The sequence below is a fragment of the Hydra vulgaris genome, chromosome 11 (genome assembly GCF_038396675.1).
Source record: "Hydra vulgaris chromosome 11, alternate assembly HydraT2T_AEP".
Lineage (NCBI taxonomy): Eukaryota > Metazoa > Cnidaria > Hydrozoa > Anthoathecata > Hydridae > Hydra > Hydra vulgaris.
In genome coordinates this window covers 3,126,538-3,198,626 of record NC_088930.1, presented here as the reverse complement: position 1 = coordinate 3,198,626, position 72,089 = coordinate 3,126,538, and the positions used below count along the sequence as shown (strand labels likewise).

General features: G+C 28.2%; 2 protein-coding genes, 1 long non-coding RNA gene and 1 other non-coding gene across 7 annotated transcripts in view; 1 reads left to right on the top strand and 3 right to left on the bottom strand.

The window, feature by feature from the left end:
* Nucleotides 1–21,892: 21,892 nt before the first annotated feature.
* Nucleotides 21,893–21,975, bottom strand: trnal-uaa (transfer RNA leucine (anticodon UAA)). Its single transcript has one exon. It is a non-coding gene; the product is annotated as a tRNA-Leu (tRNA).
* Nucleotides 21,976–33,182: 11,207 nt separating this feature from the next.
* Nucleotides 33,183–54,923, bottom strand: LOC100200548 (alpha-1,3-mannosyl-glycoprotein 4-beta-N-acetylglucosaminyltransferase B). 3 transcript variants are annotated; one of them, XM_065809814.1, is made up of 3 exons: nt 54,875–54,923; nt 47,771–48,440; nt 33,183–34,391 (listed from the first exon to the last, which is right to left on the bottom strand). In XM_065809814.1, the coding sequence occupies exons 2-3, from the start codon at nt 48,318–48,320 to the stop codon at nt 33,331–33,333; spliced, it is 1,611 nt and encodes a 536-aa protein (XP_065665886.1). In that variant the 5' UTR covers nt 48,321–48,440; nt 54,875–54,923; the 3' UTR covers nt 33,183–33,330. The 3 variants fall into 3 exon arrangements, with proteins under 3 accessions (XP_065665886.1, XP_065665887.1, XP_065665885.1); XM_065809815.1 differs by lacking the exon at nt 54,875–54,923 and adding an exon at nt 54,108–54,212; XM_065809813.1 differs by lacking the exon at nt 54,875–54,923 and adding an exon at nt 51,100–51,617.
* Nucleotides 54,924–58,910: 3,987 nt separating this feature from the next.
* On the top strand, nt 58,911–61,839 carry LOC136087341 (uncharacterized). Of its 2 annotated transcripts, XR_010641738.1 has the most exons (4): nt 58,916–59,253; nt 60,290–60,372; nt 60,864–60,948; nt 61,606–61,839. It is a non-coding gene; the product is annotated as an uncharacterized LOC136087341 (long non-coding RNA). The 2 variants fall into 2 exon arrangements; XR_010641737.1 differs by having other exon boundaries at nt 58,911–60,372.
* A 4,708-nt stretch (nt 61,840–66,547) lies between these two features.
* The window catches only part of LOC100197006 (metal cation symporter ZIP14), a 61,298-nt gene continuing 55,756 nt past the window's right edge, over nt 66,548–72,089 (bottom strand). Inside the window, exon 10 of the mRNA XM_065809812.1 lies at nt 66,548–66,790. Within this exon, the coding sequence (XP_065665884.1) occupies nt 66,644–66,790 (147 nt within the window). The 3' untranslated portion in view covers nt 66,548–66,643. The remainder of the gene's footprint in view (nt 66,791–72,089) is intronic.

The following is a 72,089-nucleotide window of genomic DNA, read 5'->3' as shown; positions in this document are numbered from 1 at the left end:
CTTTTTCTCATATTAATATCACTATTCTATTTCCAACTCTCACTATTATAAATATTGCTATTTTTATTATTGTTATTATTATTATTGTTGCTATTGTTATCATTATTATTATTATTATTATTATTATTATTATTATTGTTATTTTTATTATGATTATTATTGCTATTATTATTAGTATTATTATTATTACTATTATTATTATAAATAGAATTGTTATTTTTATTCTTAGTATTATTATTTTGATTATTATTACCAATAGCTGGAGTTTTTATTATTATTGCCTATTTTATTACTGATACTTATATTACTATATTATTTACAATGTTGTTACTGTATATTATTATAATCTACTTCACTTTTATTGCTATATTTTAGTTAGATATATAAAAGTCTTTTATTCTAGATAGATGTATAAAAGTAAATTGAATTTTGTCCTAAATTTATCAAACTTCTGACTTAATTATTATTTCATAAAGTTTTTCGTTTAAGTATTACACTGTTTTACTTTTTGTTTTGCTTGTTGTAAGTTACTTGTACTATATGTAAATATTCCACGAAATGTAAAATCTATTTCAGAATACATTTGATTTGATTTGAAAGAATTCTCTTACTAAATGTAATATATGAAGATGTTTTAATTGACTTTGGCAATAAGAAAGCGATAAAAATTTCTCTGAGATTAAAAATTTGTTTTTGAATATACTTTTTTTAAGAATGGGACCCAAAATAATTTTTAATTCCGGCCCCCAACACCCTTAATCAGCCTTGTTAATATTACATTAAGATGATAACATAAAGTTTTCAATTTTTCTTTTAGTAGTTAATTTGAGTTAAAACTTAATTCAAATGAAGAAATTTAATTTAAAGGGAACTTTATCAGAAGAATCTGATTTAATGGTGGAATTAAGAGTCGTTATCTGAGGAATATAAGCAAAACAGGCAAATTCTGGCAGCGATGTCTTTAGACTGTCTTCGTATTTAGATATTTTGTAGAAAAAAATGAAATTATGAAATTACTGTTAAACTTTTTTTTTGAAAACTTTTGTTACTTGGGGAGATGATCCCCAGTGAAAAAAAACTGTGTTCCACATAATTTCCGTGTTGGATTCATAGCATTTATGTGGGATGGATTTTTTCATGTAATTACTGTACGGAAATTTGTAACATCAAACCCATATGAGTAATTACGCATGGGTTACGCATGGCATTCATATATTACAAACACATATAGGATACCCCATGTGGATTACATGTGGGAATTATAATAAATACTTTTAAAATACTTTGCAAAAGCTCTAAAACCAAAATTTTGGTTTTAGAGCTTTTGCAAAAGCTCTAAATTAATTTTCAAACATTTTTTACAATTCTATTATTCACCTTCGATTTCTTACAGCTCAAAGGCAAAAAAAAAAAAAAAAAATACAAAAACATATACCATCAAACGGGGTGACTGATAGGTATTTGAGCATTTTTGCAAATAAACTTTCGTATAAATTTTTTTATGAATTTTATTTTTTCGATGTAACATTATACCTTTCCTTTATAGGATTCCATTAAATACAATTTATTTTTTTTGATTCTAACATATTTTTTTTTAACTCAAAAATGTTATCAATCTCAATCCTTTGTTGGGGGTGACTTTGATAGTTTATTATTTCTTAAAAGCTTATTAAATAAGCCATCTTTACAAGTGTCATTAATACTTTTTTTTGGTGTTTTACTAAATTACAACACAATTTACAAATATATTTTTAAGATTTTACTGGTAAAATTATAAATTTAGACAACAAAATTGGTTATCGAATATATCCACAAAATGGACAAAAAAACGAAAAACAATTTGGTGTTAATATGCTAAATATAACAATATAATATATCAATAGCATCATTAGAGTAATTAGAATTAACAGTTATAAAATAATACTTACGAAAAAAGGTACTAATTGTATATAAATATTAAGTACTAATGTACTTTACTTGTTTAACTCCATTTAAAATAAAAAAAAGATACCAAAACAAAAAAATCTAAAAATCACACTTTCTGAAGATTTTACAACAGGTGTTAAAACCGGACTAGGAATTAGTTTTCTGTGTAGTACCTCTAAACTGCTGCAGGGTACTAATTATTAAAATAGATGTTTGAAAACAAAGTGTTAATTTTCTTAAATGAAATATTCTGAGTTCAATCATTAAGTGAATATTTCTGACACCTTCTGATAGCGTATCCAATTTACTTAACAGATTTTATCAATACTTTTTACATTTGCAAACTCTAGTTGTTAACTAATATTTGTCTTCGGCGATTAAAGATGTTGCAATATACTTGAGAAATGTACAGCAAAAACTATGTCTTCTGCAACAGGATAATTAAACAGATTTTTGGATCCTTCTACTTTCCTTAGGAACCTCATATAAAGATTTTTGGGTGTTAGTAAAACCTCAACAATCTGCCCAATGTATTTCAATTTCACACTTTTTTTAGTTTTTCCTGGGTAAAATACATGCCAACTCTCTGTAGTTAGAAAACTGTTGACATCAGGTTCTTTTTGATTAGACTCATTTAAATCAACATCTTTCTTGTCATTACTTTCATTGGGATAACCACTTCTACTTCAATGTCTTCTAATTCAGACGAAAACTCGACATCCTTTGAAGTTATTTTTGATTTTTTACCTTTCATTTGTTGGTTTTTGGATTTTTTCTGTTTTGATGTTTTTCTATAATCAATTTCATCTATCGTGATCAATTTTCCTGTTGCAATTTTTTCCCCTCTTTTTCTATTGGTTTTTCCTGCTGCATCATTGCCACAATACTTCATGAGATTATCTATTACACTTTCATTTAATATTTCTTTTATGGTCTTACTGCTATAGTCTTTGTTGACATCTGGAAGCCATTTTAATACTTTTTCTCAATACATACCTGAAGTTTTGAATCCCGCTTTTAAATTGTCTGCTTTCAGAGTATTTTGCAACTTTGTCAAGAGCGCTGGGAAATGGTTTTTTGGAATTGAACCCTTGATTCGTGATTCTCGTCTCCATGTTTGTAAAATCTTCTTTCCATAAAATCTTCTTACTGGGAAGAAGATTTTATGGAAAGAATTTTTAAAAAAAAATTCTTTCCATAAAATCTTCTTCCCTGTAAGAAGATTTTATGGAAAAAATCTTCTTACAGGGAATCTGTAGGAAAAAGATTTTATTTCATTTCAGGAATAAAAATTTTCCTGAACCAACGTTCAAATGTTCTAGAGACAAACCAACCACATTTTGAACTGTCGAATATAGTTCCAGGTGGGCCACCATTTTTCCACTCTATGTAGCAGTGTGCAGCTTTATAAATAACCATGGGAGAAAGAAACTGACAAGCTGTACTCCCACAGTACATAATACTGATAGCTTCCTTAGAATGCTGCATTTTTCTTTCTACGCGTTCAAGGCCACGTTTACAAACTACTGTTTTAGAGCCTGGATTATAACTCACATTTGTCTCATCATAGTTGAATATATTGGTATTAGGAATGTCTTGAGAAAAAATGAGATTTTAAGATTTTGTTTAAAAAAATCAAAATTACATTCATGAGAAAAATCTTTAGAAGTATTTAGAATTATACTATTCCATAAAAACGGTCCGCGAAATGAAATAAAAAATTTTCCAAAATTAGTTTGAGAAAATGGTTGTCGAATTAAATTATCGCTCCTTAAAATATCTTATTTCTATCTCTTTGTAAATACAAGTTACGAAAATAAACCGGTGACGGGTGGGTCTTGCATTTATACATAAAACAAAGAATATTAAAAATATTTAACTCATATATATTAAGTGCTTTCATATCATATAAAAGAGACTTAGCGTGAGCAAAACGGTCTTTGAAATTTATAAGGCGTACTACATGTTTCTGTTGCCGATAAAGAGGTTTAAGCTTACTTTTATAAGTGCTACCCCAAGCAATGTTTGCATAATTAATATGACAATGATTTAGCGAATAATATAACTGAATTAAGGTATGTTTATCTAGAAATTTTCTTATTTTGTATAAAATGCCTATACTCTTTGAAATTTTATTGCACAAGTTAGCATTGTGGCTTTTTCAATTAAGATTTTCATCGATATATACACCTAAAAATCTTGTCACTAGAACTCTTTTAATAATTATGTTATCGATAAAAAGAAAGGGAAAGTTGCTAGGCAGCTGGTGCTTTTTACCATAAGGATGAAAAAGAATCCATTTAGTTTTATCAATATTTAATGATAGTTTGTTTAATCTAAACCATTCGGAAATTTTGGCTAGTTCAATGTTTATGTTGCTAAAAAGTGTAAAAATGTTTTTATGAGAAAGAAATAAGTTAGAATCATCAGCAAACATAATTGTCATTAGGTTAGAAGCTTTTGGTAGATCATTAATATAAATTAGAAATAGGAGGGGTCCTAATATAGATCCTTGAGGAACTCTACATGAAATATTTAACAAATTAGATGATACGTTATCATCTGCATAAACAAATTGTTTCCGATTATTTAGGTAACTTTTAAGCCAAATTAATATATTTCCAGTAATTCTGTACCACTCCAACTTTTTAAAAAGAATTTTATGATCAATGGTATCAAAAGCTTTTGCCAAGTCAATTAAAACACCTAAAGTAAATTGAGAATTTTCAAATGAGTCAGATATATTTCTTGTAAATTGTAAAATGGCATGTTCAGTGGAATTGTTTTTTTGGAATCCATATTGATTGCTGTATAATAAATTGTTTATAGTAAGATGATTATAAATTTTATTGTACAAAATTCTTTCTAAAACTTTAGAGAATACAGAAAGTAGTGAAATTGGACGATAGTTACTTATATTCCAACGTCACCACCTTTTAATATTGGTATGACTTTTGCTAATTTAAGAGCTTGTGGAAAAATTCCCTGTTTAATTGATATCGAAAAAATCTTAAAGAGTATATCTTTTAAAACATCAAATGAACTTATAATAATGTTGCCGTTAATACCATCAGGGCCTACTGCTTTGTTAGATTTCAACATTTTAAATGCAATTTCAAACTCTTCAAATGATAATTCAAAAGAGTTCAAGTAAGAGTTTATAGGGAAACATTGATCAATCATTAAGCTGTTTGCTATAGGAATGTTTTTTGCAAGATTTGGTTCTACAGACACAAAATATTTATTAAACTCTTCCGTAATTTGTCTTTTATCATATAAAAATTCATTATTATGTTTAACCATGTTTGGTAAAGGGTGAGATGTACTTTTTTTGCTGCCAGTAATTTCTCTTATTATAAACCAAGTGCGCCTAAAATTTAATTTATATTTATCTAGTAAATTTAAATAATATATATATATATATTTTTTTTGAGGCTTTCAAAAAGTTTAGCGTAATTTTTATATATAATTTTATTTTCATTTGTTTTACATTTTAAGTAATTAACGTATAATTTTTGTTTAATTTTTGAAGACTTACGCAAACCCTTTGTAATCCAAGGCAATTTAATACTTTTAGCTTTGAGATTTAAATTAACTTCAGGGAAATTAGTGTCGTAAATATCATAGAAAGTTTTAAAAAAGGAGTTATAAATTAAGTTTGTATTATCAGAGACGTTAATAAAGTTCCAATCAATTAAAGATAATTGTTCTTTAAAAGATTCAAGGTTTTTATTTGTAAAAATTCGCTTTTTCAAAACTCGTTTTTCATTAGGAATTAATTTATTATCTATATTTATAGAAAAGAAAACAGGAAAATGATCAGATATGTCATTTTTAATTATGCCTTTTTTTAAGGATACGTTAAAAACATCAGTGGTTAAAATATTATCAATTAAAGAAACACTTGATTGAGTAATTCTTGTCGGTTTGCTAATCAAAGGAATCGCACCATTTTCAAAAATGTCATTATAAAACTTTTTAATGTTATTATTGACGTGGTATTGAAAACAATCTAAATTCAGATCACCCAATAAGTAGATAAATTTATTTTCGCGGTTAATTTTTTTAATAACGTCATTACATAAAAACGAATTAAAATTTTTAATTTCACCTGAAGATGGGCAATAACAGCAATTTAGAATTTTATTTATTATTTTATTGGTTAAAATTTCAATCGTTAAAACCTCTTTATCAGCATCAGTGATGCTCATGTCATGCCGGGTAAAATATTGTAAGTTATTTTTAACATAAATAAGAGCGCCTCCGCCACGCTTATTTGTTTTTCGTGCAAATGAAATTATATTAAAACCCGGCAGTTCAAAATTGGTAAAAGAATTTACGTCATCCGAACTGCACCATGTTTTTGTTAAGCAGATTATATTAAAAAGATTACTAGTTTCTTCAATAAAATTACTAAAGATTTCAAATTTTTTTTTAAATTTCGAATATTAATGTGAATTGTGTTAATATTATTTTATTCAAGAAATCCTTTAATTTTATGGGTATAATAGTAGTTGCATTTATTTTGCAAAGCATCAGAATCAGTAAAATAATTAAGATCAGGATCAGATTCCTCGTCTAATAAGAAATCATTAGTTCGAAAAAAATCATAAAAACAAGACTCGAAATTTAAGGTTTTATTAGAATCCATTTAATTTTTGTTTTTTCATACTCGAAATGAGATCAAAGAATTTCTTTTATAAATCCCGTATGATTAATTTATTATATACAACTTTAGCGTACTTACCCTTTGCCCTTTAATCTTTTGCCTCATTCAGGAGTTTTATCCGCAATTCCAGCGTATGATCACTATAATCTTCATTTATGTAAACCTTTTGGGTCCATAATTTCATCGTCGTATATTTTCCTAGTATCGTGGCTTTATCTTTGTAGTTAAGAAATCTTAGGCTATTTCGACGATGGAAGAGATAAATTTCGTGTTTAAAAATTTCTTTTTTCAAAAGTTTTTATTTCTTTAATTATAGTTTAAACACCTTAAAATTATTGTTAAAATAAATTTTGAGTAGAAAATGTTTGAACCGAGTAGATAAATTTGATGAATATTAGCAACTGTTTGTTCTTTTTATTATTCGAAAAAGTGAGTAAAATTTGAGGGCGAGTTATTGCAATATTTTAAACAAAACATATCCATATTTTTGTTTAGAAAGAATCTTTGAGATTACATATATGTCTTGAGTAAAAAAACTTTTACTCTTTAAAAATAATTCAAGTGTTTTTTTGTCACATACACATCTGCAAAAATTACGTTGTGTCACTGAACTAAAAGCTAAAAAAATTTAATTATCGCAATGAAATTATGCTTTATGGCGCGGTTTTTTTAGAAATTACATATTTTAACGTAAACTTTTAATCATTACTAAAAAAAAATTGGTCAAAAAGCATTGTATTAACATATAGTTATAGTTTAAAAGTTATTGCGTCACTGAACCCATCGACGGGGTAATTAGCGTTTTATAAAATAGCGCGGTAAGGAAGTCAAAATATCATCCAAAAGTTCAGATTCCATTGTGGGTTGTGAAATTTTTTAAATTCGAATAAATTTTTGCATTTTAGTATTGTGAAGGGCTATTAGTAAATATTAGTAAACTTTTGGATTTATGTTAACATTTTCTTATAAAGTTGTAAATTTTTAAGAAATGGAATCAAAATTAGAAGTAAAAAAAAAAAACGTTATGCAGAATACCAAGCTAATTATGTTTCTCGGAATGCTGATAAAAAGAAAGAAATGTCCAGAGTTAGATCTAAGAGATATCGAGAAAAATTGAAAGCCGATCCTAATAAAAAAGCAGTTTATGCTGCAAAAGCAAAATTAAGAGTTTTAAAAAGTCGCGCTTTAAAAAGAAAACTTTTAAATCAATATCAAAGACCAAGCTCATCTTTTAAAAACGTTCAAAAAAGAGGAAAAGCATTGAAAAAAGTTTTAAAAGCACTACCAACTTCAAAGGAGAAGCAATCTGTAATTCTTTCTATTCTTTTAAATAGCTCTGCTTGTAAAGATAATTTGGGTCTACCTCCAGCATGTTCAAAGCTGTATGGTCTTTCTGAAAGCGATGTTTTAGCAGTTGTAAACTTTTATAATGAAGATGAAGTTTCCCAAATATCACCAAACAAAAAAGATGTCACTCGAATTCAATTATCTGACGGAAAAGCAAACAATATTCAGATACGTCATTTATATTATACGCTAAAAGAAGCTTTCGAGTTATTCAAGGAAAAGCATCTGCACATAAAAATTGGACTCAGCAAATTTTGCGACCTTCGTCCACGCAATGTAAAATCAGTTACAAAATTTCCGCATAATGTTTGTGTTTGTAGTTTGCATGAAAATATGCGATTTGCCTTAAATGCATTAACAAAATCAATTCAAGCGCCTTCAATCAAAGTTGGATCTGAAATGATAAATAACTTTGTGAACCGTACACATACAAATGCGCCTATGACAAATGCGTTGCATGCAAAGGTATGAAACAGTTCGATAAACACTTGCAAATTGTTAATACATTTGGTTTCGAAGAATCCTGGGACGAGTGGAGAAAGCCTGAAACTAAAACATATGCAAACATTGAAAAAATTTCAAAAAAGTCTACTGTAACAGAACTCATCCAACACATATCAGCGATGCGTGATAAGTTTGTTAAACACGCATTTGTAAAGAAAAACCAATCAACAATTTTTAATAAACTGAAGGAGGTTTAGATGAGTGTTAATTCTGAAATTGCGGTAATCCAAGTTGACTGGGCTGAAAACGCTAGGTGTTTCTATCAAAATGAGCCACAAGCGGCTCATTTTGGTCAAAATCAAGTTTCTATCATGACCCTAGCAGTCTGGAACATTGAGTTGAAAACATTTTCTATAGTTTCAGATTCAACTGATCATACTAAGTCTTCCGTTATACCGTACATTGACAAAATCCTTCACTTTATTCCTGATCAAGTCAAAGAAGTACACATGTTCAGCGATAATGCCACTTCTCAGTTCAAAAACAAAAGCATTATGGCAGCAATGGTTGTGTTTGAAAAACGTTTTCATAAAAAATTCTTCTGGCATTTCTTTGCAGCGATGCATGGGAAAGGAGTGGTTGACGGAATAGGAGCTACTGTTAAGCGAATCGCAGCCCTGAGAGTTAAAACTAGTCAATACGAAATCAGGTCAGCAGCAGATTTTGCGTTAGCATTACAAGATTTGCAAATATCTGTAATTCACATGTCAGAAAACGATACAAGACAACAAAAAAATAAACTTGGATTCAGTTCAATTTTAATTTATTCAAGAAAAATCAAAAGTATATCAAAATCACATTATTTTTATGTTCAGAATGATAACGTTGTTCCGATGCTATTTTCACCTGAGTATAATTAAAATTTATTACAAAATAACAAAACTTTTTAAAATGATTTTAATTTCGTCTTTTTGTTTCGTCACTGAACGTTGCGTCGCAGAACTGATAGTTTTTTTTCTGTAAAATAAAACGATATGAAAACTTTATTGTTTGTGGCTTTTTTTATGACTACCTTATTGCCAAATGAATAAATTACAACAAAAAAATCTAATAAGTCAAGCAAGAATTAAAATTTCAGCGAAAACTCCATTTAAAAGTATGCTGATAAAAAAACACTTTTTTCCGCGTTGCGTCACTGAACTCATGTTTTAATTTTTGCTATGTAGCAGTGTTATATTAATACAATTGTGTTTAGTTTATATAATAAAATTTTAATTCAAGATTGATTTAGAGTAATAAAAAATTATTTTTGAGTTATAGAAAAATTTCTATTAAAAAAATCTCTCCGCATGATGCGTCACTGAACTATGGAAGTGGTCCTTACTACGATCGATCTATTTTTTTTATTGTTTTCATGTAATTTTTTCCCAAATCGATGCGCCCTTTCAATTTCAAAGTTTTCTTGTAGTTGAAGTTTATTATTTAAAATCTCCCTTACTTTTCACTGTCTTCCCAACTTTCATTTTCAATTTCTTCAATCCCGCAGAATCTTAAGTTGTTGCATCGACTTCTGTCTTTAAGTTCTGCCAATTTGTTAATCATTTTAAAACTTGCATTTTCATATATCAATGATGTTTTTGATGTTCGATGACTAGCGACTGTTTTATCATAATTATTACTCACAAATTCAACAGCTTTATTAAGTTCGCGTAATTCCTTTTTTAGTTCCTTGTTCTCGTCAATTACTGAGTTTAATTTGTTTTCAAGTTTTTCAATTCTATCATAAAACATCTTCATAATAGTATTTTCATGAATTTCCAAAATATACGTCCGCTCGCGGTGAATGCTGATAGCTAATTATGATAGTTAATTATATATATAACACAATGTATTACTAAGTTGAAGAGGAGTGAACGCTCTACAAAGCGGTATATCTTAATTTTTTGTATGTTTCAAAACAGAGATGCCACTGTAATTTAAACAACAAGTTTATCAACTACATCATTAAGAAATAAGAAACATCGAAATTGGTTGTCAAAAATATTACAAAATTAGACCGAAATCCGATAACAAAACATCAATACACATCCATTTTAGGGCATTCTTCAACCGATTTTCTCCGAACAACTCCTGCCTAGTCATTTGGTTCGATAATTTACTGTGAAAACTTTCAATTCCTTCTTCAGATCCTGCTCCAATAAACTTATTTTTGTGCACAAAAAATCCGAGATGCATCACCATGATGTAAATTAAAGGCTTGTCCCAAAACCGCCAACCGTTTCAAGACCAGTGGCTAGGGTAGCTGTCAAATAACAATCTCTAGAAGCAGAATGAACCTCTTTGCATGCGATTACGGCAGCTTCCTCAGAAGAAATATTCACTTTTGTTAAAGAAACTGCTTTCACTTATCAAAATCTCTCAATACTGCAAGTATTTGATTAGAGTGATCAGAAAGTGGAATTGTGGCGAAATCGGGAAGAGATTCACACAATCTCTTTACATCGTTCCCATGAAATTTCGAGTAAACAATATCCTCAGCCTTTCTATCCACGTTAAGGCTCCATCTTTGCACTATTTCTTGAAAGAATTTCGAATCTTTCTCGTTATCTTGAAACATTTCAAATAACACATTCCTAATTTTTATTTTCCAATGTAGAATTGGAGGAGCAATTAACTCCTTTAGGACATCAATCAATGGGCTTTTCCTCGCAACAAGCTTTCGATTCTTAACAAAAACTTCAAAGGGGTCATCCCGAGCTGAATACTTTGTAAAATTGATCAAATCAGGGCAACTTTGACTTCCCTTTTCAAATGGTTTCTGGCAGAAGAAACATGGATAAATCATACTTCAACTGAGTCCATAATTAGTCGTAAGATAAGATAAATCACCGCCTAGATAAACCGTAAACCCAGCATAAATTAAGGTTTCGTATTGAGTGCTGAATTTATGATCTTTCAGAGAAGCGTAAGTATTCGATCCCGTCCTGCACTGAATGGGCAGAGCATTATAGTACGATGACGGTTTGTCGCAAAATACAAAAGAAATAGTTGTTGTTACTCTTCCATTCCCTTTGTCAACAGAAAGCAAAACTTGCTTACTCTCTCGGTCGTTCAACTCTAAGCAAGAAATTCTCTCCAATAAAACTTTGTCAACTTTGTCCAGCACAAAACCTCCAGCTATATTCTCTTTGAAGCTAATCATTTGCTCAAGATCTTTCCTTGCTTTTTCGAGCATTCTCTTGGACAAAATTGGTCTTTCAAACTTTTTTATAGCAAAAGAATTAACCTTTGCCATTCCCATGTTCGATAATTTTTCACTCCTTTTCAGGCCCAGCCCTTCCTCGGGTGAAACAGCAATATGAACTTCCGAAAATTTGTTTGCGGCTTTTCGCTCAAAAGATTTGACAATATGCGCATTGTTTAAAGCTCTGTTTCTGCTCATTCGTTCCCGTCTCTTCAACTGATAGATGTCCGAAGCTTGCTTTAACTGATTTGTCTTGTCGAAAACGTCCTTAAGATGATCTAATTGAATTTCGGCGGTTTTCTTTACATTTTTCTTCACTTTTCCACCACCTTTTTTTGCTCCACGGAAAACTCGCCGGAATTTGTTGTTGACAACAACAGCTTTCTTTAGGTTTAGCACATTAGCTTTTGCCCTTCGTGACTTTGGTGCCATCTAAAAAAATAAAAGTTTTGTAGGAGTTTTAGTAAGTAATTAATAATCCAAGTCAAAAACATAAAACAATAGAAATCAATAGAATAAAACATAAAATATAAAAGAACAACAAACACTGGTACAAAAAAAATTCCGTAAACATGAAAAAATGATTCCCACAATCTATTAGTCACTATTCAGCTAAGAAAATGTGAAAGTTTCAAAACATTTGGATGATCCAAAAAATAGTTATCACGTTATAACTCGTTCTGAAATTTAACCTTATAAAATGGCTTAGAAAGGCCGAAAAAGACAGTTTTTCTGGATTATCAAGATTTAGACCATCAAGAGATTCCTGCTGAGATACGGTCTCTTGAAAAGATTACTTGATTTTTTTACGGTCTTGAAACGTACAAAAAATTCAGATATACCGTTTTGTAGAGTGTTTTGTAGTTTTGTAATCTTCTCTGTTCTTTAGAATCCTAAAATTATTGAAGAAAATGATTCTGATACAGATTGTTTATGAACATTTAACACTTAAATAATTCTTTTATTATTCACCAATTGAAGATTTGCTTCAACATTTCTGTGATTTGTAAAAAGTGTTTATTCAAACGGTACGAAAAATGTTTTTGATTAAATCAAATTTTAAAGCATTTCGAAAGTTCGAAATTTCGAACAAAATTTGGCTAAATGTAGGACCTAGGCTACTACATAAGCCAATGACAATTTTTTTTAGAAAAATTTTTTGTGTCTTAAGAATGAGTTTCCATCAAGATTTTAGTTGAAAACGAGCTTTATTTTTTTTTTTATTTTTTTAATTCAGACGGTGCTAACCGATAAAATTGTTCAAAACTATATCCGTAAATCAGAAAAGCTTCTATTCGGACAAAAAAGTTTCTGTCCGGACAGAAAATTGGGAAAATAAAAAATTAACATTAAACTCGACGTTTTTTTTTTTCCTACACCCTTTTTCCCTTTATCTCCGTTTTGAGTTTTCTGACAATATTTTCTAAAGATATTTTGCATAAGCTTTTGACATGTTTTAAAACTAAATTTTGTTTATTATAAATAATACATGAAGATCAATTGCAGTTCGTACTTGTGGACAGATGAGAGAAACAGAATGAGACCAGTATTTTTTTTAAAAAAAACCTATTTGTTAAAGTTTAATTTTTAAATTAAGTTTCTAAACATAGCTACTAATAGTGAAAGAAAATATATTTTCATAAAGAAATAAGAATAAAATAATCCAGAAAAACTTTTTCGGCCTTTTTAACCCATTTTATAAGGTACAATTTCAGAACGTGATAACTTTTTTTTTGACGATCCAAATTTTTTGAAACTTTCACATTTTCTTAGCTTGATAGTAGGACTGTAAGTCCTGGCTCGTGTTCGTGAACGGCTCGGTGATCGGCTCGACAAGAGCTCGTTCATGTTCGGATCGAATGGTAAACGAGCCGAACATGAAACGAGCCGGTGTCGCGTTAAATAAGTAGCTCGTTAAATAAGTTGACAAACAGTTCTGCGCATGCTTAAAAACGCTGAAACACTTAAAACTAGGATCCTAAAACCCAGAGTTAAATAAGTAACATCGCTTATAAACAAAAAAGATGGCTGATCACTCTGTTGAAGATGTTAAAAAATATCTTTATGATGGAACAGTTAAGAAATGCATGAGTTTAAAACAGCGTAAATTATTTCTATAATATGTTTAAAAGTTTTAGTTTACTGATATGTATTAATATTTTTGTATTATTGTATGTATTAATAATTTTGTATTTGGACTTTAACTTTTTTTGAAGATTTAGAATTTTATCTCAGATAAAATGTAAACATTGTATACAAATGTAAACATATGCGTATAATTTATATATGATTGTAGAAATTGCAGTTATCATTCTGCTAATGAATAATCTTCAAATCATTTAAAAATTAGTCATTTGCAGAATTATTGTTCATTTGATAAATGAACATATACAAAAGTAACCGTTGAATACACGTTTTGCATACAGTAATGCAACTAAATCACAGATTCAACAAATAAAGGATTCCCGTATTGCAGTTTATGTCATAGTGAATAATAATATTTGTATTGCACAAAAAAATGCAAAAGCACCATGATAAAAAACATTAAAAAAGTTTCAAGTCATTTAATTTTAAAATAAGTGACAAGGTTTTAGTGAAAAATTACCAAAAGATAGGTCGCAAAGGTAACTGTAAAGAGCATGATTTGTTGCATTCTTGTATTCGTTTATATATATATATATATTAAAAACAACTATCTAAGCGTTTTTCAACCTTCTCTTCTATTACATAAAATTTATTACATAAAAAAGTATATAAATAAAAAGTTATAAATCCCATGACAATTATAAAGCTACAATAGTCATTAAAAACCATAATCGAATGTGTGACTTTCATCACGTTTATCTGCGTGACTTTTACCACGTTTATCTACGTGACTTGTACCACGTATATGTAGTAATTTTAATTCACCAACTTTAATAGAACATGATTGGCTCGGACCTGCTATAATTACCAACTTTAAGCCAACTGGAGCTGTTGCGTCCCTTAATGGTAAAGTTTGGAAATCAGCTGTAGCTATCCCCAATATGAAGCCTTATTTGAAAGAAAATCTAAGTTTTATCTCTTCAAATATTTTAAAAGAACACAATTATTGTTTGCAAATCACTGACCAAATACATATAAACGTAAAATATCTGGGTTTCAAAGTTTGTGTATTTTTAGTTGTTTTTATTCAGGTAGTTTTTCAGAAAATTACAGTTTTATGCAGATAATGTTAGAAAATCACATTGGGTGCTTTTAAGTAATGTGTCCTCTGATGTTGTTTCCCATTTGAAGTGTGTTCAGTTCTACAAGTTCACTTTTTATTAGTTCAAATAAAGATGATATACCATTGATAGTGCACAGAGTTGCACGTTCATCCTTGAATTGTCAAAAAAACAGTTCTTTAATTGTCGAAGTTATGGATTGTCAAAAGCAACTAAATGGAAATGATTGTGGTCTTTTTGCAATAGAAAATTTGACAGCTTTGTGTAATGGTATCGATCCAAGTTTAGTTATATGGAAACATAATAATATGAGGCAACATTACCTGAAATGTATTATGAATGGTGTATTAGAAATGTTTCCCTTTATTACTGTGTTATACGGTCGTAAAAGGTCTGTTTTTTCTATTAATTGCAATCATTTTTGTAAGTGCAGACAAAATAATAATAATTGATTATCATTCAAGTTTTTCTGGATATGGATTTATATTTCCTGTTACATCATTAGTGTTTATGTATCCTGTTGTTTCTGCAGTTTTTTTAGTTTTTATGACATACACATAAAAAAGTTTTTTTGTTTTCTATCGTCGGATTGTTTATGTATCTTATGTTTTAGTTAATAGTTAAGTTTATTTTAGTTATTTAATATATTTAAAATTTTAGCTAATAAGTTAGTTATTTATTTTATGTTTATATACATTTCAAATTTAGACAAGGTTCACATTTTTCTGGCACAAGTTTAGAGTTCATTTTGTAAATAAATTAATTAACATATATCGATGCATTTATTAAGTACTTTTCTGGCGCAAAAGCAGGTATTTAATATTTTTTTCACTGCATTTTTATTATACTATTTATGTTATACTATATTTCTATATTATATAGGCTTGTAATTCCATATGGAAAAATGGAATTTCTTCCGAAAATGCCCAAGTTTCAACCAAGTGAAATTTTTTCAAAAGGACATAAAAACCATGTTATTTTATTTTGTTATTTATATTGTGTAAGGATTTTTTGATCTTATTTTCAAAATAAAGTTTTAGTTTAGCATAAAGTGTGTCGTTTCTTTAATGTCTTTTTAATTTAAAACATCACATAGTAAGAAATAGTAAATTATTGCGCTATATACTTAACACCGCTAAAATCGTCGAATAACAACCGTCTAGGTTGTTATTCAACAGTAGTGCAATAGTGATGTAGTGGTAGAACGCTCGCCTCATAATCGAGAAGTTCTGAGTTTGATCACTATAGTAGTGATCAAACTCAGTATAGTAGTACCGGTCTCGACTTGATTCTCCGCGAAACAGCCTTGTCCGTCATGGTATGTGTTTCGGTGTTATAGAGTTGAGAGAGGGTTGTAACCTCAACTAAAATAGCCTCCTCGCCTGTAGTGGCTTTCTCGACCTTGGGAAGGTAAATTTACACACACAAAAAAACTAGACACTAATTAATAAATCCTCTTCTTTTCTTCTTGCTGTGAAAATATCAGAATTCTTTCCTTACTATTTATGTGCGTGTGATCAAGTAACAATTACTTTTAATCAAAAAGCTTAATTGTTAATGAGAACTTTTCTTTAATTAAATATTAAATTTAAAATAAATACAGTTGTTAGATAAATAATTTAACGTGAAACATTTTGCTAAAATACGCAGTTAAATTATTTAGTAATTACAGTAAATTTGCTAGTGAGATGACTAATTTATAACGTCTTTAATTTTATTAAATGTCTTTTATTTTAGTATACTGGATAAGTATACTAAAATAAAAGACATTATAATTTATAATGTCTTTTATTTTAGTATACTTATCCAGTAAGTGACCTAAGAAAAGCAAAAAGCTTTTCTTAAAAATATGTTTCTTGCCATACTGTACTAAAAAGATATAAATTTCGACTAGAATATACTTCGTGAGTTAAATATTATTAAAAGTAGGAAATTATTACAATAAAAATGCCGTGAAATAACAATTTGCTTGACTTAAATTCGTTACACGTGTTCTTTTCTAATTTGTTTGTCTGGGTTAATAAAACCTGCCTCGACTGTTCAGTTTGTCTACTTATTTAACCACTGATCTCAGAATATAACTTATATTTTGAGATCAGTGTTATTTAACGGTCTACTTATTTAACGTGACTTGATACGTTAAATAAGTACCCGTGAACTAACGCATGCGCAGAATTTCATTTTGTCTAATTTAACGATATACTTATTTAACGCAATGCTATATTAAAAATAACTAGATGTCTAACTTGCGCGTATTTTTTGAAGCAAAAATCGGCCATTATGGGGGGCAAATTTAAAAAATAGTAAATCACGGTTGTTTGGATCAAATAATATTCAAAATTTATAAATCATGGTTAATTCTTGTGCTGCAGCTGGTTGCACAAATAGAGCAATGAAAAACGACAGCATCGCATTTCATAAATTTCCAATTAATAATAGGGAACTCTGTAAAAGGTGGATTGTTGCTATAAAACGTGAAACATTTATTCCTACTGAGCACAGCCGCATATGTAGTGATCACTTTTTACCTTCAGATTACAGTATACCTGATTTTAATAACAAGCCTAAATTAAAACCTTTTTTCTGCGCTATCTGTTATTATTGATTCAAAACCAAAAGTCAAAAGAAAGTTTAGTTCTATATCGCCACAAAAAAATAAAGAGACTCATTAAAAAAGTTTCAGAAACAGGCAGTCACCATCACATCGATTTCCATTCGGATATAAGTGATAACAATAATGTTGCTGCTAATAGTAACGAAATTTATATTAATAGTGTTATTTTAAAAACAACAGAGAGTATTGATTGCCAGGTGGATATAGATAGTAGCTTTAATATTATTGAAAGTAGTAACAAAATTATTAATGATGATACTATTATTTCTAAAAGTACATTATCGACAAATGCAAGTCCAACTAAAGCGAAATTAAAGGCAAAAATTAAAATTCTTAAACAAAAGTTGCGATGAAAAGAAAAAAAATAAATTCATTAAAGGTTATGCTAAAAAATCTAAGCAAAAAAAAAATTGTTTCTGAAGATGCTGCTAATATTCTTTGTGAAAACTTTAGTGGATTGACTTTTGATATTATAAAAAATCAGTTTAAAAACCATACCTCACTTCCAAAACAGCATAGGTATACTGATGAAATTAGAAAATTTGCAATAACTCTGCATTTTTACTCACATAAAGCATACAATTTTCTACGGCCTATACTCCATTTACCTGCTTCAAGCTCTCTAGCCAACTGAACTTCCTCTGTAGATTGTGAACCTGGTTTTTTTGAAGATGTTTTAAGTTATATTAGTATAAAAGCAGAGACTGACATTAATTATAAAGATTATGCATTAATTATAGATGCAATGGCAATCAAAACATCAATTCTAAACAATAAAAAGACAGGTCGATTCATTGGATTTACAGATTATGGAAAAGATATTGTTGCAATTGAACCAGATACACCAGCTACAGAAGCATTGGTATTTATGCTGGTAGGATTACGAGGTCATTGGAAAACACCTATTGGCTATATACTGTGTAGTAAAATAACAGCTGAAAACCTTTCATGTCTTATTAAAAAAGCATTAGCAGTTTCCTCTGATAAAAAAATTAATGTACGTAGCATTACATTTGATGGTGTAAATGTTAAATTTAATTCTGTTGCATCACTAGGATGTACATTTGGGAAAAGACAAGAAAAAATTAATGGAAGATTTATTTTTGAATCACTACTTGGCTATAATCACTACTTGTATGTAATCCCTGACCCAAGTCATATGCTAAAATTAGCTAGAAATGCATTATGTGATTTAGAGGTACTTAAGGATTGTGATGGAAAATACATTAAATGGAGTTATAAAAGCTTTATATGAAATACAGGAAGAAGAAGGATTAAAATTTGCAAATAAAATCTCAATAAAACATATTTATTTCCAGCGTCACAAAATGAATGTTAAGTTTGCTGCACAAACACTTAGTAGTTCAGTTGCAGATGCAATTGAATTTCTGATGTTTTCCAAACATCCAAATTTCAAGCATGCTGAAGGAACTATAAATTTTATAAGGGTCATCGACAAATTATTTGATATGCTGAACTCTAAAAATCTTTTTTCAAAATCGTATAAGAAAGCTCTTTTTTTGAATGATTATCGTTATTGGAATGCAACTTTTGATCAAATAATAAACTACTTATCAAAGTTGACAGATGCTAATGGTTCTCCATTATTAAAACATAGGAGAAAAACCTTTGTATTAGGGTTAATTGTGGCTGCAAAAAGTCTTCAACACTTAGCCTATGAGCTTTTGACTTTAAATGTTCATCCTTTTAAATTTTGCCTAACATACAAATTTTCACAAGATCATCTTGAGTTACTGTTCTCTTGTATTCGTGGAATGAATGGATTTAATGATAATCCAGATGCCCTCCAACTTAAGTCATCTTTAAAAAGAATTCTTTTACGCAATTCTATTGTAGACTCAAAGCATGCAAATTGTTTAACATTTGAGGATATTGCAAATGGTTCTATTTTTGCATTAAAGTGGAGTAAAAAATATGCAATTTATTCAAATCCTGAAACAGATTTTTTAAACTTTGATATTGATATTGTTACAATTCAAAATTATCTTGATAATACCTCTATCTATAAGGAAGCAATACTAGGATATATATCTGCATTTATTGTAAGAAGATTATTATCAAAGATAACATGTTCTGTGTGTGCAAACTCACTTATTTCCCAAAACAATTTTGTGGAACATTCTTATGGAAAATCGGTTCTTTCATTGATTAACATAAAAAATAGGGGTGGGCTTATTGCTCCAAGAAATGACAAAGCCTAAATTAAAACCTTTTTCTGTGCTATCTGTTATTATTGATTCAAAACCAAAAGTCAAAAGAAAGTGTGTGTGTGTGTGTGTGTGTGTGTGTGTGTGTGTGTGTGTGTGTGTGTGTGTGTGTGTGTGTGTGTGTGTGTGTGTGTGTGTGTGTGTGTGTGTGTGTGTTAGTGTGAAAATATTATAAGTAAAAATATTAAATTAAATTTTATAATATTATAAAGTTAATATTATAAGTAAAAATATTAAATTAAATTTTATTAACTGTTACAAATATTATAAGTAAAAATATTAAATTAAATTTTATTAATTGTTACTTTTCTTGATTTGTTATTTATATTGAAAGACTCGTATTTCAAAGGAAAGATATTCTTTTTTTGTATTAAAAACCTTACTAGATTATAACATAACATTGAACTAAATTTATTTAATTATTGACGGTAAATCAATTATAGAAAAAAGTAATAATGATTTTTATGATAACAAGAAGTTTTTAACCATAAATAAAATTCTAACATTTCTAGAAGGAACCTCTAAGTTGTGTCACACAGAGCTTAGTTAATAGTCAAAACAGTTTTATAAAATGTTTCATGACAATTTTTGACTCTGTTTACCTTGCAGTTATGTTATAATACCTCCTAGCATTACTGCAAAGGGTAATTAATGACTAACAGGTGCATAAAATGTTAATAGATTATAGATTAAAATCCAACTAAATCTAAGATTTGAGTTAAATGTTAAATTTTAAAATCAAAAAAACATGAAATAAGTATGATTTTGAAATGTTTAACAAAAAAGAAAGCATATTTTACTTAATTATTAAATTTTAAATCAAAATAACATCAAATTTTTCAGATATCTGTGTATCGATTTTTTATTAATTACATTAAATTAAACAATCTTAAGCTTCGTATTTGTTTTGTTTTGATAAATAGCGTAAAGATTTTGCCCCCCATAGTGGCCGATTTTTGCTTCACTTTTTCTTATGCCGATTTACGGCATTAAGACAACTAGTTATTTTTAATATATCATGGATTTAACATGACACCGGGCTTGAACAAAAAATTAGGCTCGTTTATTAAACGAGCCGAGCTGGAACATCATAGGCTCGTTCATTTAGGTTCGATTAAAGCTCAAATATAATATATATAATATATATATATATATATATATATATATATATATATATATATATATATATATATATATATATATATATATATATATATATTTATCTATTTATCCAATGCAATTAGAGCAAGATTTATATTTGTGAAAATGTAATTTGAACTATTAGAGTGCAGTGTTTAATAGGAATTATTATGTTTGTGAGAGTTTACATTATGTTTGAACTTTGAACATTAAGTTTGAACATTGAACTATTAGTTTTAACTTTTATTTTGAACTATTAAATTTGAGAATTTTATTTCATTATGTTGTTTATTTGCATGTTTAATAGACTGTAGGATTGTTTATGTTGTTTGTTGATTTGGACTTGCATTATTTACAGACGAGCCTTTAACGAACAATTTTTTTTTACTAAACGACCTTTAAACTAACAGGTTACAATAATTTTTTCGAGTTTTAAACAAGTCGAGCTCGAGCAACATGTAAAACGAGCCGAGCCCAAACAATACTAATCCTTAACGAGTCGAGCTCGAACAAAGAATCTCATGTTCGAAACGAGCTCGAGTCGAGCCTGAACATTCTTAATATGTAAACGAGTCAAGCCGAGCCCTGGCTAGCTTGGCTCGTTCAGCTCGATTTACAGGCCTACTGGATAGTGCCTAAAAGATTGTGGGAATCATTTTTTCATTTTTACGAAATTTTTGTACCCGTTGTGCATGGTCCGAAAAACCAGATTTTAAGAACATTGAGCACTCTATTTTGTAGAATACATTTTAAAATTATTTAAATATATACACATATATGAAATTATGAGCAAAGAAAATACAGCATTTTAAGGTACTGATAATTTTGACAATTACAAAAAATTTATACAAAATCATAAACAATCTTTAATAACATCTTTTATTTTATTTTGCTATAAAGAATGACAAAACATTTAAATGAAAGTTTATAATGATATAAAACTTTAGTTCATCAAAATAAAAAAACAACTCGTATTTTGCTATAAAGAATGTTAAAACATTTAAATGAAAGTTTATAATAACATAACAGTTTAATTCATCAGAATAAATTAAAACAACTCATATTGCAAAAGCCTACCAGAAGTGGGGTTCGAACCCACGCGGACATACGTCCATTGGATCTTAAGTCCAACGCCTTAACCACTCGGCCATCCTGGTGCGTGACATATAGAATATTGTTTATATATATTCAACTATTTAAAATTCTTAGTATAATTTTGTTTTTTAAATTTTTAAAGGGTCGTCCATAATTTACGCAACGCTAAATATAAGAAACAGCTAAACTTTAAACTCTTTTACGCGGCGATTTTCATTAAACCCAATACACTATAGTTGTTTTTTTAGTATATTTTAGTAACAATTACTCAAAACAGATTGAAAGAATGTCCATTAATTAAAGCAAGAAAAATTTAAATCTGACAAAATTACTGTCTGCAGACTGCCTTTAAAAGAAGATGTGGGTATTAATTGGTCAGTTTGCCCTATTTTGATTTTTAACTTTTAATTTAAGGTTTTGCAAAATAGTTCTTTTGGTTGTTTGTTGTTGTTGTTTATTTAATAAGAACTAATAGTGATATTTAGCGTTGCGTAATTTATAGCAGAGATGTATTTAATAGGGATGTGGGGGAGGGGGGGGCTAAGAAAGCTTTGGTCCTGGGTGTTAAGTTTTGATAGAGCGCCAGCCGTCAGAATAATAGAATCTTAGAAAATCGTAAAATAGTTATTTTATATCATTATCACATAAAATTTTATATCATTATCATGTCCAAATGTAAATCAACTGTATTAATTTTTCTAAATGTTCAAAAGTCCGAAAAATTTCTAGGGTTATTACCCAATTCAGGTCAAAAATCTGAAGAATTAGCAAATTTATTTGTAGTTTTAGATTTGCACGGTAAATTGATGTAAACAGTTGTCGTGGTCAAAGTTACGACAACGCGTCTAACATGTCTGGCAGATACACATTATACATGTCTGGCAGATATCAAGCTCGCATTAAAGGAAATAATCCTTTAGCTACATTTGTATCATGTTCTTTTAAGAGATTTTTTTTGTTTTTTTGTTTTGTTTTTGTTTTTGTTCTTTATTACATTTTAAAACATTTCGTTAATATTTAATAAAAGGTACAAGCTGAAATATAAAGTATTAACAATTAAAGTGAAGATTTTTAATATATAAAAAAAAGCATGCGGAGACTCGTAGAAGACTGTAAAGTAAGATCTTATCGTCGAGAACCGCTGTAAAATGACGTGTTACGTATTTTCATGTTAAATATTTCACGTAGTAAATAAAAAAATTTGTGTTTTGCAATAATAAAAGAATAACATGATTTAAGTAAAAAAATAATAAATAAAAAATTAACAAAATATTTCATAAAGATAATATTGACAGATATTATAAAAGCAATATAGGCTTAAAGATCGTAACGCAATATTGACTTGCAAATACGAGGTGGCCAGCAAGATCTGATGCAAGTATTAACTTAACAAAAACTGGAATGAAATAATGAATGCGCTATCTTTAAGCAAAGATGATAAATCAGAAAAGTCAATCACAAGAACAGAAATTAATGGACTATATTTAAGATTAAACAGTCTTGAAATAGCTATACTGCCCTACTTACAAAATAGACAGTAAGCTAGTGAAAAAAATTAAAAATGACTTAGGAGCAGAGTTTATTTCCTTAACATATATTATATATATCTCATGGTACAAAGCAAAAAGACCGTATTCGTTTTCTTTCTTACCTAAAATATGCTAACAAATTAATTAACCATTATAGAACATAGCAAAAAGACTGTATTATGATAACTAAATAAAAGATTTTAAAAATCATTAAAATCTCAGGAAAGCTCTTTTTTTGAAGTCTATTAATGATATTAAAAGTTTCTGACATGTACTAAGTTAACTGGTTGGTTAAATACGTTTTAAGTTTTTTTAGAATATCTCAGAATGGAAGCTGTGCACTTACAGTCTATTTTATAAGTAGGGCGGTAAAATGATCACATTATGGGGTGATATATTAAAAAGATTCAACAAAACTAGTAAACGATTGCAGTCAGTTGAGATTGACTTAGAAGTAGTTAACTCGATATGTATTAGATCTTAGGATACCTAATTATAAGGATATGTTTGATATCTATGAAAAGATAGGATTTAATAAATCGGGAAACAAAACATATTAAACAATGTACAAAAGAAAAAAAAAATAACTGCAGATGAAAATAGTGAAAAAGAAATAAATTTTGAAATACGAGACTCTTCAAAGTTTCTTCGAGATTCTTCAAAGTTTAAAGCATTTTATGCTATTATTGATAAATTACATTCTGAACTAGAAAGAAGAAAACTGAGTTATAATGAAGCAAATAAAAAACTTTTTTATTTGCTTCATCATAGCTAATAAAAAAGTTAATTTTTTGTAAACTTCTAATTGTGTTTTATTATTTTTCAAATAGTAAAACCTTTGATCACCATTAGAAGTTTACAAAAAAACAGAAATACTTTAAAATATGTATAAAAATGATCTTTCGTCTTCATTTGCTAACGAGTATATACAGTTCAGAAGTTATTTAATGAGTTTAACTGAAGACATAAGACCTGAAACTAAAATAGATATTTGTAAAGTAATCAGAACTCATAACCCAGCGGGCATAACAACGTTGAATGACGTTGCTTTTTTGGTCGGATTAACGTTGGATTAACGTTGGAAATGGAAAGGATGGACGACGTCAGATTTGCAAGCATTAGCTAACGTTATAATTTAGACAAAGACCGATATATTATAATGTTCCTCAATGTTTTTCCAACATTAATTAATGTCGTATTAACATCGAGCAACGTTGGTATAACAACATTCTAACGCGGCTTTTTAGGTTGGTTTGGCATTGGGTTAATGTTGGAAATGGAAAGGATGGACGACGTCAGTTTTGCTAACGTTAGCTAACGTTGTAATTTAGATGCTAAAACGAAATGTTATAATTTTTATCTTGACGTTTTTCGTCAAGATAATAATTATAACATTTTATCTTGACGTTTTGACATCGAACAACATTGAATTAACACCATTCAAAAGTTGCTTAACGTTATTCTAACGCTTGTTAAACGTTTGAGTAGATCTACTTAGCTCAAGGTTAACGTTCAAAAAACAACAGGTTTGACAACAAAATGAGAAGAAACTGTTTAAAAACGTCGATTTACAAAAACATTACAACGTGGTAGAGTAATTTCGTTCATTAAGAAATATTCCGAGGAATTTTTTACATAATAAATTACAAAAAAAAAAGTTAGTTATTCTCTTTTTGCTGCATTTGCTGCAGTTTTTTGGGACGTCATTGGTTGTGCTTTAACTTTGTTTTTGCCCGCCATCTTCTACGTTCACCTTGTCTGGTGCGTATCTCAACTTTCTGTATTTCAAAATTAATCTCTTTCAACGTGTTTTCTTTCCAAAACATTACCGAGGCTAAAAATGCATAGCTTGGTTAATACAAATTTAATTATCTATAATATCTTTAATTATATTTATTATTAATTAAAATTAATACTTGTAATATTGATAACAAATAATTATATCAAAATTTATGATTTTAAACTTTGGCCATGTTGCAAAATAACAATAAAAATAGGATTTGTGCTTTGTGTCAAACACACAAAAACTTGAAGAAATACAAATAAATTAGAACTTTGTTAGAAAATAAAATTTATATACAGTGATTTATAAATAATCCTAAAATTTAATACAGTAAAAGTATTTAAAATAGTATATTAAATACTTGGCATTTAAAATACTCCCAGCACTGTATATATATATATATATATATATATATATATATATATATATATATATATATATATATATATATATATATATATATATATATATATATATATATATATATATATATATATATATATATATATATATATATATATATATATATATATATATATATATATATATATATATATATACCATTGCTGGATCATCAGGAAGAGTTACTAAATCTCAAAAAAAATTCAATTTACAGAAAAACATATATTTTACACGAAGTTATAAATTATTATAAAAAAAATTTCAATTGCTATATTTTTTTGGTTAACGGGAAGTTACAGAAAGTAATTATTAAAGAAATTTCTTTGGAATGGGGATAGTTTAATTTTGTCATTTGTTTTTATAATTTTTTAAAAGGTATTTATTTTCGTGCCTACATTTAGAATTAATTCAGATTTTTTATTCAATAAATTTTCCTGATTTAAATGAGAAATTATTTCAAATTTTTCTTGCAAACATAAGCATACATTTTTTGGTAAAAAAAAGTAATCTAATTTCTTTTTAAAATGTAAACATTTATTCGCGTGTTTTCGTATAATTTAATTAGTTTTACCAAAATGAATTAAAATTATATATGGATTTCCTCATTTGTCGCAAAATGCGACTCAAGAGGAAACGCCTGTTGACAAAAAATATTTTGATTAACCAAATGTAACTGCGACGAAAAAAAGTCCGCTTCATCCAACGTTAACAAAACGTTATAATTCCGATTTTAAAAAAATGTTAGTATAACCAAAGTTGTTATAACGTTGTAATTCGATGAAAAGAAACGTTAGTGTAACCAACGTTACCACAATGTTACGATTTCCGATAAAAAATAACGTTAGTGTAACAAATGTTACCATAATGTTGTAATTCAGATGAGAAATAACGTTAGTGTAACTAAAGTTACCACAACGTTGTAAATCGGATGAAAAAAAACGTTAGTGTAATCAACGTTAATACAATGTTGTATTTCCGATGATAATTGGAGTTAGTGGGAAACTTAATGAACTGTTTTCTAACGTAGATATAGCATTAAGGATATAGCCGAGAGATCATTTACAGCATTAGAGGGTTAAATCTTATTTGAGGTCGGGAAAAACTGGTGATTGTCTTAATAGATTAGCGATTCTATCTATTGATTAATATATAGAACTGATAACCTATTAAGGCTATCACCAGTCTTTGGTAATCTATGGTAAGTACAAATTCAATTGAATCTGCATTTAACATAGATATAAGCTTTAATGACATAAATAAATTTGCAAAACAAAACTCAAATGAAAAGAAATTTTTTTAATGTTAATTGATAAATTTAACTTGATATGTTTGTATTAAAAATATTTTTATGTTTTAATAATCACCCCATATGAAAGTTAACAGTTATTCTTAAAAGAGGGCGCTTAAAGGAACAGTGCCCCCGCCAAAAATATAAATACGTCTCTATAAATCTAATACGATTTGTGAGCGATACTTTTGTTAAGTATTTTTGAAAGTAAAATTTTTAAATTTGTTTAAATTTATTTAAAATCTATGTTGCAAACAAAAACTTTGGATTGCGTTACTCAATCATGAGAAAAAAGGTTTAGACGTTTAAATCATGTCTTGTGCCAAGGCCGCCGAAAGGCGGAAGGGGGAAGGCTAAAGTGGCAAACGTGCCTCGGGCGTGAAGATGTTAGGGGCGCAAAAAGACAAAGAGAAATTTATTAAAGAGGTCCCATACATTAGGAAACATAATTTATGTTTGTTTTTTCTAGTGTCTATAAATAACTCTAAACTAATGTTAAACTCTTTTATTAGCCTTGTTGCCAGACAGCAACAAATATTAGAACCAAGCATTTCAAAATAAGTTATGTTCCGTGATTTTTGCATAATATTTTATTTTTACTTTTAAATGGTTTCAACCAATCGCGAGGTTAGAATTATTATAAAATCTCCACAATCAAAAAAATTAATCCATGAACTATTGCAGAATTTAATATCCACACCATACTTGCAAGGCAGGCCTTGCTCAAGCTTATTCACATATCACTGCATTTTTATTTTAGATTGATAAAACTGTTAAAATGTGAGAATCTAAAAGAGTAACTGATTATAATTCTTTATGGTTACCATCAAACCAACCATCAAAGTTAATAATAAATTGTTTTTTTAATTATAATATCAAAACTAAAGGGATCTATTCTAGGAACAATCCTTGAATCAACTCATGAATACTCTACTGAATTTTATGTTTCTAAAGTACCAGATGATGTTGTTAATTGTTCTTTTTTTTAAAAAAAATATGCTTAGAAATTAAATTTCTATACAGTTATAGAAAAACCATTACAAGATATGATTGAAATTGAAAAAAAACTTGTCATCGTTAATTAGAAAAAAACAATCAATTTTCACTTAAAAAAGATCAAGTATATTACTACCAAGTAAAACTCAACCTTTTGTTATTGAATATTAATGCTGTAATTTTTTTGTATAGATAGTAAAGGACTTTTTAATTTATAGAACTTTTTGTGAAGAAATTTTAATATATCAAAGCAATTTAAAAAAAGTATCTTTATCCTTAAAAAATGACTTTCGAAACTAGTGAACCTAAAACATTGAAAGTAATGTTTTATCATTTCGGGATCTAATTTGTTACTGTCACATCAGTTCATAAAATGGCAATACGATCGTAAGATGTACTAATATACTTTGTAAAATTTAAAATCGCTAAAGGTAAATGGTTTTGGAACAAAAAAACTATTTATTTTTAGGGATACTATATATTTTAACAAACATTATAAAAGTAAGAAAAAGGCATGCTGAGAAAAAAAAAATTCATTAACTGTTGAACAAAATATTGATAGAGAGAGGAAAATTTATTTAATAAACATTTAAAGCAAAAGATTTAGATAAAATAGTATTTTGTTCAATTAATCTTGTATAGTTTGATAACATATTATTTTTAAATTATTTGCCAATTAAATGCTATTAAAGTTAACAAAAGCACATACTAAATGAACAATTTTATCTAATGTTGTATGAGATCTTTATTAAATATAAAATCAACCGGTATCAAATCAACGAGAACAAGACTCTTTGTCATATTTTCAGTTTCAGAATGTTTAAAAAATCCAATTATCTGGTTGTTTTTTTTTTATATTAGTTTCGATATATAATTTATAACACCTATTATAATTACAATTAAGATTTTATAAATTTGTATGGGCAATAAAACGCTACCCTAAAAATTTATTTAAAAATCCTAATGGTATATTTTTTATTATATCTGCTTTGTTTACATTTTTATCCTCTCATAATGGCAACGATTCTTGAGTCGCGTAACCCACGGGAACACTCTAAACCTTACATTGCATTTTGTTTTATCTCCTTAATCATGTTTATAAATTGAAATTATACAGGGTTCTTAACCTCATTTTGACATTGTATCACTACATTTCGACACTTTTGCATTCGATTTCGACACTGTTGCATCACATTTCGACAATTTAAAAACATTATATTTTGAATTAAAATATTCATATTTATGATGAAAATTTCTGTTAAATAATAATGGGTTGTATTTAACTGGAACAATAAAATAATTAAAGTAGCTATTTTTTGAATTCTAGAATATTTAAAGGGGATACTGACATCATGCATGTTGTTTCAAAATTTTTTTGAATATACGTAAAATATATAGGTAAAATAAACAATACGGATATTATTTATTTCAAGTTACCATAATTGTTTTAATTGCTATATTCATTATTTTTATTGACCGGGTTAATTATATCTAATTGCCAAAAACAAACAATATCTATGTTTTTGAAAATACCCCAACAATACATAATTAAACTGCCATTAAACTATAAATCAATGTCATCATTTTTTATCAAGTAATAAAAAGTAAAACAAAATTACGTTAATTTAACCATCTATTTTTAACTTAAACAGAGACCGCTAATTAAAGCGGTGTAAAAAAGTTGCTCATAAGTTTAGCACACTTGCACTTCTATTGTCTTTTAACTGCCGCTCAAATTTTTACTAAAAAGTAAATTTAACTATCCATTTTTACATTTTAACTGAACAAAAGCTTCTAAGATATACATAGTATGTATTATCTCATTTGAAATAAACTTGGTATTTTTCGCTTAAATTTTGTCCATAATTTGACCAATGAGATGGGAAAAAAATCAATTAGCTCTGAAATAAAACAACGTATTGTAGGACTACACCTTGGTGGTTTCAACAGTTCTGAAATTGCTCGAACTCTTAAGTCTGTATCTCGTTCATATGTACTCAGAACAATTCAAAAATTTGAAAAAACTGGCACTACTGCAGACAAAAACCGATCTGGACGACCATGAATAACAAGTATCACCGATGATAATAGTATCTATAGAATTGCAAGAAAAAACCCTAAATACTCAGCCAAAGAGATTGCACAAGAAGTAAATTTGGCTCTAAAAAATCATATCTCAAGACAAACTGTAAATAGAAGATTGATTGATCGAAAACTTTGTTGCTACGTTGCTGCTAAAAAACCACTGCTTAGACCAATTGATTGGTTAAAACGTATCAAATTTTGTAGAGCTATTTTAAATATGACTAATTATGAACTAAAAAGAATAATATTTAGTGACAAATCAAACTTTACAGTTATTAACCGAAAGAACAGAGTGATTATCCGAAGACACTATAATGAGAAGTTTCGTAGTCGCTTCATTGTGCCGCGACTACAAGGTGGTGGAGGTTCTGTAGGCATATGGGGTTGCATCACTTATGACGACCCAGGTCTCTGCTACTTATACGATGGTCGTATGGATCAACATAAATATATAGAAACGCTTGAAAACCATTTAATCCCGACAAGAGACATCTTTTTTAGTGGCAGTTTCAACAAGACAACGCTCCTTGTCACAAGCCGAAAACGGTGACTATTTGGTTTCAAGAAAACAACATTAAGGTACTTCAGTGGCCAGCTAGATCACCTGACCTTAATCCAATTGAAAATATATGGACTGTACTGGACCGCAAACTCACTAAAGCTCCCGTAACATTAGCTGAACATCTTAGGGAAAGTTTGAAAGAGTCGTTCGACAGCTTATCAACTGATTATTGCCGAAAACTTTTTGATTCAATTAAAAGAAGATGTGAACTATGCATAAAGAACAAAGGTAGACATATCCCTTATTGATCTTGCTATTAAAGCAAACTTAAATCCAGGTGTGCTAAACTTATGAGCAGCTTTTTTTTAACTTTTTTTTTATATACTAACTTTGATTAAAGATATTTAGTTGTTTTTCTCTTAATGTAATTAAAAAAGTCAAATAAATGTTTCGTTTTTTAAAAAACCCTGAATTTCTTATTTTTTACTTTTATTTCATTTTTAAAGAAAAAAACGCAACTTAAATCTAATGTGTGTTAAATTTTTGAGCAGTATTGTATTTGTCTCTTCAATACAATAAGAGTTCATGGTAAAAGCTTAAATGTCATTTTCGATATTTATAAAAAAATATGCTGAATCAAACAATTAACAATGATAACCGATCAAGGGTAATTGAATCTTACTGAAATGGAAATTCACCATCAGAAATTGCAAATATTTTTGGATTTAAACGAACTACAATTTTTTCAATTGTTAAAAAATATAAAAATGGTTTGCCGATAGAACGGAAATTAAAAGGTGGTTCTAGAAACAAAAAATTAACAGAAGAATCCAAGGTATAAATCAAAAATTGGATTGATGATAATTGTGGAATAACTCTTAAGGAAATTAAACAAAGACTTTTTGAACAAAAATCCAATATTCCAGAGAACAGAAATTCTGAAGACGTTTTTTAATGAAAGAGCTACTTATGCAGAAAGATCCATGAACATTTTGTCTTCTATGAATGACAATAAAATATTTTTTATTGATGAAGTAGGATTTAGTCTTTTAAGGCAAATTAGAAAGGGACCTTTTTTAGCTGGAAAGAAGGCCACGCAAACGGTGGACAATATACGGTCAAGAAATATTTCCATTTTGTACAATCAACAAAAACGGAATTTTGAAATGTGAAGCACAAAAAGAGCATTTAATAGAGAAACCTTTTTATATTTTATTCTTCTAGTATTAGCACAATTAGCTGTTAATGAAGTTGTTGGAGTTATCTTAATTTTAGACAATGTTCGTTTTCATGAAGTTGCTGTTGTTCAAGATGAAATATTTCGTGCTGGGCATTCTTTCATGTTTTTATCTCCATATTCTCCCTTTTTAAATCCTATTGAAAATATGTTTTCTGAATGGAAACAGTTTTTCAGAAGATGTTTGTCTAGGACTGCTTGAAAATATAAAAAACGATGCATTGAATATTACTAGCACAAACTGTAATAATTAATTTGGACACGTGCTTAGGTATATGAGTCCGCGTTCAAGAAGAGAACCAATTACTGAAGAATAAACTTACTTTAGTATTTTTTTATTTTTATTAGGCCAGTATTTGCATTAACATTATTTTATTAATGATAAATTTTTGTTTAAACTTTATTTTATATACAAACTAAAAAATTATATTATCTAAATGAATTTATTAAGTATCTAACTGTTTTATTTCTATATTATCTAAAGTATTCTTAGCGCTGTCGAAATTGAATGCAAAACAGTCGAAATCAAATGCAACGGTGTCGAAATTGAATGAAACATTGTCGAATTGTACTGATACAATGTCGAAACTGAATGATATGTTGTCGAAATGAAGTGGGAGACCCTGTATTGGCGTTCTTATCCCCATTCTATTTCCCAACTAATGTCATTTTAGATGGGATATTTATTTAGAAATTTAGAAATAATTACTCGCACATTTACGGGATATTTATTTAGAAATTTAGAGATAATTATTCGCATATTTCATCGGTTAAGAAGACTCAGTAGTTTAAAAAATGAAAAAATACTTATTTTCATTCTTTATATTTTAACAATACCTTTCTCGTAATTTTTCATATTTATTTTTATCTTTATCTTGTATATTGTAATAAAGAACAACAATGTATGTATATATATATATATATATATATATATATATATATATATATATATATATATATATATATATATATATATATATATAAAATAAGTATTAATAAGTAAACAGACAGCTCGCCTCAAAACCGGAAGCCCTCTTGAAAAGCTGTTTAGAGGAGCAGCTCGCATGGCTCGCCATGTTTATTTTATGAGAGCTTTTCTCCGCTCCCGCACTCATTTACTCCAACCGAGGCCTATATATAAATATAAATATTTATATATAGGCCATTTTCGGTTTATTTTTAATAGGTTATAGAGTGTCACTCGCCATATATATATATATATATATATATATATATATATATATATATATATATATATATATATATATATATATATATATATATATATATATATATATATATATATATCGTCAATGCTTTTGACTCAAAACCAACCAAGATTAAGCAATATCAAGTAAATTATCTATTTATGGAGAAAGAGATAACAAAATTAGAAAAATAAACACGCTATTGATTTATAAATAATATGCTAATTACTAACTAAACATTTTGATATAAATATATTTTGTTAACGTTTTGAGTAAAATCATGATATACAAAAGAAGTAAAGGAATTATAATAGTCTGATTGTAGCTCCTTCTACAAAAAAATATTTACTAACTCTGTCACTAAGTATTTAAGTTAAATCATTCTAACTAAGAACCAGTTTCAATGAAAATTTCATAAAATGCTACCCAGTTCTCGACCATGCTCTCAAGTACTCGGATTCTTATTTCAGCAATCAAACCAATACTATTACTTACTTTTCCGAAAGCTAATCCATTTTCGTTAAAAAGTCCCAAAATGATATAATCACTGTTTATAAATGGACTACTTATATCGCCAGAATCTGATGCTCCGTTATTTTTCTCTCGATACTGTTTATTATCTAAAGTTAATGCCTCAACAGTTGCATTTGTAAGTATATCCGTTGGATGCTCAGGATTTCCTGTCTTAAATAAATAACTTACAACCTTCTGGGGCTCTGAAAACAAAATGCGAAGAACTTGATCTTTTTTTGGAGTAAGGGCCCACAAATAAGAATGGCCTAAATAACCACGAACTGCTGTAAAAGTTTGATACTCTTCAAAATTTGTTTTTATTACTGCTTTAGGATTTAAATGTGCTTGAAACAGCATTGCCGTTTTGAATTCCTTATCAACTAAATTTTGTTTTTTTCCTTTCAGAGAAGATAATTTTCCAATATGCTGGAATAAAGAAGGTTTAAACCGAACACGCAAAAGTGCTTTATCCTTTTGACACTGTTTATCGTCTCCTTCTGGGTTGCACACCTTAACCCAAAAAATGTGATCCAGAAGCCAATCGTTTGGTTTATCTTTATAAAATATAAGAAAAAATTCGACTAAAATGCTTAAATGATATGAATGAAACGTTTTACCTATAAAACCGAGTGACGAAAATTCAAGCATGAACCAGTTATTTGTTGCCTGTTGCATTGCAAACGCTTTAATAGTAGTTGCATAACCCGGAGTTGCAATAATATCATCTTCCAACTGTACATAAAACACGGCACGAGGCTGAGCATACATCATCAAAAATGCATAGTCAAGATTTTGTTTTGCTCTCCACTTCACTCGTTCTGGAGGATCATTGAATGTAGAAGGAAGTTCATCCAATGGAGGATAATAGTTGGGTGATGGTACTATCACTTCCAAAAGACCACTCTCTAAAGAACTTTTAAACTTGTCTTTAATATCTAAAAAAAAAAATTACATTATCATTCATTTTAATTTGAGGCAGCGTACGGTAAGGATGAGGAAAACCCCCCTAAAACCTATTTCTATATAGAGGGAGTTTCTTTTTTTTTAATGTAATCTAAAGATCCTCAGCACTCTAAAACGAAATAATTTTTTACCTACTATTATTTTAAGCTCAGTATATCAGTTTTACAAGGAAGAGGATGTTTATTAACTTTCGGAAATTTTTCTCACCCACCCCATGCTTATTAAGAGCCCCTTCCAATTATTAAATTTTACTTGTTATTAACAAAAAAAAAAAACTGATATGAAAAAAACTTTAAGTATAATCAAGCTTTATAAATCGTTAATGTTTAAAAAATTTCAATTTTTCAAAATTTAAGCTTACGCTTATTTCTCACTATAATATAAAATTTATGTAAGAAGGGTGATGGAGTTGGAGTCGTGGAGTGACAACATTTGTAGTGGAGTTGGAGTTGCTAAACAAAATCGCAATTCTGACTCCAATAGTAAAACTTCTCGGTATTGCAGGTGCATGTACAAAATATTCAACCTTCAAAGAATTTTACATATATTTGGCATTTTGATATTCGTTTAGCTTTGGAGTCAGAGTTGGAGTTTTACTCTGAAAATTTCAATGATTGGAGTCGGAGTGGGAGTTGGTAATTTTTTTTTTTTACAACTCCACACCCCTGTTTGTGAGCATATTAAAAGCTATTGAAATATATTGAAACAGCTGTAAAAAAACAATGGAATATTGAAATCAAGCCAGACTAGAATTAAATGGTTTATTCGCTCTTTAAAGGGATCCCAAACCTCCGAGACATGTTCATATTAAAGAGAATGATAAAAAAAAGTTTAGGCTAAATTTTTTTGATTAAAACAAAAGAATAAATGCATACAAAGAAAAACTAATTTTATTTTAGTCAAAACTCACCTTATCCATTTTGTTGTAAGAGTTTTACATGATGTCATTGGTTTGTTTTTTTGTTTACAAAATTGATCTTCTAAACTAACAAAATAAATCAATGACGCCATGTACTCAAACTCATAGGAATAAAACACGCTAGAATAAATTATCAAGTCTGTAGATTGCGGTATACATTATGAGGACTATTTAGGCTACAACAAAACGGTGGAGAGCTTCATCTAAAACAAAAAAGTTAGTTTTTCTTGGTATGCATTTAACCTTTTTTTTTAATCAAAAAATTTAGCCTAAACATTTTTTTTAGCATTCTCTTTAATATGAACACAATATGTCTCGGAGGTTTGGGATCTTTTATTATTAATTCATTATTAAAATAAGAAAAGTCTTTTTGCAAACATTATGTGTGGCGCAGTGGTTAGCAGCTGTGGCGTAGTGGTTGAATTATTTGCTTTAAAAGCAAGCGATCCAGGGTTCAAAGCAAGCTCTGGGCATATTTTTCGTCATTGATAAAAAAGGAGGTATGAATATCCTAGTTATGATGTTCCACAATGCTTTATGACAAGACCATAAGGTCTTCTTGGGGCACCTAAAACAAAATTATAAATGTTGTATATATTTTTTGACCACATAAAAAAGTTTTGAGGTTAGATTATAACTTAAGATAAGTTACCATTTCAATTCCATGACTACATTGCAATTAAATAATTTGGTGGTCAGTAACACAAGCAATAAATAAAATAAAAACTGAATAGTTTTAAGAATGGAATGTTTTAATTAAAAAATAAACTATTTATTAATTGAAAAAATTAAGATTTCTTTTAAGTAAAATTTTTAAGATTGCAAATTCCCTTTAGAACATTACATTTTGCAAATGCTCAATTTAACTTATGAAGCTAACAGTCATAATAAATTAAAGTAACTCTTTAATTTATTATGATTGTTAGCAATTTATGTGATGTAATAATAAACATTTTTTTCATAAATCTACTTTGTTTGGAGGTTGATGTTAGAAAATGGTTGCATTTTATCATGCTTTTTAAATACTAATATACTAGCAATTAATGTTTAACACTTTAAATGTGATAATGAGATAACTAAAGTATTTAATTCATGTAATCATAAGTAAGTTGAACAAAAAATTATTTATTGATTAAAATGATGGCAATAATGCCAGGAGGTTTTTTAGGGGGTACCAATAGCAAGCAGAGATTCTAGGTGTGAATGAAAAGCTAATGATGAGGTTTTACATTATTCTCTATATCCTCTCCAGCAATGAGAAGGTGGAGCCTAACAAGCTGTATCAGTATAAACTGGAAACTGCTTATCAACCTGTACAAATGATCTCGTATGCCTCAGGATGTACATAAAATGTTAGCACTGCCATAAGGTTGTAAGCAAAATAGCCATTCCAGTTGAATCTGTGTTAGAGTACACAAGTCCTCCAACAAGGTGTTTAAGCACAACATGGAGCACTGTACCAGGAAGTTCTCCTCATGATGTCATAGTTTTGTCTGGTTTTTTGTTTGGTGCTTTGCAGCACTGACCCTAAGGTGTCAGGAATTAGGAAAAGTCCTAGAAAGAACAAAGACTCTAGTCTATCGTCTATAGAGGTCATTGAGTTTATGCCTTTCCTAGATTCTTATTTATATAATTAAAATTATTTTAATTAAATTCTTAAACTGCCTAGATTCTTACTTGTATAATTAAATTTAATTAAATTGAATTCTTAAACTACATAAAAATAAACAAACAAAAATAAAGAAGAAGTCTTGACAAACCAAAGCCACCTCCAAAATGACTAACTGTGCAGTCAGGACCACTCCTAGAGATTGAATATGCTTAGAATCCAAATCCCAAACATTATTTACTTATATTTAGACATAAAACATGTCTCATCTAATTGAAAAAACATCTGGACATCCTTAGACCACCTTCGATTGCTTAAAAAAATAACCACATGTGGAATCAACTTAGAGCTAAAACTTACTAAAACTGGTTTGACTTTGAGGTTTCTTCCATAGACCATACTATCATTATTATCTTGTTTTATTTTATTTGTTTATTTAGTCTTTTTAAAGTTGCCTTATACTAAACACTGCACAACTTAAATATAAACGACTAAAATGTAAATATTTTTTTTTTTTTTTTTTTAGATTATTCACCTCCCCAAGGCCCGAGGGGGGGCCACTACAGTCGAGGAGGCTACTCATTTTTTTTTTTTTTTTTTTTTTTTTTTTTTTTTTTTTTTAGTTGTTATTCGTGGTACAACCCTCTCTCAACTCTTTAACTCCGAAACACGAACCTTTCCGAGCAAGGCCGCTGCGCGGAGAAACTTAGTTGAGCGCGGTACTTCCAGGGACGTGGTGGGAGTCGAACTCCGAACCTCTCGCTTATGAAGCGAGCGCTCTTACCACTACACCACTACCGCATATAAATATATCATATAAATTATAAAAATATAATATAAATATAAAATATAATATAAATATAATATAAATATAATATAAATATAATATAAATATAATATACATATAATATAAATATAATATAAATATAATATAAATATAAAATATAAATTTAAGTTTAATAATATAAATTCACTTTATTAAATTAAAATTTTTGTTGTTTTAAATTTTAATTTAATCAAATAAAGATTAAAGCAACTAAAAGAGAAGTCTGACTTTAACTCTGACTTAAAAGTACTTCTTGTCTTAGGGCTTTAGGTTGTTAAAGGCTAGTGATGGTATCTTTATAAAATTACTCAGCTTGGGCATATGTTAACTGCATCTGTCTATTACTGTCTTGTAAAAGGCCTCATCTAGCAACACCCCTTCATCTAGCAGGCCACACCTCTTCATCTAGCAGCCTGATGTAGATACCAACCTATATTGTATTGTTTTCTGTCAACCTGTGTTATATTGTGGCAGCTCTCAAAGAAGTTGACTTTATTACTAGTAAAAGATATAAAAAATAACAATGCTATGTTACGCATGAAAGTATTTCTGTAAATACTTTTAGTATCAACGCCACATAAGACGCTTTTTGTTATGACTTTAGATTGATTAGCAGAAATCAGGCAACTGATTTTTCTTAGGATGTCATGCACTATCTATGATTAGGTGTAACATTTAATTATATATAATTATGTACAATTATAATAAACAAATTAGTTACAATTTAATATTAACAGTTATACAAGGGGTTGAAATAGGTGCCAGACATCAATGCCCCCTGCCCTTCTTTAAAACTTTTCTGAAAGGGGGTTGGGCAACCAATCTTTGATAATATTTTCTGATAAAATGAACAATGGTTGGTTGCCTTCCTTGAGCAGGACTTAAAAATGGCCCAAGGGGCGCTGAATCATAATATAATTAAATCATAATATTTCTAATCATAATCATTTTTTTCATGAAAACAAAAAAAATTTTTCACGAGAACTTTCTTAAGAACAATTGTCTTTATAGATAAAACTTAAGGCAAATAAAGATTGTCTGATGCAAAGTTATTTTCTTATTATAATTTTTCGCATTTTATCTTACAACTTAGGATTTCAAGATATTTAGAAAATTTTTAACAGTGTCTATTAACAAAGCCTAACATTCAACCCTTATACATTGAAATAAACAGAAATCATTGAATGTAAAATGATTATAAAAAGTTTAAATTAAATATGATGAAAAGTTTAAACTTAAAGTATTTTCTTTTCTTTAATGAGGTTAGTTAGTTTTAGGTAAAAAATTTCACAACAGCAGTAAAAAGGTTTTCTACAATAATTTATTACAACTTCAGCCTCAGAATTAAAAAAATTAAGGTCAGCAATTTATTGCTGCCTTTGAACTGCTTTTGGTCAACATCAGGTTGGAACAAAATTTTTAATACAAAATCTTTAACCAGGGATGCAGAGTCTCAAAAGGAATTCGGCTTTATATCTTTGTTTTTTCCTGGCCTGTGGTGTCTAGGAGCGTTAAAAATGTTAAGTGACTTATGATCTGCAATATAATAAAAAATTCATGAGATCCAAGCCTGGAGTCTCAAAGTCCTTGCCACCATTATACCTAAGGACTCCAGGTTCAAAAATTGATTGTTCCTCTAACCTAAAAGTCTTAAATTTTATCCCAAAAGTAGTCCATAAGCTTCTTTACACTTTTAGAGCTCTAAACCAAAAACTTAAATATCACAAAAATAATCTTTTTGTGACTTTCCAACTTGGAGTTCTTTTTAAAACACTGCATCCCTGCTTTTAACATTGCAAAAAATGATTGCTACTTAAGCAACTTGTATACTTATTCCATTAACTAAAACAAAATCTTGTATAACTCGCCATTTCAAAAAAGCTGTATCCTTTTACTGTAACTGTTTCTTTATGTTCAAAAAACTTTTATTCATCTAGTTTTTTTCCTCTAACATCAGTGCTTTGTAATACTCATGTTATGTCATTATGTTTTGCTAACTCTAGCAATTTACAATCTAATAAGTCTTTTGTTGTTTATTTGCAGTGGTTGCTTGGAAGGACTAAACTCCCAACTTAGTGGTTACCTGGGAGAAGTCAACTCCCAATGTAATGTTTACTTGGTAGGAGTTAACTCCCAGCGTAGTGGTAGTAAGTGGCTGGGGCCCTGGCCTCAGCTAAAAATGAAATTTTTTTCAAACCCGACCCTGGCTAAACTATAAGATTTAGCAGGGGTTAATAGCTGGGGCTAGAAAAAAATTTATAATACTTTATATATTATAACTTTATGCTTACATTTACTATTTATTAAATACTTGCATATATTTATATATTTTCAAACTCTAATTTACTTCCAACTAGATTGCAAGCAACCACTATTAAGTTATGAGTTACTTTAAAATAGAGAATAAGTTAAAATATTAACAAATGGTTAACTTAAGACATGAAAAGTTGTAGGTTGTATATAAAAGAAAAACATGAAGATGGCTAATAGTTAAGGTTTTTTTGATGTGCAAGGAAAAAAACTGGATTAATAAAAGTTTTTATAGCATGAAGGGACAGATACAGTAAAAGGATGCAACTTGTTGAATAAATAACCAAGCAAGAATGAGTTTTGGTTTATTGTAATAGAGATGATTGCTTGTTTGAGCATTGACCATGATTGTATTTGTAGAAAAAAAAAAGAAACACAACCTTACAACAATGGAAGAGTGGCTCAAACTTGGGAGATAAAGCAGGTCTAATTTATTATTATTTTTTTTTAATGCTAATTCACCTCCCCAAGGCTGAAAAAGCCACTACAGATGAGAGGAATACTTAATTGTGGTTATAACCCTCTCTCAACTATATAACTTCGAAACACGAACCTTGATAACCAAGGCCTCTGTGCAGAGAAGCAGGTTGAGCCTGGCACTAACAGGACACATGGTAGGGATCGAACTTGGTACTTCTTGCTTATGACGCAAGCGCTCTACCACTACTCTCAGACAAAGTCTTCGCATTGCATTTCCAATGTGTTTTTAGACTTTGTCTGAGAGTTAGAGGGTTGTTATTCATCAATATAGGAATACCAACATTATTGCAATATTTTTTTGTAGTAAGTAAATGAGTTTTGCTGTCTAACGAAAACTGCAGATATTAAGTCCAGAATTTAAAGCCATAAGCCACAGCAAGCCTTAGGCTGTTACAGAAGAGAGCTGCTTGTTCTAAGCAATCAAAAAGTGAAGATTTTTTGTCAAGACAAGAGTATAAAGTTGAGTCGCTAACACATAAAGCCACTTTAGATGTTAAATTTCCATGAAGATTGATATTGTAGATAAGAAACAACACAGGAGCAAAGATTCAAGGGTACCACAAGATACCTTTACGCTAATCTTAAATAACCTGATGTTTGGTCAAAGTGTTTTCTTGAGTTTTGAAAATTGGAGCCACTTATTTAGCACTTTTTAAAAATTAAATATTATAAAATATTATATAATTAATAAGATTAAATGTTAGACTTACTTTAGTCAATCATATTGTTAAAGACTAACCAAAAGCCTCTAGAACCTAACATCTGATATAAGATACAAGATTTAGTAAACTAAGAATAACAAAGCTTAACTTCAGACAGGACCTTTTTACATTGGCTTCTTGGAATAATAAAAGGACATTTGTTCTTAAGAGAAATGTTCTTGTAAAAAAGATGAAATAAATGATTAATAAAGCAACTGCTCAAGATGGGGAAAAAAATATGGAGTAGAATGAGGTTTGATTTGAAAAGTAGGAATAAAAGCTTCCAAACTTTCAGTCCAGAAGGAATAAAAGCTTCTGAGATACGCTTTATGCATACATATTATGGATATAAACATATATGTTTGCTATTTATTTAGATGCTGGCATGCGATATCACTTCATATTTATATAAACTGTAGTATTTATATGGTGTAGTATTTGCCAAAAGAGAAGATGATGATGATGATGATAATGATGATTATGTTGATCATAATGATGTTTATAAATGCATATATATACAAAATATAACATGAATTTTGAATAAAAAAATTATAATAGGATGTACAAATGTTTATGCAGCCCCAGTCACAAATCTGGCCCCAGCTATATTTTATCAAACCCGGCCCTGGCCCTGGTCAAATATTAACCCTGGTCATTCACTACGTAGTGGTTGCTTAGAAGGAGTCAACTTCCAACTTAGTGGTTACTTGGGAGGAGTCAACTCCCAACTTAGTGGTTGCTGCAAGGAGTCAACTCCTAACTTAGTGGTTGCTTGCAGATTTGTTAAGAGTGAACTTGTTTGAATTAAAAGTTAAAAAATATGAGCGCATTCAGACCTCTTAGTCTTATGTGAATATTAGATATAACTAATCATTTTAATTGTTTATTTCAGAAACCGATCAAGTGAAATTTTTTTCAAAAAATAGTGCTGTTATAGAATATATGATATATGAATATATGAATATATGAATGATATGTTATATGAATAGCTAACTTTAGTCACACCACCATATGTAGAAACACATGAACTATCAAACCTTTTAATAGTCACATTTTGTCTCAAATTTTTGTTTATTGCAAAAACCCTTTTGAAAACTTAAAAGTTTTTTTTAGTTTTCTAAAAATATCAAAAAAGGATACTTGACAAGTTTCGAGTCAAGTAAACAACTTATTTAAACTTCTTTATCCTTGATGATTTGTGCTAACTTTAAATAACCTGATTTTTTGTACTAACCTTAAAAACTATAAAACACAAAAAACCATCGCCATCACCAAGTTCTCTAAACCTATCATTCACTAATATTCATGATCTTCGAAGTAACTTTTCTTCTGTTGAGTCTTATCTTTTGCAAAGTTAGCCAGACCTACTTGCTCTTTGTGAGACTAATTTGCGTTCAGCTGTCTCATCTTGTGATCTTAGTGTTGATGGTTATTTTCCTTTATTTCATAAAGACTCCAATAGTCACATGTTTATGATACTACCATTTATTCTTGTCATGATAAGAAACCCAACACTCTCTGATTGCTTGGAGGGGGCATTTGAGCTTGAAAAGGATCTCACTTCTGCTACAGCATGGGGCTCACAGTGGCCGGTGAACTTTAATTCAGATAAAACTCAATTTTATTCAGCAAATCGTTATCGCAATAATTTAGATCTTCCTATATTTATGAATGGAAATGTACTCGATGAGTCATCTACCCTTCATCCTCTAGGATTAACTCTTACTTCTGATCTTTCTTGGAAACCATATATCAAATCCATTGCAAAATTAGCATCTGCTAAGGTTGCATCTCTTTATCGAGCTCAACACTTTCTTACTCCAGATTCTATTCTCTATCTCTATAAATCTCGAATCTGGCCTTGTATGGAATACTGTTGCCATATCTGGGGCAGATCTTCTAATGATGTCCTTTCTCTTTTAGACAAGGCGCAAAAAGGCATTGTAAACATAGTTGGACCTGCTCTTGCAGCCAACCTCCAACCATTATCACATCAATGTTGCTTCTGTTTCTCTTTCCTACAAATACTGTAATGGGCACTGTTCTAAAGAGCTAGCATCTCTTGTGCCATCTACTAAAATTCATATTCATGTTACTGGTCATTCAATTAAGTGTCATCCTTTTTCTGTGATTTTTCCTGAATGCTCTAAAAACTCTTATTTGTCTAGTTTTTTTCCTCAAACATCAGTTCTTTTGAACTCACTTCCTTTATCTTGCTTTCCTGATTCATATAATTTGCAATCTTTTAAGTTGTTTGTAAATCATTATCTTGCTCTACAACCTTCATCTTTTCTTTTCCAGTAACTTCTAACTCTAACAGTAGTTGTTTGCAGACTTGTTGGAAGCAAAGATGTTAAAAAAAAGATACCTTAGATAACCTGATATTTTGTGCCAACCTTAAATAACCTGATGTTTTGTGCTAACCTTAAACAACAGTAAAAGACATTTAAAAAACTCAAATAAAATATTAGATGTTAACTTCAATTTTACTGCTTTTTTTTAAAAAACATTGAGCACACTTTTTTGTAAAATAATTAAATTTATTTTATTTCCAAGTTTTAAAAGAAAGCCTAAACTTTTAAAGAAAAATGAAAGAAAAAAAAAATAATTTAAAACAATGCTTTTTTTTGTATACTGCATTTAGATTTTTTAACTATTTCATAAGTAGGTATCTAACACATCACTTGATGTATTGAGGTGCACAACCCAACATACTAATAACCCATCAATGAATACATACATGGTTTAACTATTTAGAACCTGCTAATTAAGCAATTAAAAAATCTTAAAGGCACATCAATTTATAGATTAAAAAAAAAATTATTTTTTTTGGTATATTAGATTTCTTTGAAACCTGCCTGATCCCTCAATTTATCTATGTAATAAGATTTCATTATCTTTTTTAATATAGTGTCACCATATTTCATAGACACTTGAGCAGATTTTAGTAATTATTTTAGTGATTGCTTCAACAACCTGCGTGAAAATAAAGTGAAAATAAAAGTCAGATAAAAAAGACAGATTACTTTAAAAATATAAAATTTTGAAGAAACTAGTTGTAAGTATTATTCCTTAAATTTTGCTTTTTTTGCAATTCATTTGAAAGTTTTCTTGAGATACCCTACAAGTACCCTAGAGATATTCTATAAGTTACATTTAGTTTTTTTTTACTAAATAAAAAAAGTTTTCTTTTACTAAATAAAACACTAAACAACAAAATTTTCTTTTATTAAATAAAACACAAAAGGGGCTGTTCAAATAATATGTGAGTCTTAGGGGGGGAGGGGGTATTAGAAAGTGTCACAAAATATCACATGAGGGAGGGGAGTGGTTTGTTACAGTGTGACATGATAAATAACTTTTTAAATTAAATTTTTTTTCACTGCATAATTTTTTAAAATTGCGAACTCTGAGATAATTATATACAATACATATTTTTAAGAAAAATGCTGTGCAACAACTTCATAAGTAGCTAGCGTTTATTGTTTAACGGAGTCATAACAAATAAAAATAAAAAATTTTAATTAGCTTTTTTTTAAGTTACTTGTGGTAATTGCAGACATAAAAAGAAATTTTGATTCTACAAACAAAGAAAAACCAGATAGTGGGCGATTATTTAAAAGCAATTTATGTTATTGATCTAAAGATATGTTAGTTTTAGTTTTACAATACTTTAATTTTTAATGTTATTGTTATTATTACTTTTAATGTTTTGTGTCACTCTATTATAAAGAATTTGTCGAACTACTTTAGTTACGTTATCATTTTATTATATATTAAGTTATTTAGTTACTATGATATAAAATTTTAGTACTACTATTAAATAGTAGTACTATTAATAATGTCATTATAATTAATATCTTTACTATATACTTATTTAACGTAATGGTTGTAAGGAAAATTAATTTAATGTTGTTGATATTGTTATAGATTAAAAATGTCTAGTGAAAAAGAAAAACTTTACAAATCTATTTATGAAGGATATTTGAAAGCATTTGCAAACAAACCAAAGCAAAAGTCTCAAGAAAAAACAAATAAAATCTGGTCTGAGATTAAAACAAAGAGCAAAACATTATCAGAATTAAATGTAGAAGTTGAAAAAAAATTAAAAGAGCTAAAACAAATTGAACTTCGAAATAAAGTTGGTATTTTATCTTACTGGACAAAATTACCGAACCAATTACCGAATACACCAAAAAAGAGTGCGGTTGAATCTAAAATCACTTTTGATGACGTGACTGACGCGACCCAATCAATTACAACAAGCAAAGAGTGTGGAAAAGAAAATTCCAATTTCTCAAAAGTTTTAACAAAACAAGCCCCAAAACAAGATCAGTTAAAAAATGAAATTTTTATTTTACAAAAAGATGTTGCATATCTCACTGAAAAAAGAAATTGCAACTTGTTGTCACAAGAAGACTACAAAATACTAGGGCAAAAGCAAAAACTTTTGGTAGAAAAAAACCAAGATCTTGTACTTCGTCAAAAAGCCACTGAACGCCAAACAGCAACCAGACTAAAAAGAAAAAAAGCTATAGAAGCATTAGATCCAGATATTAGAAAAAAGTTGTGTGGAATTAAAAATTCAGTATCAAAAGGTCGACTGCTAGCCTATGATCAGGACAGTTTAATAAAAGCAATTGTAGATATTGCCATGAAAGGGTCTGTTTCTGACGATAGGAGAAGAACTGAAATGGTTCGAACTGTAAAAACATTAAATGACTTGGTTGAAGAATTGAAAAATCATGGTTACAATCTCTCGAGATCAGGAGTTTACTTAAGATTACTTCCAAGCAGATCATTGAGCACAGAAGGAAAAAGACATGTTAAAACTGCACCTGTCTGGTTAATAAGAGCACAAAACTCTGAGCATAAATATCATGCAGACACAAAATTTGCCATATCATCCATTAGTGCCCTTGAAGAACTTGCGGCAGTCTTGGGTCCTAAAGAAGTGACGTTTCACTCCCACGATGATAAAGCCAGGGTGCCAATTGGATTGATAGCTGCAAGTAAACAAGCACCAATGATGATGCATATTGAGTACAAGGTAACTTTAGCTGATCATGATTTTGTAATTGCTCCTCAACACAAACTTATTCCTTCAGTAATTGCAGCCATAGAAATTAAAAAGGATTGCATGGAAAAACAAGCAGTCACATAACCTGGCCCAACATACATAGCAATCAGAAGTGCAAAACATGATTCATCAGCAGCACTTAGTCACTTAGAAGACATGAACAGAATAAACCATCTTCCTGCATTTAAAAACAGCTTATTTAATGAAAATCCAAGATATGAAAAAACAATTCATTGTGCCAAGACTTTTTTCAAAGAGCATGATCTTGATGCAATGTTTGTGGCCACTAATGCTCCTGGCAGAAGAGTCTTTAACAGGGTAGAGAGAAGAATGGCTCTGCTAAGCCATGACCTAGCAGGAATTATACTTCCATTTGATCATTTTGGAAACCATCTTAATTCAAGAGGAGAAACAACAGACAAAGTTAAGGAGAAGGCAAACTTTGCCAAAGCAGGTGAAGTTCTTGCACAAATTTGGTCTAGCACAGTCATTAATGGATTTGAAACTAAAGCCGAGTACATAAAACCAAACAGTGAAAAATGTGTACAGTTAAAACATTTTGGAGCAGAGTGATATGCTAAACATGTCAGAGAAAGTCAATACTTCCTTCAAATTGTAAAATGTAAAGATCAAAAATGCTGTGCTCATCGTCGCAGCTCACTGTTTCATCTTATTTCAACTGGTTTTCTTCCACCATCAATTTTTTTGTTCCGAGGAGAATATGGTCTTGAATGCAAATATACAAAGAACAACTTTGCATCTTTCTTTTTAAACTTACCACTATGCAAAACAATTTTGCCCACGACAGTTACAAAAAAGTATCCTAATGGATTGCCATACGACTACTCATGTCCAAGCATTTAAAATTCCTCACCAAAAAAAATTTGTACCAATTGCAGTTTATATTTTGCAACTATCAAATCAATGAAACAACACAAAACAGTTTGCTCAAGTATTGAATATTCGAATGAAATTCAAAAAGTTAGACCTCAACAAAGAAACAATTGAGTGGTATGATCAAGATGATGTTGATACCTCTGAGCTCAACTGGCCTTCAAAAATTATTGAAGAACATGGAACTCCAATACTTGAAGGTCAAAGTCCGATTTGGGAACAAATTTAGGTTTTAGACAGATATTCTTCAATTGTATTTTTTTATAAAAATGAACTACTACAATTAAAATATAAACTTATGAAAATTTTTTTTGTCATGTCACACAGGGTGGGGGAGTGGGGGTTCTTCAAAATGCCACAAAATGTCACATAGGGGAGGGGGTTTTAGAAAAACGACAAAAAAAGAAATCACATATTATTTGAACAGCCGCAAACAACAGTGGTTGAAAATACACAATAATATATAATAGTAAAATAATTAAACAACTAAAATCTATAACAAAAAAGTAAAAAATATTAAAAAACCTTTTACCTTTTACTACTTCATTTATATACTTTTCATTTCTTTCTCCAACAAATACAACAATCAAAACATCTTCTTTTTCTTTATCATTTAAGCCAGTAATCATAGAAGTTAACATTTGATTTAGGTAAGAATGTTCTCTGTAAACAGTTGGTACACCAAATACCAAACTGGCTTTTCTATTTTTTGTTAAATGTATATATGGGGCAAGTGCATCATTATGTCCAAGTAGGTGTGGGAGTCTACTGTAAATATTTGGTAAAGACAATAAAATGTCAGTAGAACTTTCATTAAATTTTTCTTTTAACTTGCGCCTTAGATCTAACATTTCCTGCATCCGAATACTATTTTCAAACTCTAGTTTCAAAAGATTATCTTTTAATTTTTTAATATTTTCATATAATAAAGGTGGAACTGTATTTTTTGCTAACTCATATCGACGAAGAATAGCTTCATTTTCATTTTGTTTTTGCCATATAAAAATAATACACATCACAAATAAAATTAAAAATACAAAAATTCCAAATCGATTTTTCCGCAGGTTATTGTAGGTAAACATTGCAAAGCATTAAATTTAATTAGAACCAAAAAAAAGCTGGCACATGTGATATAATGAAGATAAATTGACAGGTGTAATGAAGACAAACTAATGGCATCATTAAAACATGATGTCACTTTGCTAAAAAGATAGTTTAAGTTCATCAGTTGAGCTCATTGGTGTTTAAAATAAATGTAAACAAAAAAATCAAAATTTTATGTAATTTAAAAATAACCATCAAATTAGTCAAGTAAATAAAAAAACTTATAAATTAAATTATTTATAACAATTAAATGTAATTATTATTGACTAATTAAGTAATTATTAAATAATATAAAAGTTATTTATTATAACTTTATAATTAATGTATCAATTATTTATAATTATATAATATAAGTAATTAATATATCAATTATTGAATAAACAATGTAAAAGAATTTAAAAAGTCAACAAGTTTAATAAATTAATGAAATTAGATATCAAGATTTTTAGAATTGCTATTACTACCACTGTTTTAATTTGTTATACTAAAAATTTCTCCTTTTTTAATGCGTTCAAATCATAAACCAAAAACGCTTTTAGGAAAAAATTTTTAGAAACAGAAATCAGTGAAAGAACTCATGCTTTATTTTTAGATTGAGCAAGGGCTATGGCATGTTTTTAGAGGCTTTTTAACGCCTGGTTGTTAAAATCAAAATCTAAAAAAAAAAAAAAAAAAAAAGAACTAATAAAATTTCATATTTTGTATCTTGAGTCACCTTTATCATGTTTTTGTTATAAAGAAATTTTTTAAAACTAAATGCTAGTAAGTCAATGAGTATGCTGATGATGATATTTTTCAAAGATACTTAAATATTTTATGTTGGAACAAAAGTTCCAAGGTAAAATATTTAAGTATCTTTGAAAAATATCTGAACATGTGTCAAGCCTTAAAATGAAGTAGTTAAATTCAGTGTGTAAAATACCTTGTTATTAAAATTGACTGCAATTTAAATTTTTCTGAACACATTAGCTTTACTGCAGCCAAAATAGCTAAGATGATTGGTTATATGGTTATATGATCATATAAGAATTGGTAGGTATCTGACAAGCAATAATGACAAAACAATAATTTTATAATACAATTATTGCATCTCATTTTGAATATTGTGCTTCATTATTCTTTGATGCAAATGAAAATGATATTCAAATGCTTAAAAGTTACAAAACAAAGCTATGAGAACAATTTTAAAATGTGACTGGTTCACACATAGTAATGATATTTTGTCTAGATTAAACTGGCTATCTGTAAAAGAAAATATTCAAATAAAAGTATTTTCATTTTTACACAATACTATTTAACTACAGAAAATGAATGTCTTTCAAGGATTTTGTATAAAAAAACAATGAAGTACATGATTTTTTTACAAGAAATGCAAATAATTATCACTTAAAAATCCAGAACAAAAAAACTGGACAAAAGTCTATATTTTGCAATGGGCTAATTGCACAACGAATTGCAAAATGATTTTAAATTGCTTAACAGGAAAGAATTCAAGAATCAAGTCGTGAGCTTTTAAAACAAAAAAGATGTTTGTAAAAATAATATGAAGTGCTATGTACTACTTTTTACAATGGTTTTAAATATCTGTAAACAGGCTAATCATCATCATCATCATCATAATAATAATAATAATAATAATAATAATAAAAATAATAATAGTAATAGTAATAATAGTAATAGTAATAATATTAATAATAATAAAGTATTCTCTATTAAATTTTTTCTAAAAAATTAATTCTACTAAAAATCATTTTAGTAGAATTAATTCTACTACTTTAATTTCAGTTGAGTAAGAAAAGGGCATTATGGAAAACATTATGGAAACCATTATGGAAACCCCTCCAAACCACACAAGTGTAGTCATTAAATGGACATTAAACTTTATTTAAAAAAAGATATAATGAGCAAGATTAAAATATATATAATTTATGAAATTTATCAATGAAACTATTAATATATACAACACGCATAAAACCATAACATATATCATGCATGGCTTTTATCTTGAATTTATTTTCTTGCAAAAAAAATTGTCTTTATAGATTTAAACAAAGCCAAATATAAACTTTTATACTTGAACATAAGATAGTAAATTAAAAAAAAAAGTGTTTTTAACAAAGACATTTAACAAGGATAAAATATCTTTTGAATTTTAATACAAACTTAATTATTTTGTTTTTATATTACATTTAATAACATAGTGTATAAGATATTTCATATGATAAACTTACAGCGACTTGTTATATTATAATAGACTTTATAGCAAAAAAAGGATTTCTCTGTTATATTGACTTTAGTGATGATTTTTCAAAATTTTTATGTTTTTCAACTTTATTTAGTGTACAACACAAATAAGCAACAACACAAATAGAACATAAAGCACTTAATATTTAATATGGTTTTGTTTTGCTGCAATTTTAAGTGTAATTTCGAGCTTGTTACTGTCATTATGTTACACATAAACCCTGACTGTGATTATGGGACAATCCAAAACATCAATTTTTGTTTTGTTTTAAAACTTTGTTTTACAAGAACATAAGTCAGGACACATTGTCATAAGCACAAAGTGCCTTGAAACCTTGTGCCTATGACAGTTTAAAGTCACCCAGTACCCTGGAAATTTCTCCTAACAAAACCATTCTTTTTCTAATTAAACTCGATTTAACTATTATTTTTGGAACCCAGTTCATCCAAAAAGCAAACCTAAAAATAAATAAATACATGAAACATAATAGAAGGTAAAGTTTTTAAAATTACCCCTTTTTAATTATCTGTAGTGAAACTATTGTACTTATTTGTCCATTCCAAACTTAAATCCTGATTTCAAAACAAAATATTTCAGTGAAAAAATTTATCAAAAACAACAGAAGAAGCCGCTTGACCCACTCAACTGTTTCTAAATACAATAAGCAATTAGTAAGTGGCAATAAGCAGTATTGCTGTAAGTAAATAGAATGGTAATTAAAATTACTAGAGTGCAAAAAAATACGGTTCCATCAAATTAGGCAAATATATTCTCAGAAGATTTGTGTTATTTTAGTAAGTCTAATAATAATCGCTTTTTCATACTTTTATAGTTTGAAAATGTGATATATGAAGATGATGATAATATCGTATGAAGATCAATAACTTAATAATTACTAGTATTTATACTTTTTTTTCGCTGGATATTAAGATGACTTCTGGACATGCTTTCCAATTTCAAATCTTATTGAAAGTATTATGTTAAATAATTATTATCAAAAAGAAAATAATGAAATAATCTTAAGTACTCTAAATGAAAGTAAAAATTTAAACAGAAATCAAGGAACTTATTGCCATTAATACAACATTACAAATTCAAAATCAAAATCTAAAAGAGGAGGAAAAAATTATAAACAAAGAAAATTTATTAAAGAAAATTTGGATGCTAGCAAACTTCAAATTTATGTTAATTATATGAATACAAATAAAGATGGTAATGTGATCTTAAGTTGTGTCAATGAGGAATCTAGACAAAAAGTTGTAGAAGTTATTAAAAAAAATGAATGACAAATTATCAACAGAAGAAGTTAGTAAAGAAAAGCTAACACTTAGAATAGAATTTATAGTTAACATCAGTGAAGAATACTTACCCCTGAAAAATGTAATTATAACAAAAAAAAATTATTAGCCAAAATAGCTTAGAACAAGATTAGTTTTGATTAAAAGAAAATTATTTAAAAATGGTAATGCTGAACTAATTATCATGGATATGGACAAGCAGACTTTTGAGTAAAAAAGAGATAATCATCTCTACATTAATTGGCAATCAGTGTATGTGAAGAAGCATGAAGAAACATCATCTATTGTTACAAATATCAAAGTTATGGCCACTATGCAGACTAATGTCATAGTAAAGTAAGTTACTGTAGCTTCTGTGCTGGAAGTCATACTTCTAATGAGTGTAAACATAATAAGGTAAAGTGTTGTGTGAACTATTGTAATGTTCTTAATACAACATTAAAAATTTTTAAACAAACATATAATATTTCTGTATTATATAAATCACCTTAATTTTCTGCAGTATCTTTTTTGGATTTTTGGGACAAATAGGTAAATAATATTAGTGCCAAGTATGAGAATATTGTCTGCATGGGTGACTTAAATCTGAATATCTTAAAGTTTTTTTTTTTCACATGGTGAAAAAAAAAAACTACCCGATCAAAAAAATTGACAAGGTTAAACATGATGGTAAACTTATATTATATTTGAAGAAATGGAAAAGATACTGCAAGTAATAAATATAATAAACTTTTAATCAAAAGTATTCAAGATATTGATAAGTCTTTTAAATCTGAGGTAAATTATAATGTCAAACAAAATATCTATATAAATGTTAATATAAATGCTCTCAATGATTTCAAACCAATGAGCAGAAATTATCTTGATAATATAGTTAAAAATATGAAAATGAAAGGCTTAATGTGTGAAAATATGAGTGTAAAAATATTTAATAATATTTATCCAAGTGTAGCAGAGAAGTAATTAATTTGTCATTGAAGACTGGTAATATACCAAAATCATGGAAAAATTCCATAATCATACCAATCCCTTATTCTCTAAAAAAAAAAAAAAAACTCACCAAAACAACAGAAGGATTTAAGACCTATTAATATGTTGCCTGTGAATCATCGCAATATGGCTTCAAAAAATCATCGAAATATGGCTTCATGAACAAGTGTTGGATTTTTTTGAATCAAATAATTTATTGTATAAAAATCTATTTTTATTGTTTTATTGTATTATATTTATTGTATAGAAATTTAGTTTGGGAAAAAAAGATCAACTGAAGATGCTTTCCAAGTAATTCTCTCAATCTGGAGATTGGCATTAAACTAATAAAACTATAATCACAGTAATGCTGGACTTAAAACGTACTTTCAAAACTATTTACAGAGATCTTCTAATAAAGAAATTAAGTTGCTACAAAGCTGGAGGTAAAGTTCTTGAATGGATTAAAAACCATTTGTCTGAGAGAACTCAAGTGGTAAAGAGTGATGACGAAGATACCTTTTTTTATACCTTGTGCGTCAGGGGTCTGTTTTAGGTCCCTTACTCTTTATTATATATATGAATGATATAACCAATGTAATCAAATATGTAAAAATTAACTTATTTGCTGATGATACATTAATCTATATGTTGAAAGTGCTACCTTTGATGATGCAATTGTGAAACTAAATGAAGATCTCAAAGCTAGTATGTTATGGTTAAATAATGATAAACTAAAACTGAACACAAAGAAATCAATGGCAATGTTAGTAACAAGTTTGGCAATTAAAAAAATAAATATATTATTGAATAATTCACATGAATCAGTTATCTTGGATAACAAAAAAATTAAGTACTCTGAATGTGTTAAGTATTTGGGCATTCAATTTGATAAAAATTTAAAATTTACTAAACATATCAAGTAAACTGCTGAGAAAATATCTGAAAAATTGGGTTACATATCAAGAATAAGTAGAAATCTAAGCCAGTGGACTAAAAAAGTAATTTATAATACAATAGTGGCTCCTCATTGTGAATATTGACCCTTAATCTTTTTAAATGCAAATGCAGGTGATATAAAAATACTTCAGAAGTTGCTGAATAAAACTATGAGACTTAATCTAAAAATGAAATTTGGATGGTTATCAGTCAAGCAGAAAATTTATTTAAGATTTTGAATTTAGTTCATGAGGTAGTAACTAATCCAAATAATAAAATATATGTGAATATGTTCAGAAAGAACAGTGACTTACATAAATACAATACCAGAAACGCAAATAATTTTCATATGGAAGTGCAAAACAATATAAGTGGACAGAAATCAATTATCTGCAATTGACTCAAGCTATAGAATTCAACACCTGAAGAAACAAAAAATATAAGAAATAAAAGTTTCAAATCAATGATAAAATTTATCAAAAATAGGTGGACAGATTAAGCGTAGAACTTATCAAGGCTATAGTGTCATGATTAATGAATAAATAGGTGTAACTTTTAAATAATAATAATAAGTAAACATAAGCATTGAATTGCTATCTTAAAAAGACAACAACAACAACAACAACAAAAACAACAACAACAACAACAACAACAACAACAACAACAACAACAACATGATTGTTATATTCAGTAATTTTTAATATTTAGTAAAGATACAACATTTTTTATTGAATGTATATTTATTAGTGGTGCACATGCACCACTATTAATATACGCTATTTGTCTATTTACTAGATGTGCATGTTAGTAAGCATTAGTATTAGTATACACAATTTAATATAATTCACGAACTCAATCTTTTTTACAGCATTATTTATTTTATTTTTTCGTATTTTTATTTGAATTTCATATAAAAACTAAATCATTTGTATCTAAATATTTATTTTTCAAAACCTTAAAAAGGTTATAAACAACATTATACATAAAAACATTACAATGATATGACAAACATTACATGATATTACAAAATAAATATTCGAAAAGATTCAATATATACGAAAACAACTTTAAAATATTTTACTCTTTGTAAACGATCAATTTTTTCTATTTATACGACTCGCGTACCGATGATAATAATTTAACTTTTACGTACAAACGCAATAAAAAACGCGTAACTGTTTTTTTCGAATCAAAAGATTTTGTTTAATGACTCAACATAATACAAAACTTTAACTTTTTTTTTTTTTTGATTTTAATAACGTAAGCTAAACGTAAGATAAATTAAAGTGTTACTTAAATTGTAAATTAGTTAAATTTACTTCATAAATGAAAAAATTTGCGTTTATTAGTTTTCTAAAGCAAAAATAAGCTTTAACGAAAAAAATTAATGTTTTTTTTATTAAGTTTTCAAATTGAAATCAAAATCAAAGTGAAAAAGGTAGAGCTTTTTAAGTTTGTAAAATACCCTTTCACTTTTTGCAACAAAAACTTTAAAAAGGTAAAAAGCGTTGCAAAAAATGTTATAAAGAAAATAAGTACGAATACTATATAAATATATAAAAACTTTACCCATAAAGAATAATAATAATAACAAAGTTAAAAACAAGAGATATTTTTTTTTCAGAACACCATTTTAAAATAAAAATTTTAATATGAAAATCATCAAAATACTTATCTTATTTTCTTATTTTCATATTATTTTATCTTATTTTCATTTTTATCTTATTTTCAAAAAATTTTGTAAACATTTTTAAATATTTTGAGAAATCATCCGGAAAAAACAAGCTTTTAAAATTTATACACATATTTTAATTCAAATAAATTATGTTTTAAAAATTGCTTTTTTAAAACACTTTTTTTCTCATAAAATGGGCAAACGAAGCAAACTTTAAAATTTATTTTGTTCGCAAGTTTTTTTGAGAAACATACTTATTTCATTAGTCTGGACGCTACACTATGGTCGGAAACATCACTTTTCTTGGCCTAAACTATTAAAACTTAAAATAACGGAATTTTTAACTGGAATTTGAATTTGCAGTATATTTTTAGTGTTTTTGTATAAAATAAATAATTTTGTTTTAAAAGATTATCAACATTTAGAATAAAAATTTAAAAAAAAATTTTTACATAAAATTTTTTTTTCTTTTCTTTCTGAGTTTTTATTTTTTTAGTTCTAAATTAGGAAATATACGATACTTACAAGTAAATATGTTGTTTCTGGAAATTGAAAATATGATTTACACACGTATTTACGAAAATATTAAAATTTTATTAAACTCTTTAATTTAAATACAATTCATTATCCAAAAATGTATTTTCCTCTTCAAGTTGTTCTGGATAATCGTCCTCGTCGTCATTTATATTTTCTAAATTCTCAGTCGCACATGTTTCACCGATATCCTCACAATACAATAATTCCTTTACTTCTGGTGGCATTGTTAAACGCTTTCTTTGGTGCACACGTGTATTTAAGCGAAGAGATGAAATTAATGGATCCGACGTGTCAAGAGCTCTATGAAATACATCAAAAAGATTATCAATGCGGCTAGTCTTACGTGCATGGTGCAGTCTGTCGCTTTTATATATTTTGTTTCGTGACTCATCTTTTAGCCGTATGCGTTAAAAGCATTTGTAAAGGAACCTTTGCACATTTATCGTCTACAAGTACACCATCGGGTCTTCACTTACTTTTTATTGCTAATATATTATCATAGGGTGGATAAATATTAGCGTTACGTTGCTTGCTTTCAGTCCGGATGGAACAGTATTGGCTCTTCAAAAAATTGTTTTCGAGAAGAAATGCTAACGCTTCCTCATCAGACATTACAATAGGTGCTTTTACATCATCGACATATAGCTTCCTAATCTTGGATGGTCTTGATGGACTTTCGATGCTTTCTTTTAAAACAACTGCCAAATCTACTTGTCCTTGTTTTCGAGCCAAAATTGATGCTGCTTGAACTAACAGATTTGTTTCGTTGTGTTCTGACATCGAGAGGTTTGCTGCTTGTCTCCTCTTACTTCGTTCAGATTTCTCAGACTACTTAAGTTGCGGACGTCCAGTTAGTGATACAATTTTTTAATCTGGGCTTAGTTCTACTGTGCATTGAGTCTTTGTGGAAGCGATTTCTAAATTTATTTCCCTGTTTATTACAGTTTTTGAACAAAGCCAGCCAGAATATTTAATTTGAAAATCATCTAATCTTCTATGCCACTTTTCCCACTTTGCAGACAAATTATTGTTAAGCATGCGTGCTTTTTCTGTTAAATATTTATAGCATTCATCTGAAATTTTATCGGCTGCACATTTTTGTATAAAATAATTTATTGGTTTATTCCTTATTTTATCTTTTCTTCTGCTGGGTCAACCAAATATCAAAAACTGCTGAATTCTGTAAACAAATAACGACTGAAAAAAAGAATTTACTCAAAAACCGCAAAAAACCGCAAATCGAGATAAACATTTTCAAAAACTAAACACTTCAAAGTAATTTTGGTTTTTAATCTTATGCTTAACACTCCTAAACAAAATGTGTTAAGCTTACTCAAACTTAAAAAATAAATTAATTGCAAAATGTTAAAGACTTTTGGAAAAAGTTATTTTATTTTTTAGAGTATCCAATTTTTGAGTATTATATTTTACACAATTAATAAACTTACCATCACCTTCGTTTTCCATTTAAACTTTTATTTAACACGCATTGTTTTAAGCTTTAACAAGCGATTGAAGTAAGCACTATAAAACACCGAACGCAATTCTGTTTACAAATGAAGCAAACAAATTCAACTTCGATGACTCACCGAATAACGGTGAATTGCATATTACTTTTTGGTTGTTTTGGAGTGTTGACTACTAGATTTAAAAAACAAAAACATATTTCGTGAGTGTAAACATTTTGACTTTTGGCCAAGAAAAATGATGTTTCCGACCATACTGCGCTAGGTGTAATTTTTTCTTGGAAATGAAGTGGACATTACAAAAACTAGTTAAATAGATTGAGGTTGATGTATTGAGTAAGAAAAACTTTACGTGCCTTTCTGAAAGTGCTGAATATATTTGAGCTAATATATTTGTTTTTTTTTATCAAAGTAAAAAATACAGGTTTGCGTTAAACGTTAGATAACCTCTTAAGAAAACCTTATAATAAATAACAACATCTTGAGAAAAACGAGCAAATTCTACGAGCAAATTCTAAAAGTGCTCTTACGAGCAAATTCTAAAAGTGCTTACAGGGTCAAGTTCGGGCCCTTATTTGGTACTGATGACGTCACGCTGATGTATTTTTTTTATCAAGCTAAAAATAGTCAAACGTTAGATAACCTCTTGTGAAAAGCTTACAATAAATAACAACATCTTGAGAAAAACTACGACCAATTCTAAAAGTGCTTACAGGGTCAAGTTCGGGCCCTTATTTGGTACTGATGACGTCACGCTGATGTATTTTTTTTATCAAGCTAAAAATAGTCAAACGTTAGATAACCTCTTGTGAAAAGCTTACAATAAATAACAACATCTTGAGAAAAACTACGACCAATTCTAAAAGTGCTTACAGGGTCAAGTTCGGGCCCTTATTTGGTACTGATGACGTCACGCTGATGTATTTTTTTTATCAAGCTAAAAATAGTCAAACGTTAGATAACCTCTTGTGAAAAGCTTACAATAAATAACAACATCTTGAGAAAAACTACGACCAATTCTAAAAGTGCTTACAGGGTCAAGTTTGGGCCCTAACTTGGTACTGATGACGTCACGCTAATCGTTTTTTAAAATATACATATTTTACGTTAAACGAAAGGTAAACTCTTCCTATATATATACTATATACTATATATATACTTCCTATATATATTCCTATATTTATACAGGGACATATACAGTATATGTGTATATACATATACAGGGGTGCACAGTGTGATCCTTGTCAGTTTCCTTCAGGCATCACGTTTATGGGGTATCATTACCCAGCTAGCACACATACATTGGGCCTACGTTGGCACAACGTCGGAAGCGTTGGTTTATTTTATCACTCAAGTGATAAGGTAGAACCAAAGTCGGGCCAACGTCGGAATACGACTGAATTTTTGCTTTTTTGAATACGTTCAGTGTGTTACAGGTTTTTGTGCTGAAAAAAATTTCGGCCATTTTTAATAAAATCCCGTTTTTAGTTAGCTGTGGGTTATGCAAAGAAGTTGTAAAGAAATTATTCTAAAACAAACAGATTAAATCACGAGAAGAAGTGGTCGTTATAGAACTCGGAAAGGTTGAATCACGAGAAAAAATGGTATTAAAAGAATCAATAAAGACTGAAGCACGAGAAAAAGTAGTCGTTAATGAACTCAGAAAGGTTGAACCACGAGAAGAAGTGGTATTAAAAGAATCAAAAAAGATTGAATCACGCGGAGAAGTGGTGGTGAAAAAAAATCCCCTTTGTTAGAATCCAGTTGGCTAGAGAGATACAGGTATTTATTTTCATTTTTGTGTTTATTTAGCTTTAAACTAGTAGTTTACTAATTATGTAGCTGCATAATTTGTAAATAAACTTGTCTATATTACATTAAAGATAGTAGAATTTTTTAATTTTATATCAAGAATTTGAGTACCCCATTTATTATCATGGCCTGAACGAAGTTTGTGCTACTTCACCAAATTCTCCTCAGAGCAGCACTGATTGCAGGAGAATCTACAAAATTGTGCAAAAAGGCTTCTATTAGGCTACCATATCATGCATTAAGACTTCATTTTATGCTCTTACGTTTTTATTTTATTCAAAAGATATATATTTCTTAATTAAAATTGAATTGAATTGATGAATCAATATTTCGGCTAATCAATATTGATAGTAAATTTCTTAATGTTCTTAAAAACTTTAAGTAATTTACTGTATTCTAGAATGCTAAATGCTAGAATGTTATTATTATAACATTCTAGCATTTTACATCTGTAAGATGTAAAATGCTAGAATGTTATAATAATAACAATAAAAATAATAATAATTTTTTTTTTGCTGTACACATACAATGTGGTGAATCTAACATCTGTAAATGTTAAACTTTGACGGCTTTTGGAAAAGTGCTTATTTTTTATTTTTCATTATTTTTTTTTATTTTCTTTTGTTTGTTTTTGAAACGATCAAACTTGTTTTTGAAGACATTCACATTATCAGAGTTGATTATCTCTCCTGTTTAATTATTCCAATTGTTCACTGTTCTGTTTGTGTAGAAGTTAAATCAGGTAGAATGCGGTATAATGTGTGAATTGCTTTTGCATTTTCTGAGTATGACCTTTTGTTATTGCATATGTAATTATTTTAGGAGGATGATTCCATTTAACTTTATCCATATTTTTACTTATTTTATAAAATTAAATCAAATCACCTCTTGCTCTTCTAATTTTTAAAGTAGTCAAGTTAAATCTTTTTAAAATTTTGTTTTTTTGTAGTAACAATGATTAATAATATTATGCTACTAATATTATACGTTATAATTTAACTGATAGTTGTTTAGAAGGCTGCTTCCTTTGCAACAAACAGAAGAAAAGTGAAAATGAAAGTGATCTGGATAGCAATCCTGATGAAAAAGGTATTATCACATCTTTAGCTGAGTGGTGTGTTAATTTTAAAATTTCTTTGGTAGCTGTTGGAGCACTTCTTTTGTTACTAAGACCGTACTTTCCGTGCTTACCATTTTTTTACTTTTTTTAAAATTATAATATATTATATAACTTCTTGTCTCTGTATAGTATGTTTCTTTCGTATGTTTTGATTTTTCATTGTTTCATTCTTATTTACTAACACGTGTCATTATTTACTGAATGAAACTTAAGCTAAATTATTTTTTTCAGTTACGTCTAGTGAAGCATTTGTTTTGTAATTCGTCATTTGTTACCATATCCCTTTTTAACAGCTGTTAAAGAGGGATATGGTAATGTATTTTATATGCATTTGCAGCATTTTAATGGTGATTGGAATTCATATATTATTTGTATATGAGAATTTTGAAGCATATTACTTCTAGTTTTTGCAGTAAAATACTGATACTATTTTAATAGTTTTCAATAATTTTTTGTTTAGATGTGGTATTAAAAAATGAAAGCGAAATATCAACAAATGTAGTAATTATTTAAAAAAAAATTATTTTGTCGCCATGTTTTTGCAGGTAATATATCAAAAAAAATATTTTATGTTTTTAATTATGGACATTTTATTTGTATATTGTGCTTATATTTAACATATGTTTGTTATTAATTATTTTATTACTTAAATATATATTTTATATTTAATGTGTGTGTGTCTATATATATGTATATATATATACATATATGTATATACATATATGTATATATATATATGTACATACATATATGTATATACATATATGTATATATATATATGTATATACATATATGTATATATATATATATGTATATATATATATGTATATACATATATGTATATATATATACATATATATATATATATATATATATATATATATATATATATATATATATATATATATATATATATATATATATATATATATGTATATATATATATATGTATATATATATACATATATATATATATATATATATATATATACATACATACATACATACATACATACATACATACATACATACATACATACATACATACATACATACATACATACATACATACATACTCTCCTCCCCCTCCAGATTTCTGAACAGTCTTTATTGACGAAACTTTGTGTAAAAAAATAAAAACTGATAAGTGTTTGGTAAAAATATATATAAACACAAAAATATATGAATACCTTAAATTTCAGCAGTAATTATGGCAACGCCTAAAGCTCATCAAACGAAAGATGCAAATTTAAAGATTTCTACCAAATTTTATAACGAGGAGCATTCGAACGTTGTTGTTAGTCTCAAGAGAAGTAAAGATGCAAGATTCGTAAAGATGCTTAGCAGTCGAGAAGAACATTATTTTGTTAGAACATGTGTACAAATATTTTGACATAATTATATTGTTTATTACAACAAATATTGATTTTCTCTAAGTATTTGTGTAATTTAAATTGGTTCATTAATCAATGTTTTATTTTCGTTCATCAGCGTCAAATTTTATTCAAACTTATTGGGACATTACATTTTGTTCAACATTACAAAGAAATAGTTACGCTTTATTTAAAGAAATAGTTACCCTTTAGTTGAAAAAAGTTACACTTATGTCAAATAAATAGTTTTAATTGGATTGCAAAAGCTTTCTTTTTGATTGAAAAGATGAGCACACTTTTTGAATCAAAATCAAAGTTTTTGCAAACAAGTTAAACTAATATTATTTGAGTTATACGTTGGACCAACGTCAGCATGCGACGCTCGCCTAACGTCGAAATCCGACGTTGGGCCAACGGTTGGTTGCGATGTCGCGCCGACTATCAAATCCACGTTGGCTCGATGTCGGTTGCCGACCATCGGCCAACGAATTTTTCGACGTTGATCCGACCTTGGGCCAACGTCTATGTGCTATCTGGGTAGTAGACAAAAAACACTAGAAGTGTTTTATTATTCTTATTTTTTTATTTTAGTGATGCTAAGGTAGAGGCATTCTATCATTTTTAATTTCTTTTTTAGGAACTAGATTAAGATGTGAAAACTCAAAATGTTTAGTTTTCCTTTTTTTTTTACATGTAGCAACCAGACTACAAACGCATACACTCATTTCATATACGCACTATATACATACAAAACTTAGAATGCAAACCCATCAAAAAACATTTTACTTCCATATATCAATAAAAAAGAAAAATACTGAAATAAAAAAAATATTTTTTTTGCCATTAAATAAAAAGTAGTAAACTCATATTGGGAGTTTTAAAACTTAATTAAAAAACATGTAATCATATATTTCAAAATTTTTCCATATAAAAACAACCATTTTATGCATAATTATCAGGATTAAGATTTTACTGTAAATGGTATATTAACGAATAACATAATTGTACAATGAGTTACACTAATTTGGGTTGAGCTTTCAACTTATAAGATAATTTCAACTAATAAGATTAAAAACGGTATTTCGGTTAAAAAAAAAACAATACGGTTTTCAATTAACAAGATTAAAAATGATAAAAAGCAATAATGTTATTAGTGTAACACAGTTAAAGTAACTTCAAAATAACTTAAGTTAATTTAAGAACCCTAGTTATGAATATTTAATACTTTCAACATATATCCCAGTTATTTGTAAAAACTTATTTTTCAAAACTTAGATTTTTTAAGTGTTCAAACTTGACCGGAAAAAAATTATTTTGGGATGTCAAAACAGCAATTTTGATTAATTCGGGTGGTGGTGTCGGGTGGTTGTTGACCGTTGACCGCCCGTTATATTGTGCACCGAGTTATGGTAATACAAATTATGGGGACAAAACGTGGAACTTTTTTTCTAAACCCAGAAATTACAGAACTAGACGTAATTATTAACTAAAAAACTTGATGTTACGGCAACAACATTTTACGGCAACAACAACAAAAAAAAGAAACCAGAAAAGTTTTTTGGATGTCTACAGGGAAAGCTGAAATACCAGTAATTTTTTTTTACAATTGAGTATGACTCAATTCCATTAGTTGGCAACATTTTGGTTTGACTGTGATATTATCTACTGCAGTAACAAATGTTTAAAAAATAACCACTAAAATGTGAAGTAAAATATGTAAAAATATGTAAAACTTTTTTGGCTAACACAAAACCACTTAAGGGGTTGTCCACAAACTACGTAGCGCAATTTTTGACAGTTTTAGACCCCTCTCTTCCCTGTTCACAACATCAAAACTCTTTAGTAACAAGTTCCGTAAGATTCGTTACAAAAACGAAAATTGTATTTTGGCTAAGTTAATCAAGTCTTGGAACATTTCTACGTCCTGCAAAATACGGAAATGGGTATCAAAGGATAAGTTACTGTTCAGATACTGCTAATTAGTATTCATTTCGACTGCGCATCATTTATGCTTTACACAATCATAATCTATAATTTTGATGCTTAGAACCTTTTAGTTGTTGTAATAAAAACTTTAATGATGGTTTGTTATTTTATCGTCAATGAAGGTTTTGTCCAATCGTTGGTTAGTGTTGAATGTTACCAGTGCACTTTAGGTACTCAAACATTTTTAAAAAACTTCATCAGTGTCTCTTTTATACCCTTATCAGAGGTGGAATAGAGACAAATATCTAAAACAGTTGGTGTATTTATTCACACCACACGTGGGGTCAATTGGGACAGACAGAAAACAAACAAAAAATAAGGTTAGTTATTTTTTTTTTTTCTTAAAAAATGCATTAAAAAACGTAAATTAAAAAAAAAAAAAAACTATATTCCTAGTCAGTGGTTGCAAAAAAACTTTAAAAACTTGCCTCCATTTACCCAGTCTTACGGTACCTTAAAACTTTGTGAATTTTCATTAAAAAAAAACGATGGTTTCATTTAAAGTAATGTCGAAAATAATACTTTTAAAACATAAAGTACTTTTTATTTATAAAGTTTAGAAATTATTTGAAACAAAACTTTAAATATAAATATTGTTTTTCTTGACCAGCCAATAAAAACAGTTGACCGTCAATTTTACGTTTTTTTAGGTTTCGGTCTGTCTATATTCTATTTGTTTTTGAAACTTTTGTTGATCTCTTCCGAACTTTGTTTAAAATTAATCCTCATTCATGCCTCTAAAAAAAAAGAAATCAAAGATTGAAAAATTTTTCAAAATTACGACCTATGCTATATTAATGTGGAGTATTCTTATCTGATCATTATTTTTGTCATTAGTTTTCTTATATAAAAAAAACTTTTCTAATTTGCTAGGATATTACGATGAATCAGTAAATAAATCATGATAGTAATTTATGTCTGAGTCGATGTTTTCGTTCGATGAGAAATAATTAGTTTCTGAAAAGTTGAAGGTTAATGATTTAAAATCATTTATTTTCGACAGTTTATTTAGCGTAAAATTAACAATTTTTTTTTGTAATACTTAACTTCAAAAATAAGTTCTTAAGTTCCCTACAAAAAATTGTGTCAATTTTTAAAATGACATACTTACCTTTCTTTCGCAACTTCTTTCCGTAGTTTTTTTTGAACTTAAATTGTTTCTTTTGCAAAGTCCACGTTGACATAAATACTTGTTCGGCATACGTTTTTCGACTTGAGGAGAATATTTTGTTTTTTGTTATAATTTAATAGTTTTAAAACAATTGTTCGCTCTTTTCCTATTTTTATTGAGGCCGATCTGAACGCTCTTTTTAAGTTTCTTTATTAATTTGGAGGTTTTCAGTAAATATGCTTTTAACAATTTTTTACAATCTTCCAAAGATTCACCCGATAGTTCTTTAACACCGTTAGTTTGCAAATTATTTCTTCGGGATCGATTTTTGAGATCTAATAAAGTTTTTAAAATATCTCCAAAATATTTAATTCATTATAAATAAGGATGGTTTGCAAAAAATGTGGGAGCAACAAGTTGATAAAATATATTTTACAACATTTTCAATTATATTCATCGATAAATTTTAAGTTTCATAGTATAATCTCTCAGCATTCAAAAATTATGACCATATAAAGTTTGTATCCCCTTAAAATTGAGGGGGGTTTAAACTTTATGTGGTCATATTTTTTGAATGCTGAAATATTATAATATGAAACTTAGAATTTATCAATGAATATAAGTCTGATTGAGAATAGTACAAAAAATGTGATTAAAAACTGATGAAAAAAGCTGGATCTTCACATGATCTTGAAAGCTCAGTTAACAGAGCTCTCGAGATCATGTGAATCAATTTAAAGCTCAATTAATCAAGTTTAGTTGCAATAGTATACATCTATTTGCAAAAAAACAACAACAACCTATACACAACCAATTGTTATAGCAAATATGGAGAATATTTGAATAACAGAGGCTCACTTTAAATTTCTATTGATACTTTTGTCATGGTCTAATTTTGGTTGCTTTTTTTTTGCATGAGCATTTGTCCCCCCCCCCCCCAATAATTTTCAAATAATTAATTTTGAAGAAATTGACTGAAAAAACGACTAAAAAAAAAAAAAGGATCTTAAAACTATTTCGGGGTAGTTCTGCCCCCAATATAATTTTTGGCCCTGTAACAATTAATTATTACACCAATATTCTTCCTGACATTTGAAATATGAAGATTTTTATAATTTTTTTAACAACTTTTGGTTTTGCTCTTTTAATTTTGTCATTATTAGGGTATTGTATTGAAAAAAATATAGACCCTATCTTATATAAAAATATGTCAACATAAGTATCAAACTTTGTTGGCTTTTAGTTTTTACGGTGTTTTGCACCAAGGTCTGTTATTATAGAAGGCTATAATACATACTATTTTATAAAATTGTTAACAAGAGAGTTTCACCAGCTTTTAATTTATTGGTGCAACAATAACCGCTGTCGGGGAACTTTTTTTTAAGCGGACCAAAAAAAAGTGATGATTTGAAAAGTTGCATTTGTCCTTGCCATGATTTTTTTCTTTTTTTAATTTATAATTTTAACTTTTTTAAACTAATTTGATGGGTTTCAATTGATCATTTAAAATATGTTAAATCAATTTACTCCATAAACTTTATATTTAGAACCGAGTCAACCCAAAACTTTGTTCTTGCGTCTCCATTAAAACTACACCCCAGACCCCAGATATCAAGACCAGGAGTTTAAGCAGAATAAAACTTTAATTATAAGTGCGCACATAAACAAAACTACTATTGAAAATATTAATTTTTAAAAAAAATTTAATAAAAAATATATAAAATATTGAATATTGTCAAAAACGTTTTCTTTAATATAAAGTAGAAATACTCATTGACTAAAACTATTTTCCAACTCTTCTTCCCAAGCAGCTAAACAAAACATGATTGAAAAACCGATAAACATTGCTAACATACTGAGAATACAAGCAATCAGCGGTCTCGTTTTTAATAATTTGTTATGCAGAACTTCGGGCAACTAAAAATTACATATAATTATATATACACACTTATAAGTACACACACACACACACTTATATATACCAAAAAATGTTGTTTTAAAAGCCGCCCTAATACATATTATTAGCCATCCTAATATATATTTTTAAATCCAGTATTATTATATTGAACTCTATATATTCTACACATACATACATACATATATATTAGGGCAGGTCAAAACACAAAAATTTTGAAAATTACGTCTGCAAAAAAACATGATCCTTTACACATAAGAATACAAACTGTAAAACTTACTGCCGAATTTGATTCAATTATTTTCATTTTTAAGCCTTAAATAAGTCAAAATTAAAATTTCGTAAGAAAATCAAAAAAGATTAGGATATTTATTTCAATAGCAAATATTTGTTAGGAACAATATTTTTTTTCAGTACAATAAATGTCTTGTTACATGCTATTTCATGCTATAAAAGAGGGTTATAAAAGCAGTTGTTATTTGTATTGTGCAAATAAGCAAATATTTGCTACTTATTGCGATTTTTTGATCACTTTAAAAACTTTGTTTTGCGTAGCTTCGCCCCAAAGATTTTATTTGAATTCGTTCTATGTTTATTTTTATATATATTTCGAACTATCTTCTTAACTAATTTCTATGTATTGATAGTTACCTTAAAGGTTTGAAAACAGCTTCATTTTAAATAAACTAGATTTTCGTTTCATTCCCATAAATCCAATAAATGATAAAAACATCCCATAAATTATAAAAGCACATCTGTATCTGCCTGAAGGATAATTCTGCAGCATCTTATAAATCTCCTGTGCGTGATACTTTAAATTGTACTTTTTAAAAGTAAATACAACTAAATTTGCATTTTTTAACACAGATTTTTCGATATCAAGGGACCTAAAAGAAATCTCAAGAGAAAAGTTTCTCTAGTGAAGTAATTTAATATTAATAGTTGTAAAATGTATAACATAAGTTGTTTGTGTTTAAAATAAAATTTTCCAAAATGACCCAAAGAATAATTATAAGCATGATGGCGGCATGTGAGCCAGAGAGGAGTTTTAATAAATTTGCATTGCACGTTTTTGTAGATTTTGAATCTCAGAATTTCAAATGAAAATGAACTTTTACAAACAATCTATCCTGCCTATTCAACTACTTTCAACTCTATCCTGCCCATTTATCTAGTTTCATCTTTTGAGAGCTGCAAACTAAACAATGTCTTATCCTGAATCAGTCTGGTTTTAACATAATATTTTTTATTTGGAAAATGTTTATGAAAAATATTATCCATTGATTGTTTGAGCAAGTAAATTTTCTTTCTTAAATTATTTTTTTATTCATTCATATTTTCACTGTTATATAAGAGATATCATTGTTAAAATAGTTTGAATTAATATTACTAACGTACATGGCTAATATAAACCACTATAAATGCGGTAGTGGTATGGTGATAGAGGACTCGCCTTGTAAGCGAGAAGTTCCGAATTCCAACCCATCACATCCCTGATTGTACCACACTCAACTTGTTTCTCCAGGCAGTGATCTTGTTTGTGAAGGTTCGTATTTTGAGGTTTAAGAGTTGAGAGAGGGTTATAATCACAATTTAAAATAAAAGAAAAAAGAAAAAAAGAAGTATGCATTTAAAAAATGAGAAAGACATCGGAGGAAAGAATAGATTCTGGACTTGCAGAAGCTAACATGTGCGCATAAAAATCCGAATTTTTATTATTGGAAAATCAAACTAAATCCTTTGCTTTAAGGACGCACTCCATGCTGTTACTGCAGACAAAAAAAAAAAAAAAAAAAGCTAGATGAACTCCAACTATTTGAAGAGTCGGTCAGAGAATGACAAGAATTTTGCATCAGAAAGTTGTAAGGTAGCATTAGCTATTATATATTTTAAACACAATGAATTTGAATGTGCTTTCTCAACAAATTTATTAATTCAAAATTAGCAATAGACTTTACAAAGCACCTAAATGTTCAATTAAAAAACTATTTTATATAATGTAATTAGGGTTGAGCTTTTACCGAAAATTTACCGGTAAATCGGAAAAATTGTTTTACCGATTTACCGGTAAAATGATGTCGGTAAATTTCGGCAAACATTGTTTTTTTAATAACGTTGAAGGATGCTTGAAAATGTTTTAGAATGCTTGAAATGGCTCAACCAATAAATTAAAAATTTAATTTTCATTTTCCTGTCAACAAAGCTGTTGTTTGTTATGCTTGAAAAGTGATTTTGTTGGTTTAGTTTTGTCTAAACACTTTAAGAAAAACGTTTTTACTTTCTTGTGACTTATTTATCAATCAATGTATTTTGGAAAACGATATTACATCCACGGTCATTTACAAATAGTTATAAAACTAATATTAAGTAAATACCTATAAGTTGATATAAAAAAATATTTTTTAACACAAATAATAAAAAAAATGATGAACAATGAATTAATAATAATGATAACACTATAATCATAAAAAATAATATATTGAGTATAATATTTCTAAATTTACACTAAATAAAACCAATTAACTAAAATAAACAGAAAGAATTAAATAGTTTTAAATACTTAACATATATAAAAAGTAAAATAAAGAATAAGTACATCCGAAGAGATTTATTAGATACAAAAAATTATAATAAACAACAACAAAAAAACAAACAAAAAAAAAAAATAAAGAAAAACTAGAGTGAATATAAAAAATAAAAATAATAATAATACTAACAACTATAATCAATACTACTAGAATACAACCGTTGCAATAATAATCCAAAAAACTTAAAATAAACACGTCACACTCTAATATAAAATAAGTAAAATCTCCAACTAACAGATAAAAATAGATTAGGTGGGTAAAAATGTATAGGAAAAGTCAACAAACGAGAAAATCAGGAACATTAAAACACAATACAAACACACACACACACACACACACACACACACACACACACACACACACACACACACACACACACACACACACAAAACAAAACATGTATCATAATATTAAAAAATATAAAAATAGGGACAAAATCACAGAAAAAATAAAATTACACAACATTTAAACATAGAAATAAATTTTAAAAAGTATATATTTTTGTTACATCTTCGACTTTTCGAATTTATAAAAACGTTCCATATTTTTCTTAACTTTGTTTAGCGTTTAACTTCTTTTTTTTTTTCATACATTTTACTAACATTAATTTGTTTTATTTACTTTTTACTGCATTTTATGGTCTTCTGTTTATGCCTTTTTATTTTTTACCGATTTTACCGGTAATTTTGATTTTTTTACCGTTTTACCGGTAAAAGTCGGTAAAAGCTCAACCCTAAATGTAATGTATATAAAATAGTTTTTTAAGTGAACATTTAGGTGCTTTGTAAAGATTTTGAAAATATATTGATATTGAAAAATTTATATATATATATATATATATATATATATATATATATATATATATATATATATATATATATATATATATATATATATATATATATATAATTTTCAATAGTCTTTACAAAGCACCTAAATGTTCAATTAAAAAACTATTTTATATATATTACATTATATAAAATAATTTTTTAATTGAACATTTAGGTGCTTTATAAAGACTATTGAAAATTTTATATATATATATATATATATATATACATATATATATATATTTATATATATATATATATATACATATATATATATATATATACATATATATATATATATATATATATATATATATATATATATATATATATATATATAAATATATATATATATATATAAATATATACATACATATATTTATATAAATAAACATATATATATATATATATATATATATATATATATATATATATATATATATATATATATATATATATATATATGTATATATATATATATATATATATATAGGGGAACCTGTTGTACCTTTGACCACGTTGTACCTTTGGTCACTCTACTCTGTTGGCTTACTATTATTATTTAAAAAAAACGGGAAGTGTCATTTGAAATAGTAGTCCATGACAACTCTTCTTATCGTAAAACATTATACTTGGGATAGATGGTATTGATCCACAAGCAATTATAAGTTTTGACTCTTAAAAAGTAAATATTTGTGTTAATCTTATTCTGATTTTAAAACTGTGATAAATTGTTGTTTGATTCATCTACGACATTATAAACATTACCCAACATCTTTTTTTTGTTATGGAAAATTTTGGATGATTATGTCTGACCGTAAATGGGGATTAAGACAATAACTGTTAAAGAAACCCATCTCGTGTACCTTTGACCAGTCAAGGACGTTGTACCTTTGACCAATAAAAACTGCTTCCTCGGTAATTTGCGGACTTTAAGAGGGCAAGATTATAAAATTTATAAGCTACCCTATTAGGCGACGTCTGTGCTTTATTGCTTTTTAATGCAAAATTGTTTCTAGTATTATGATGATGAAATAATTCCATTGAATTTTAATGCAATTCACTATTTATTCTTGAACCACTACTACACTTAGAATAATCAATTTTGTTAATTTAGTTAGTTGGACAGCTGAAGCAATATTATTGTCAAGTTCATTTTATTACCTAGTTTCTGCTCAGCTATAGGGAATTAAATGTATCGAAATAGTTAACTAATTTTGTTAATATATTTTAGTTTTAAAATGCCAAGGAGCAAGATTGGTGTTTTTCGCAAAAAGATTTCCGAAATGGATATGCTAAATGCAGTGAATTTTGTGCTTCAACAAAAAATGAGTTTAAGTGAAGCTGCAAGACATTGCAACATTAAAAAGTCAACTTTAATATATCAGTTGAAGCAGTTTAAAAAATCTGGTAGTTGCGAATATTTATATTCACATACCAAACCAAAAAAAGTATTCTCAACTGAAGAAGAATTAATTTTGGTAAACTACTTGGCAGATGCTGCAAATATGCATTATGGACTTACATTAAAGCAGATAAGATCCTTTGCATATGAGTATGCTTTAGCAAATCATAAAAAAATTGAAACTTCATGGATGAAAAATAAATGTGCAGGTGAACAATGGCTGCGAGATTTTCGCAAAAGATATAATAACAAGCTATCTCTACGTAAACCACAACCTACAAGTCTTGGTAGATCTTCTGCATTCAATAGAGAAACTGTAAGAATTGTATATAAAAATTACAAAAATGTTTTAGAACGTTATCATTTTGACTCATCAAATATTTGGAACTGTGATGAAACAGGAATTACCACAGACCACCAAAAATTCTAGCTCCAAAAGGTAAAAAACAAATAGGTAGCATAACTAGTGCTGAACAAT

What these genes read in the sequence shown, in the direction of transcription:
- LOC100200548 (XM_065809814.1), bottom strand. Translation starts at nt 48,320, where the DNA reads ATGTTTACCTACAATAACCTGCGGAAAAATCGATTTGGAATTTTTGTA. An exon ending in TATAAATGAAGTAGTAAAAG is followed by an intron (nt 34,392 to 47,770) that starts GTAAAAGGTTTT and finishes TTTTTTTTTTAG; the next exon opens with ATATTAAAGACAAGTTTAAA.